At 32.0% G+C, this 72,089-nt stretch overlaps 3 protein-coding genes across 4 annotated transcripts in view; all 3 read right to left on the bottom strand.

The window, feature by feature from the left end:
* Positions 1-12,295, bottom strand: part of LOC143063618 (high-affinity choline transporter 1-like) — a 13,275-nt gene extending 980 nt beyond the window's left edge. The window contains exons 1-7 of the mRNA XM_076235846.1: positions 11,994-12,295; positions 7,556-7,663; positions 5,611-5,766; positions 4,692-4,840; positions 3,865-4,017; positions 3,053-3,182; positions 2,165-2,388 (exon numbers count right to left, since the gene is read on the bottom strand). Of these exons, the coding sequence (XP_076091961.1) occupies positions 2,165-2,388; positions 3,053-3,182; positions 3,865-4,017; positions 4,692-4,840; positions 5,611-5,766; positions 7,556-7,663; positions 11,994-12,156 (1,083 nt within the window). The 5' untranslated portion in view covers positions 12,157-12,295. The remainder of the gene's footprint in view (positions 1-2,164; positions 2,389-3,052; positions 3,183-3,864; positions 4,018-4,691; positions 4,841-5,610; positions 5,767-7,555; positions 7,664-11,993) is intronic.
* A 4,838-nt stretch (positions 12,296-17,133) lies between these two features.
* Positions 17,134-29,764, bottom strand: LOC143063617 (ubiquitin-like protein 5). Its single transcript, XM_076235845.1, has 5 exons — positions 29,640-29,764; positions 22,349-22,409; positions 20,513-20,596; positions 18,673-18,710; positions 17,134-17,545 (listed from the first exon to the last, which is right to left on the bottom strand). The coding sequence occupies exons 2-5, from the start codon at positions 22,402-22,404 to the stop codon at positions 17,502-17,504; spliced, it is 222 nt and encodes a 73-aa protein (XP_076091960.1). The 5' UTR covers positions 22,405-22,409; positions 29,640-29,764; the 3' UTR covers positions 17,134-17,501.
* A 6,865-nt stretch (positions 29,765-36,629) lies between these two features.
* LOC143063615 (uncharacterized) lies at positions 36,630-63,777 on the bottom strand. 2 transcript variants are annotated; one of them, XM_076235842.1, is made up of 6 exons: positions 63,718-63,739; positions 62,681-62,768; positions 48,342-48,436; positions 39,806-40,687; positions 39,006-39,182; positions 36,630-38,277 (listed from the first exon to the last, which is right to left on the bottom strand). In XM_076235842.1, the coding sequence occupies exons 3-6, from the start codon at positions 48,385-48,387 to the stop codon at positions 37,610-37,612; spliced, it is 1,773 nt and encodes a 590-aa protein (XP_076091957.1). In that variant the 5' UTR covers positions 48,388-48,436; positions 62,681-62,768; positions 63,718-63,739; the 3' UTR covers positions 36,630-37,609. The 2 variants fall into 2 exon arrangements, with proteins under 2 accessions (XP_076091957.1, XP_076091956.1); XM_076235841.1 differs by lacking the exon at positions 62,681-62,768 and having other exon boundaries at positions 63,718-63,777.
* Positions 63,778-72,089: the final 8,312 nt, after the last annotated feature.

Below are 72,089 nucleotides of genomic sequence, written 5' to 3'. Positions count from 1 at the left end.
AATAAATTATAGAGTTATACTTTAAAAGTACCTTATGACTTATCAAATCTATCTATCCGTTTATAAATTTTAAAAGTTATATAGAAACAAAGGTTCCAATTACCTATAGGACAAAATTGACCGTAAATGGATTTAGCTATAATTTTAGGTCATATTTGGTAATATATTTCGTCGCCTGTTTCAGTTCGTATACTTTCTTGGCTTTCAAATATTCAGCTTTGAGCGTTCCTGGTTAAGGTAATTCAAGAAAAACGCTTTGGACGCATGAGATTGATATAAAAAATGTATTGTTGTTTTTATCTTTATTAATTTTTTCATTCTGTTCTTTTACAAAAAATCAATTATTATGATACATGCTTCTAATTTTTCTTTTTTGTATATGTGTGATGACTGTAATGGTGGCGAAAACAACGACAGAAGTAGTAAAATGCATATAGTTTGAACCAATATAGATCTCAGTTATGCCGCTTTGTCCAGCAATTTGTAACTAACTAACGTATCCTGAAGAAAAATCACACATTTTTTTTAATTTTTCAAAGCCTCCACATCTTTAAAAAAAAACCTCTTGGAACATGAAACAATATTTAACCTAAAAGATTTTTTCTCTTGGAGAGTAATTTTTTTAAATGCCCACAAATCATTTATACCCCCTTGTTCTATTTTAGTCATGGCGGCCATTTAATAGTCACAATCACCATACTTTACTTTTTGGCGTAACGCGTCTTCTGATTGGCTGACAGTGTTTTGTCTATCAGCTTAACACATAATTTTGTCATGTAACTCTAAATTAATACGCTACGCTGGTTATTCAGTGTGCACCACATTTTTTATGTCTTAAAATAATTGTATATTTCCCGTTTATTTTCTAACAGTACTAAAACTAAGATTGCAACTTCATCAGGCAAATTTGAGTTTAAAATGTTTTACTTTCCTATTTAGGACTGTTTCGGTGTTAATAATCTTATTTGTTGATTGTGTTTGTTTCCAAAGTTTTTTTTTTGTTTGGCTATTTGGGTCGATCTTAAGCAATTATGATTATCTCTGAGATGCATTTTGTTTGCACTGACGCATGTATCATGATGGTCTTTATTTTCCAACTCTTAATATAAAATCATACAAAATAAAATGATAAAGATAGTTACGCTTTTTGTATTTAATCCAGCACTCCAGGACACCTCACCCCAGAAATTTGTTTATTTATACACGTCAAAAACTGTTTTCGAAATTTCTTCGATTGCGCCAGAACTTATGCATGTGTTTTAAAACCTGGATCCGCGCATAATGTCAACATAATTTGTGATGGTGACTGCCATTCCACAGGGTCACTTTCGATTACTATTTAACTTTATTGCAAACAGTAAAACCTGGACGGGTGAAAATGGAAACATGATATACACAACAAATATACAACACCAGACAAAAGTCCTAAACAAGTCAAGTTAATATCGATAATATATATATTATACATAAGTACATAGAACATTTACCGAAAGTGGAACTTATTTTCGCAATTGGATGTATTGCTTTATATAGCCTACAACACTAAACAAAATACTGGTATCTTTTATTGGGATCTAAAATGGTTTCAAGTTTGACATTTATAATTAATAGTTCTAGCAAGATAGAATCAGACATTTCATTTTGGTAAATAACCATAAGGAATATGTGTACTATTGAAGCATGAAGATATTCTTTAAATTTTAGTCATCGCTTTTCACTTGTCCATGAACTTTTCCGAACCCGCTGAAAGGCTTTTGATTTGTGTTTTTCTTTTTATAAAGACAATTAAGGTAATTGCATTTTATGCTGCTAGTATCATAAATGCCTTACAGAATTATTTGAAACCCTTGTATAATTTCTTTTTAATGTTTATATGTGTTGTACTTAACCAGGAACTTTATTGTCCCTCTGAAGGTCTATCGATATCAATTCATGAACACAATTAAGATATTTCCATTGAAAGCTAAACATATGTGCCTAAAATTGCTATTGTACAAATGTGTAATATACAAATTCTATTAGATTGTTTTGGGTATTGATCATTATTTTACAAGCATTTCGTGATAAGGGCAATCTGGGATAACTGTATTTCGAATTTTACCTTGCCATAATTCATTTTACCTAGTGAACGTACAAAAAATAACAAGGAAATATATCTGCTTACTTTTGGTCGTATAACAGCACCGTATATATTTCTGGAAAACATCCCACTAGCAGACAATACAGATGAATCAGCAGACGACATGACTGCTGCCGCAACAGCTCCTAACCCAAAAAAGGAAACAGCTGTTGGGCAAAGGTACTGCATTACCAAAGGCAATGTATATCTTTCATCGCCATCTGGTAAACGATAGTCTGTGGCCTTGTAGTATCCTGTTTCATTCCAATCTTAAATAAAGACAGTACAAACCATATTCTATTAAGTTACAAGTCTGCATGATATCCATTGAAGAAAGCTCAGTTGTGATTAAATTAAAGTGAATTAAATTTGGTCGACACAACTTCCTGATACCACTGTACGAATGTGTTGATAAACTAAATAATTTTAAAAGGTCGATCGATAGCGTCTTAATTTTTTAATTCAATTTTGAAAATGCTTGATTGAGAAATTTGGGCAAAACCTTTTGCACATATTTGAACACATCGTATCAAAAGCCTAACTCGACGATACTATAATAAGACAAGTCGCAAAAAAATTCAACAATCCTTACAATTAAAAAAATGTTCATTAAACCGAAATGTTTAACAGGAAATAAACACTAGTAGCCAGCATAGTTACGATCTTTGATCTAAAGTGAACATCTCAAAGCATTGTCGTATACTATAAAGAAAATACCGGGTCGAAAAAAAAGACGTGTTATACAGAAACGTATGGTGCTTTATTCTGAAAATGCACATATCAGTTTGTTAACTCATGCTTGGGAGAGAGCAGGAATATAACACAAACGATAACTATTTAGTTTGAGTATCATTTGTTGACATAAGAGGGTAAGGAAATCGAAACAAATATTTTGTTGTATGAAATACCAGCAACATTATCAACTTGACTTACTTGTATTAGCTGCAATAGCACCAATTAGAACGGCTGGGATTGTCAAAAAGATACAACCAAACCCTGCAGCGTACGACAACAATTCTGCAATACGTGACGTTTTTGCAGAAAAAACTCTTTGAAAATATACCTGAAACGTGAAAATAAGATAGTAAATTATTTAAGAAAAATAATATTATTTTCTAATAACTTATAAAATATAGGGTTTAACAATGAATTGAAAATATAACATTAGTAAGAGATAAATATTTCAAAAACTTGTACATTCTCAAGTCCATTGAATTAACTTACTGTTTTTGTTAGTATAGTTAATCAATTTAACATTGTAGTTTTAAATATTGTCTTGATTTGTACTAACACTGATTGTGCTTCTAATAATTCAATATAGATCTGAACGTGTTCATTCATTGTATACTAATTTTTCGTGGATTTCGTGTTCAGCAAAGTACGTATTATTTTATAAGCTTGTATACAGACGTTTGAAAAAAAAACTATAGAATCACAAATTTATACAACACGACATATTTGTCTTAATTTTTTTTTATATATATTGTGTTGAATATATGTACTGCTGATTTTTTTCAGTCATGATATTAATCAGTTTATATTCGACTTATGATAGTTATCAAAGGTACCAGGATTATAATTTAGTACGCCAAACGCGCGTTTCGTTTACATAAGACTCATCAGTGACGAGTTTGACTGTTCTTTTGTGTCTTTCATTTCTCTTTCAGTGCATTAATGAAATATGATTGTCATACAGCCTATCGTTGCTTGGAAAACACACTTTATTTGTTGAAATTTGGTTTTACCTGCCAACCCACTCCTCCTAGGATAAGAAGCAGGAACGAATCAATATATTGTCCAGAAAATCTTGGATCAAGATCTTTTATCCAAACTGTTGTATAGTTGACTGATATGTCTGTTACTGCATCATGCGTCATTGCAAATGGTACTGTCAACCACTGAAAGTATAAACAGATTTATTTTCAACCTTCCAAGCCAGCACAATAAAACCATGCTTAAGCAATAGAGAAAATACGCTCTTACAAAGTATGTAAAAGTAAGGTTATTTTTCACGAACAAAATAGGAAAAAATATGTTATGCTGTTGATACATTGTCATTACCAATAGCACAACTATTTGTTTATTATAATTTTGTGGTGTGCTGACGTCAACAGAGGAACTTGACGCGTGATATTACATTTGGCTATTGTTTCTATATATCTATCTTGGTTCCGACTTTTAATAGGAGTTTTGCCTTTGCAATCTTCAATTCTGCTTAATTTGCTTTGTAAGCAATGTCTTTAGAGTTGTTTTTTTGTTGTTTTTTTTTTTTGTTTGGTGTTGGAGTGTGATTATTTTTTCATTTATAGTTCGTGTAGCTTAGTCTTGTTGTTGAAAATGTTTGGTGTTATCTAATAAAATTAAGAATGGAAATGGGGAATGTGCCAAAGAGACAACAACCCGACCATAGAAAAAAAACAACAGCAGAAGGTCACCAACAGGTCTTCAATTTGTTTGTGTTGTTATTTTGTCCATGTTATTGTCTGTGCTAGGATTTTGAAGTCTTCTTTGGTAAAGTGTATATTTCAGGACTTATTTTCTTGCAATACAAAGATGGACGTTATATACTTACAAGACCCACAAAAATACATAACAGTTGTATGACATCTGTATACGCTACAGAGTATAACCCTCCAAACAAGGTATAAAACACAGCTACACCGGCGGATATTATAACAGCCGTGTTATAATCAAGGTCTATAATTACTGAAAGAGTTGTACCTACAATTTGAAACTTCTCATTAGATAATGATACTTTTTTTAAATAACACTGGTGTCAAGATAGTAATTATCTAAATTGGTGAAGAATCTCTGCTACACCAAATATTAATTAAGCAGATCATAATGCTGGTTTTTTTTTAATTGACAGCATATTTGTTCAATTATTTGGCCTAATATTACAACAAACATACGATAATACAATAAAATAACTGTGTTCCCCTCCAGCCAACTAGGCATTTTTATTGTCCAGAAATATTTATATATGGTGATGCATTCTCCGCAGATGATGTTTACCCTTCAATACACCTGATCAAACTCAGTATTCAGTTAAATATAGTTCCGGTTTTTCGTTTCCAAAGTAATGTCTTATTTCTGAACATAGGTATACTACGTGTATGATAATATCATTTCACAAATTCGTAAAAAGTATTCACTGGTATCCTTTAAAAAAGTCATTATGTTGTTGTGCTTGCTGTATGGAAGGTTAGTTGTTATTACTTAATACATTAATGTGTGGGTCCTTAGTTGCAATGCTCTTTATATTCGGATGTCATTTTGATATTAAACTCGTTCATTCAACCTTAACTGATGAGTCTTCTGTAGAAGAAACGCGCGTTTAGTGTGCTAAATGTTAAGGCTAGTACTTATGCTGAATTTATGTTTGTACTTTTTGTTTACTTTAACTTTTTTTGTTTTCACTAATATAAATAATTATTAGAATCGGCAATACTACTGTTGTGTCCTTTAAAAAAATATATAAGAAAACTTACCAAGGGCACCAAGTATTGCTCCAGACCAGAATATATCACCAGACAATGGAGGAATGTAAAGTAAAGCTCCCATCTTTTTCCCGTATTTTTGTTGCAACGGGTCTAACATTGTAACATATCCTAAGGTACGCATCCTCTTTGCGAAGAAATATCCACCTGTTTGGATAAATAATAATGATTTACATTTGTACTTCAAATTAAATAAGCAAAAACCTTTCCATCTCGTGTAAACTATATGTTCAATTCACCACTTGCATGGGTTTTCCACGTTTATCAGTGAACGTTTAACATGACAAATATACGTCTCATATGCGACATTGCAAACAGTAAATAGAGACGATGATATATTATACTGGAGTAAAATATTCCAGCTTATCCTGCAATTTAATGGGTTGCCTAGACAGGGCATAATAGCCCAAATATCCTGTGGACAAAACTGAAGATCACAAAAGTATTAATTAGGAAATCAGGACACTCTAGCAGAACATCATACCATAAGGAACGATATCAAAAGATCGATGTAGGATAAAAAAAAAAAAAAATTAAATCAAATAGTTTGGGGATGGGGGTCAACATTGCTGCAAATTTTGTTAATCCAAAATCGATTTTACCTATATCCATATAGGTAAATAAATTTTTCCCAAATTAAGTTAAGAGGGGGGGGGGGTGTTAGTGAAAAAAACTATGTGAATTAAGTTTTTTATCCTACATTGAACTTTTGATGTTGTCCCTAAATATGTTATAATTTTAACATATTTGCCCCCCTCCATAAAAAATCGAGTAAAAAGAAGGTCAACGCCCACAACGCTAGTGTACTGTTGTAATGAGTGCATATTTAGGATTTATCTTTAAATTTATGATATTCGTGTGCGATTTTGTAGCTACATATAAAAAAAATATTAGGTCTGTTGTTATTTATTTCAAGCACAGCATTTCAATGTTGTTGTTTCTGTTTTTATATTTCTTTTGTCACAGTAATGCAATTACATATACGAATTATTATTTTTTTTTTAAATTACATGTATATTCAAATTAGTAGTAAATCAAATGTTACTATTATTTCTCGTCATCATTCAACAGTTTTGTCACACTGTCAGTTTGATAAACAAATCCATATAGATAAAAACTGTCATTAAAATAGAACAAATTGTACATGCACCAGTAAACAAATAAGCCCGTCAAGTCTTTAAAAGTGTTTGATGGAAAAGGCTCGTTGAAGGTTTTGGATTGGGCTAAACTAAACGGTAAAAAAAATGAACTATTCAATAGCAAATACATGTAACAAAAACTTAGTCATCAGACCTAGACGGTTATGATTTAACTGACATACTGAACCCTTAATTCTGAAGTTTTGAAACTCTCCGCAATGCATGAAATCGTTTCAGGTTAAGAGTGGTGACATAATCGAATGCATATGTATTAAAATAATAAATGTTCCAATTTTGAATTTTTGCTTGTACAGAATATGCTCTCAAATATATATCCCATTTTCTTTAATACATGTAGACTCTTTCAACATTATAAGGCAACCAATAAGAATCTATGATATGATTTTCATAATGACATGAATATCGTATGAAACCAATAGCTTCACCCCATAGTGCGTGCAAAACTTTGGTGCGAGCAAAATGACTCACAACTGTTCGGGTTGAGAATTGCAAAAACTGAACACATTTTTCTTCGGACTTTTATTCAATGTCGTATTATCATTAAGAAATTGTATATTTAGATAAACATTTTTTTGGTTATATGTTTAAATATCGGCAGTGATATTGTCCGGTCCTTAAAGTATCCACATTGATATTTTGAATTTGGTAAATACTGAAAGTCTTGCTACGAATAACTTTTGTGTGAAAAATTATCAGTACAAACAATCTTATTTTTTTTCTAGTTTAATGACTAATGAATGCAATAAGAATTAAAAAATAAAACCACATCAACCTACCGAACCACATGCTGGCTGCATATCCAAAAGGAGCTTCACACCACACCAAACCACTAACATATACAGCCTCCGCCGATCCATTTATAAATCCTCCGCCAACCCAGGTAGCTACATGTAAAATATAAACAGTAAATTAAACTCTTAGGACGGTTTCTTTAACAATAGTTCTGTCTTTAAGATAAACAACCCGAGGACAATCGATATTTTTGGCATCCTAAAGTCGCCAGTGGTAAATTCACTAGTTAATGAGTTCTGCGTTGAGGAACACGCCCTTGAGACTGGTCTGTGTCTGGTTATCACATTGGGCACACGCACTTAATCAGTTATCATACTTTATTATTACTGTATCTAGTTCGGTATAATTTATTTTTTGTTTTATTAATTATATCAATGTGTTATGGTTTTTTAAAACATTTGCCAACATGCATTATCTTATTTAACGTATATGATATTGCCATTGGCAACAATACGGGTCTCACTACTAAAGAAGGAACAGCGTATCCTTCAACGGGCGGTACAGATGAATCTTAATGTAACTCTGGGATTCAGCAGGATCGTTTTCATCAGTTATAAGTGTTGTGTAGTGTTGTGTGTTCCAACCGTTGATCTCATGCAAGTATCTCCCTTACACGGACATATAATTTTACATTTTGACTTTGTCTATCTTTCGTACCATTCAGTAAATGAACAACTGTAAACCGTGAAAAAAAAAATTATAGTTAAAAATGCTAAGTAGCAAAGCATACCAATACCTAAACACCATTGCTGCAAACAAAGCCGACTTAACTTGATAAGGTTTCATCGATAGCCCTAGATTTCTTATAGATATAGGAAGATGTAGTGTGAGTGCCAATGAGACAACTCTCCATCCAAATAAAAATTAAAAAAAAAGGTAAACCATTATAGGTCAATGTACGACCTTCAACACGGAGCCTTGGCTCACACCGAACAACAAGCTATAAAGGGCCCCAAATATTACTAGTGTAAAACCATTCAAACGGGAAAACCAACCGTCTAATCAATATAAAATTTAAAAAAAAACGAGAAACGAGAAACACGTATAAATTACATAAACAGACGACAACTACTGTACATCAGATTCCTGACTTATGACAAGTGCAAACATTTGCAGCGGGATTTAACGTTTTAATGGATCAAAACCTTCTCCCTTTTTCTGAAACAATAGCATAACATCACAACATAAAAAACACACGGTAAAATATCAATTGGCAGGATTAACTCAATCAAAAAACGTACATTAATTATAAACGAATAAATTTGATCTGCGATATTATCTGAATGCAAATGCACAGTAAATAAAATATTAGGGACAATTATGACCTTTTGAACTGACGATGATTTACAAACAAGATGCATCCATTCAAACATTATCAGTACAGAAGCACTAGTAAGTGCTAGGTATTTGCGAAAAATACCAGTCTTGAGAATGAATTTCCCTCGCCTTACGGCTCGCGAAATTTAACATTCTCTTGACTGGTATTTTTCGCAAATACCCCTCAAGGACATGATTTATCTGTTTAAGATGCGTTTGAGTTGTGCATCTGTTGAAATGCGTATGAACTGTACATGTTGAGATGCATAATATAAACTGTAAATCTGTTAAGATTCGTATGAACTGTATATCTGTAAAATGGATATAAACTGAATGTGCATTTTATATACATCTTTACACATGCACAGTATACCGATTATATGCATCTATAAAAGTACATCGATATAACTTAATTAGATATTACTATTCAAAAGGTATTTGATCTTTCAAAAACGGATATGAATTATAGTTTTGCACCGACATCACGTAAATTTTAACCAAAACATCATTTGGATAAAAGTTAAAAAATAGAAATAATTATAGTTTATCCAGGGCATTGTGAGATTTTCATTTACTTTCAATCCACTGATCCGACTAAAAAAGCGGGTCTGCATTTTTCAGGGTTCATTCCCTCATAACTGTATTACAAAACAAAACGTCGCCTACTCATTCCAAAACAAACCTTTATTGGTGACAATTATTTTATAAATCATAGCTGGTTAAATTATCCGATGAATATAATGCATAATCTATATTTTTTCATATATTACAAAGACAATGCAAAAAAATGCCTAATTAATATATTGTTATTCTAAAATAATTCCTCAGTTGTGTGTTTTATGAAAATAAGAAGATTTGATATGATTGCCAATGAGACAATTCTCCACCAAAGACCAAATGGCAAAGAAGTTAACCATTTAAAATATGTCACCATACATCCTTCAAAAATATTTAATATAGCATTTTTTAATACCATATTGTTTTATCTATCCCAATTCTAGTGTTAGAGTGTATTTCCTTTTGATCTTAGTGAATAGACTCAAAACCGAGAATGTACTCTATATTTTCGGAAATATTTTGAACATTTCAATTCCGTTGCTTTTTGTACTATAATATTCCCAATTATCTTAACCTTTGCTTACTGACTAATTTATAATCATAAATTATTCTGTAAAGATCAAGACGATATTAGAAAATACAAAAAAAGAGATATGGTTAGAGGAAGAACATATTTTATTTAGAACAGACGAAATTATGGTTGAACAAAACACAAACCTTAAAAAAGAAATATGCATAGTTATGTAACTATACGCCATGCAAAACGATCGTTGATTAAAATTGCTATATCTAGAACTGTACTAGTTCTCAACTGTTATTGTTCAAACATGTTAACATGTTTAGTCTGTATTTTTTCAATATTGTACTTATTTATATTAATTGATTTCTTCTTTAATTTTGTGAATTGTAATTATTTGGAAAGGATGGTGCTAAGTTTTTATAATCCTATAATTATAAAAATAAATAAATGTTGCATGATTGCCAATGAGACAACTATCCACCAAAGTTCAAATGAAGTGCTTGTTCCATTAATATATCCACCAGAACTAGAAATTAAAGAGACAACAGGTTCCATTAATATATCCACCAGAACTAGAAATTAAAGAGACAACAGACACGGCTTCCTTCGCCTCATTTTTAGACTTATACCTCGAATTTGACATACACAGTCATCTTAGTACCAGAATCTATGACAAACGAGACGATTTTGATTTTGAAATTATCAATTTCCCCCACCTTAGTAGCAATATACCAACTTCACCTGCATATGGAATATACATTTCCCAACTTATTCGATATTCAAGAGCTTGCAGCTCCTACTCAGACTTTGTTAAACGTCACCAATGTCTGAGCAGAAAGTTGATGAACCAGGGGTATGTCAAAGAACGTCTCGTCCTTTTTGTAAAAAAAAGTTCATCGGAAGGTACCCAGAACTTGTTGATAAATATTCCGTATCGACTTCACAAATAATACACGACGGTCTTGAAGTATAGATTTTGCGTACTGACGTTGTTTATCATCTTAATAACGTGTTGTATTATTCTTTTGTTTGCCTTTATTAATATTACTTTTACTGTTAAGTCTGTTTTTTAGATATCCTTTTTGACTTAACTCTGTGCTTATATATCCCATCGTACTTTGAACGACAAAATTATTTTATGATGTGACTCTATACCTATGTATCTTGTCATACTTTGAATGACAAAATTATTTTATTGATTAATAGTACTTCTACTGTTAACCCACTTTTTTGTGATATACATCTGACGTGACTCTGTACTTATGTATCCCGTCATACTTTGAACCACACTATTATTTTATTTATTATTACTTTATACTGTTTAGTCAGTTTTTTTTATATCTATTTTGACTGACTGTATTTATGCATCCCGTCATACTTTGCACGACAAAATTATTTCATGTCTACCTTTGCGAATTTCAAACGCGCAATTTTACACTAGTACTCAAAACCCTCCTTCCTTGATTGATGCATTTTACATAGACAAATAAAATCGTATAATATAATCAAAATGAGGATGTTAATTTGATGTGTGCTTATTCGTTACATTTGTTGTTTTTATAGTGATTAATATGATAACACAATGTTGACTGCTGTACCCCTATTTTTGACATTTTTAGCTATTGTGTCTGTTTGTTTTGTTCAAGCATCGGTGACAATATAATGGAATGTGATACGACTGTCATACAAGTGAGAGGTTTAGCTAGCTATAAAACCCGGTTCAATCCACCATTTTCTACATTTGAAAATGCCTGTACCAAGTCAGCAATATGACAGTTCTTGTCCATTCGTTTTTGATGCGTTTTGTTATTTGATTTTGCCATGTGGTTGTGGACTTTCCGAATTGATTTTCCTCTGAGTTCAGTATTTTTGTGATTTTACTTTTTTTGTAAGCAATTGAAGGCAACCATGTGGCCTTCACCAATGGGAAAAACCCATACCATATGCTTGGCTATAAAAGGCTTCTACACGAATAATAAAATATATTTAAACTATAATAGAACGCTTTCTTGTAGTTCCATGCTTACCTGTCATAGTGAAAATGCCAACTGTCATACCAATATTTCTCCCAGCCAGCATCATATCTTCATTGTCTTTTCCTTTTGTTTTTCGTGCGGCCCATAGACCAATCACTAATATTAGTACATAAAAAATAATAACAGCAATAAGTCCTGGTACATTGACAGCCATGCTCGGACTTTTTGATATTTAGCGACTTTCAGGTAAAATGTTCATATGACATCAATCAGAACATTGAGAAGGTACAGTACTACGGATGATCGAACCACACTGAACTCTGACACATTACAAGGTGAAGAAGATGAACGTCACATGTAAATACTTACCTTCGACATGTAGTCTGAACTACATTTTACCTTTTATCGAAAATAATGTATTCATAATCTTAAAATAGCCAAAGGATATAGACTAAGGAATTCAATCAAAATGATTGTGTATGTGATGACAACAATATATTGTATACAAGGACAACCGCTAAGTAAGTAAATCGTATCATGAAGTTGCACTCCGGACACACATCTCAAAGTAAAGGAGATTTAACTTTTCTCATTTTCTGTAACTCCTTTATATATACAGTGTCAATTCACCTTATACAAATGTCAACTCTTAGGATACAAAACGTTAGAAGATATCAAAAAGTCGGGAAAAAAAAACCAACTAGTTTGGAGAAAAACAAAACGACGGAAAAATAAACAAACCCATATTTTGTTTTAGAATAAGTACAATATATCACAAACCCATACATTCGAGAACTCGAGTGTTCCGTAAGAGTATAGCTACCGGCAGCCGTGTACTACTACTTATCTATGAAAGGAATGAAACTTATCACAAACGAATCGGTTCCTGATTAACAGGAAATCCCATACATGAATGTCTTGATGTTGGGTCCTTCTTTTCTGTAATTTTTTACTATGATAATTATAGTGTATGTTAACTATAATTATTTACAGGTAAAATACAGTCAGAAATTTTAGCCGCGATGATTAAAAATATTACTTTAAAATTAGAAACAGAGACATATATACACGAAACAACAGTAAAATACTTGCAAAATTGTGTTGGAGTACAAAAATGAAATATGAAAACAATAGAAGAAAACGATACAAGCAAAAATTCTGTATTATAAAATGTTTGCATAATGTTGTTCTAAATAAGAAATTAAAGATAAAACCAAACAAACAAACAAACAATTTTAAACCGGTTGTAAATTAATTGGTCCCTAATAGTTTTGTTTTTGTTTAGTTTTTTCTAAAACTGAATATTTTGTTATATCTTGTTGAATCTATGTCGATATTTTTTTACAATTTAATTTGATTTCATTGACATGCACTAGGTTGAATAAACATTTCGGGGTAAAGAGTCATATACAGATTAAGGTAATCTGTTTGAGAGAAGCGACACTAAAGTGAGGGTCTACTTCTTCAGTCAAGGATGTATATCTAGTAGATATGAACTAGAGTATGCGTCCTTGATTTATTATCATAAAAGTCATTTATGTATGTCTTTATAATGTTCCAGATAGTTTATTTATATAATCATCGTTGTGGTCCTTTAGATACAAAAAACACGTTGTTTTTGAAGTGTCGAAAGTTCATACTAATATACGGTAGGCGCTATAATTAAATTATTATGATGATTTGCACTATGGTTATCTGTACCCTCCTGACTTCTTTTCAAATACAGCTTCGTATTGTTCCCGGATTTATATTAGCTTATTTGCGTCATTCTTTGCTCTAGAAAAAAAAAATTGTAAGTCGTTACCACGAGTTACTTATTCGTGGCAACAATTTACTAATTTGTGGCCACGTCTTATCCATGGCCACGAGGTACTACACTACATCGTGACCTCTCATCAAATTTGCAATTGAAACAACATAAGGTAACATTACGTGTAACTCGTGGCCGCGAATTAGTTAATCGTAGCCACGAATTAGTAACTCGAGGTCACGATAAGAAAATCGTGGCCACGAATAAATAAGTCGTGTTCATGATTAAGTAAATGGTGGGCACGAATCAGTAACTGGTGGCCACTACTTAGTCATCCTAGGTCACGAATAAGTAAATCGTGGGCAAGAATTAGTACCTCGTGGCCATGAATTAGTAAATCGTGATCACGTTACAACGATCTTTCCTGCATATGACACTTTTTAAAGGGTTGCCTTTTATTTGGTTTCAGTTCATGCAATTTTGTCGTTCCTTGTGATATATTGAATTCGCATTTAGATAACAATTTATGTATAAATTTATATTACCGGTAAGTTATTAAAGTAACCAAGAGTTAAATTTTAAAATGTTGTATCTTGATCAATATCGAACTAACAAAAACATCAAAGACTACAATTGTGTGATTAAAAAATTTAAATTGTGATAAATGTGTATTTTCAAACGAAATAGAAATAATTATTATTTCAAAGAAAACTGACTTAAAAAACTTTTGAAGTCGTTTTATTCCTCTGTGTTAAATTCATTTATCATTATATCAAATCGGACTGTATCTCAAATATAGAACAGACACTATGACCTCCATAGTTAAATGAGCATGTTGTCGTTAAGTTTTGTTGTCATACAAGATAGTTTAAGAAAAGAACGAGACGATTTACATATTCTGAACGTTAACCTTTATCAATGAAATGTGTGTCATATTATATAATACAAAACAATCCTTTCTGTAGGTCAGTCTCAAATGGCCGTTATATATTTGTGACTTAACTTGCAGACAATTAAATGATTATCTTCCATAGCCTGGGGAAATGGGGAAAAAATACTCGAACAACTCATCAATGACTGTTGATTCATTATTATTTGTTGGATACCAATTTTCGTGGGTTTCGCGGGAAAAGGTGACCAACAAATTCAAATATTCAACGAATCACAAATTTTCAATAGGCTTCGTATGCAAAGAATTGTTCCAAATTTATTCATACCGGAGTCTTTTAAAGCTTACTTACGATAGTTTGATCATTGTTTTGACCATTGTAGAAAGCCATAAGGTTCCCAATGTCACAATTCTCGTCCTTTGTGGTGTTTTTGGTGTATTCTTTGTTTCATTGAAAATCATACATCTTATAATTTAAGTATGATGTCTCTGAAATAAATCCTAAATACATTTTACCTGGGACTATTTTAGTACTACCAACATATTATGTCCAAGGTTTAATAAGAATGCTATTAATTATTTATGACAAAAGTAAATAGGTTTTATGCACTATTTTGTCAAGAATATTAAAGTTAAACGGGAGCATTGAATGGTTTGATTTTAATGAGATTGGGTTTGAGCATAAATAAAATGATATAGGGTTTGAGCATATATGAAATGAGATTGGGTTTGAGCATAAATAAAATAAGATTGGGTTTGAGCATAAATAAAATGAAATTGGGTTTGAGCATATATGAAATGAGATTGGGTTTGAGCATAAATAAAATAAGATTGAGTTTGAGCATAAATAAAATGTGATTGGATTTGAGCATAAATAAAATGAGATTGGGTTTGAGCATAAATAAAACCGGTGTACCCTCGGACAAAGTGTTTAACCTGTAAATCAAATCAAAATAACTGATTATTATAATGAAACAATAAGTAATTTAATTATTAAATAATTTAACAAATGTGCACACACTAAAATGTCTTGCCTTCAGCACTTATCTTTGATATTATGTTGATAGTCCTTAATATAAAACTTTATTACAAATGTCACATAAACTTAACATTAACCAAGAAAACTAAACATTGACCAATGAACCATGAAAATGACGTCAAAATTAGATGAACTATGCCAGGCAGACATGTACAGCTATTCTTCCATACAACAAATATAGTTGACCTATTGCTTATACACAAAATAAAAAAACTTAACACTGAGCAATGAAGTGAAAATTAGGTCAAGGTCAAATAAAACCTGTGCGACTGACATATGGATCATAAAATATTTCCATACACCAAATATAGTTGACCTATTGCATATTATATTAGAAACCAGATGCTCTGCAGGGCACAGCTTTATACGACCGCAGAGGTTGAACCCTGAACAATTGGGGCAAGTATGGACACAACATTCAAGCTGGATTCAGCTCTAAATTTGGATTGTGATTAAATAGTTGACACAGCATAGGTTTCTAACACAGAATGAATGTGGTCTAATGAACTTAAATTTTTTTTTTTGCCTTTGAGCAATTCACTATGCTGTTGAATATTAATCCTCTCAAAAAATGTTTGAAGAAATTTTCTTTTTATTTATGAAATCTGAAATGAGAAAAATTTGCTTTTTATATTTATCTAGAATATTCCGAAACAAAACTCTCATGTTATTATGACATATTTGTTGTAATAGCAATGAAACGAGTCATATCGAATATCGGTATGAAAATGAGACTGTTCTATGATGGCTTTTATTTATTGAAGGCACTAATTAATTTATAAAATACAAAATTATTGTATTTATTGGCTCTTAGTAATGTTCAATAGGCTAGCGTATTTGAATAAAATTTCAAAGACTTAAATTTAATACAATACAAACAATTCTTAGCTCTATTTTAGAACATGTAATTTAAACTTGTTGAAATGAAGTCTAAAATTTGTCACAGTAAGCTTTAAGAATTCTTTTTTATTTAAATTCGTCTTTTAATTTAGATTTATCATGCATGTCTCTAAACATAGTATGCGACGCGTAACAGTTTATAAGTAGGTGTTCTCATATCATATATGCATTTGATACGGTGCATTTATTATGGATATATTTCAGACTCCATTTATGAAAGAAAATTTATAAAGCAGAGCATTTTTTTTTTGTAGCTCTATTTTTGAACATGTAATATAAACACGCATTTGTTAGGGACATATTTCAGATTTCATTTATGAAAGGAAATCTATAGAGCAGAAATTTGATTTTTTTTTTGTATCAATTTAAAATGTAGATTCAAATATTTTGCACTTTAAACGATAAAGTAAAACTTCTTCAAAACTTATATATAATGTATAGTTCTGCGTCAGCAAAAAAAAAGCTAAGGAAAGTGTCTCTTTTTCACAAATACTTATTTCATTGAATCTCGAGTTTATATTTTTCTAACAATGACGTTCTACCTCCATAACCCTGCAAATGTCATGGCAGGTCACATGTATAAACAGTAAAAATTGTCAGGAATAAGAACAAAAACAATAATGAATACTGTCATTTTCTAGTATTCTAAATTTTTATTTTGCCAGGTACATCTACCAATATGCTGTATTTTCATTTCTGTAATTATTCACACTACTATAGAAAAAAAAAAAAATAACAAACTTCTTTGAAATTGCTAAATGTTTGTTCAAATATGCTGAAAACATTTCAAAGATATTTTTGTCACACATAGATATACAGCTTCCATACATATAAAATACTGCTTCACTAACAATATTCACATTTATTGTTGTCTCATCACATGTAACCTGTACACAGATTTACATTAACATTTGATGCATGATTATTGAATGATGTCTTGATGATTTTAATGTATAATGAAAAATGTCTGATATGTAGGTGTCATTGATAATACAGTTCCAGATTCATACCATCTTTAATTTCATCTGAATATTGTGTTAAGGAAGACTGATAAATTCTTTTGATCAAGGGTAAATAACCCCTAAGGCCAGGAGAATGTTTTATCAGAAATTTGAAATATCAAATCCTCTCATTACTAATTGATTGTATGGAAATAATTTATGTTTTGAAATTGAATTTAGTGTGTCTTTCAGAAAGCTGTGTGCATTTAACATTGTGATTGTTGTATAACTGACATGATAGGTGAAATTAGTTATTGTGATTTCTGGTGATCATGTTATTAAAATTCTGAGTACACAATTTTTTTACTTTTTTTCAGGTAACCAAAAGCAATTTACACAATAAATAAAACATTGCAAACCTTTATTTCATTCATTATGCATATTATGTCTAGATATTCAGACATCTTTTAACACTCAAAGTTGTAGTTTTTCAACTGTTTTCAAAATAAAGACCATTATTTCTCTATTTTTTCTCATATTTTGATGTATTATATAATCATGATTATAGATTTTGTTATGAAAAAAATTGTTTATGTGAAAATGTAGCTTTATTTTTCATTTTAGCAGTAAACATCATTTAATAGATTAAAGACTATATTTTTACATAATCATGATAATTTTCCAATTTTTACTAATATTAGTTTATAAAAACTGTTCTGTTTGGGGTCTGTTTGGAATTAACATTTTCTTTCAAGGTTTTAAAAGTAGCTGTTTGTTAAACACTACACTTACAGTATTGTTACTTTAAAAGTGGGTCTGAATAGACTCTATTATATATATAAATATATTTTCTTTTATCAAACACACCTCTTATCCTTACACTTATCATCATAAGACAAAACATTAATCTAAATTTTACCCCTTAAAAAAATGTAATTGAATTTAATAATAATATAAGTCAACTCAAATCAAGAACCTTGCGGCTCTTTAGTTAATGCTGATCTTCAACGTGTTTTTTTTTCATTTTACCACAACTTTTTTTTTACATTATAAAAATTTAAACGCCTGACAAATTGTAGACAGATGTCTGTTGATGAAGACACTATGATAACATCTACTTTTTTTATGTGTTGTTAGGTTGCTGTCTCATTGATGTAAACCCCACAACTCCTTTTATTTATTACTATGTCTAAGATCTTGAGAAAGGATACAATCTCCTATTGTAACATGGTCTTTGAATATTGTGTACCTGTGAAGAAAAAATAAACAGTTGGTACAGACTTGTTATATGGGATAACATGGCTCTTTTTTCCACAACAAGCAAATTCAATTAGAAACCTAAAGATGTGATTTCAATATACATTAATTCAAATACATAACCACTCTTTAGATAATTTTGAATACTTATATATTCATAAAAAAAAACTTAAACAAGAGGTTCTCAAGAGCCTGAATTGCTCACCTGTTATTTTTTGCTTAAAATCTTTCCACAATGATAATTTTGCTTTTCAATATATATATTAACGAGTGTCTTAAAAATTCCATTTAACTGTTCTTTGTAACTGTCATATTTTTGTCAAAAGCAAAAAAATGGTTTTTACCTCCTATGTTCCATTTTAGTCATAGTGGCTGTTTCTTGACGTACAAGGAAATAAAGTAAAAAATTTATACTAGATATTCTGAAACCCATTCAGCCTAACTTTGGCTGAAATTGATTCAGCAGTTTCAAATGGAGAATGCTTTTTACCCCTATATGTTCTTTTTTTTAGCCATGGTGGCCATGTTTTTTGACGAAATGGAAAATAAAACACAAACTCTATTCTAGATACCCTAAGAATCATGTAGTTTCATAGGGGAAAAAGTAAAATCACAAAAATACGGAACTCAGAGGAAAATCAATTCGAAAAGTCCATAATCACATGGCAAAATCAAATAACAAAACGCATCAAAAACGAATGAACAAGAACTGTCATATTCCTGACTTGGTACAGGCATTTTCAAATGTAGAAAATGGTGGATTGAACCCTGTTTTATAGCTAATAAAGCTAAACCTCTCACTTGTATGACAGTCGTATCACATTCCATTATATTGTCACCGATGCTTGAACAAAACAAACAGACACAATAGTTAAAAATGTCAAAAATAGGGGTACAGCAGTCAACATTGTGTTATCATATTAATCACTATAAAAACAACAAATGTAACGAAGAGGCACACATCAAATTAACATCCTCATTTTGATTATATTATACGATTTTATTTGTCTATGTAAAATGCACCCAGAAAGAAATAACCATGGGGAAGATTTTTTAAAGTTAAAAAACATGATAAGATTCATCTGAAAATTTCAGGGCTGATAGAACTTTACATAATGAACTTTTTTACACCAGGTCAGCTTTGCTCTAAATGCTTTGGTTTTTGAGATATATGCCAACAACTGCATTTTGTCCCTATGTTCTATTTTTAGCCATATACCATGTTTTTAAATGAAACAGAAAATAATACACAAACTTTATTCTAGATACCCTAAGGATCATTCAGCTTAAGTTTGGTAGGAATTGGTTCAGAAGTTTCAGAGAAGATGTTTAAAATAGTTTACACCAGAGAGACGACAACGGACGACAAATGATGACAAAAGCTTATTGTTCCTTTGGAACGGTGAGCTAAAAACATACCATTTTTTCAGATCCCAACAATGGGTTAGAAGATTCATCTGAAAATTTCAGGGCTGATAGAACTTTACATAATGAACTTTTTTACACCAGGTCAGCTTTGCTCTAAATGCTTTGGTTTTTGAGATATATGCCAACAACAGCATTTTGTCCCTATGTTCTATTTTTAGCCATATACCATGTTTTTAAATGAAACAGAAAATAATACACAAACTTTATTCTAGATACCCTAAGGATCATTCAGCTTAAGTTTGGTAGGAATTGGTTCAGTAGTTTCAGAGAAGATGTTTAAAATAGTTTACACCAGAGAGACGACAACGGACGACAAATGATGGCAAAAGCTTATTGTTCCTTTGGAACGGTGAGCTAAAAACATACCATTTTTTCAGAACTATTTTTTCAGCTTTTGTTCCAGTCTGTGCAGCTATCAGCTTCTTTAAGTCACCAATTGTGTCATCTATACTGGTAATTGTTAAGGACCATTGCAGTTAGTTAGTAAAGCTCTTGATTTATATTCATATATACTAGACATTGCTAGACATGATCAAATGATGATAGAAGTCTTTAAAAAAAAAAAAAGAAAAAAAAAAAGACCAACATGCAAATACATGTACAATACTTATAGTATAACTAATCCCAGAATTCAAATATCGAAAATATTCAAGGAGTGATAGAACAACACATTAATTCACGAATGCGCACAGCGCATGAGCTAATTATCAGTGTTGTTCGGTCACAAGTTGAATATTTTTCGATATTTGAATTCTTTGATTAGTTATTTTTTTTATTACATTGGCAAATTTATTTTTTTTATGAAATTAAAGAAGAAAATGTAAGAAACTATGATATAACCTTTTCTACGCATTTACAATTTGTTTTGATCCAACATTATCGACATCTTGACAATGCCAATTGTTGTATGACGTCAGAGAAGTGAAATAACCACGTTTATTTCACATGTGAAATTATCGGTTTTTATTTCACTGGGAAATCAATGTAACTCATTGCAAACAATTTAAAAAATATATTTATTAAATTGGTTGCAATGAATTACATTGTGGTTATTTCACTCCTCTGACATCATACATGATTATTTCACTCCTCTGACATCATACGTGGTTATTTCACTTCTCTGACATCATACAACAAGAGGCGTTGTCAAGACGTCGATAACCTCTGATCAAAACAAATTGTGAATGTACTTTAATTTCATAAAAAAAAAACCTTTGCCAATGTAATAAAATGAATAAGTAATCAAAGAATTCAAATATCGAAAAATATTCAACTCGTTACCGAACAACACTGCAATGCAGTGATAATTAACTCATGCGCTGCGGGCATTCGTGAATTAATGTGACAGTGTTGTTCGGTCACTCGTTGAATATTTTTTGATATTTGAATTCTTTGATTACTTATTCTATAAATATATATATATATATATCAGATTGTCTAGAAAAGGCAATACTGCAGAGATAAGGATTTGAATCAATCATTTTGTTTAATTCTATATATCTTATATCAGTACAACTGCACAAATTTTAATACTGCATATATAAATAAATTGAAATTTTGTAAAATATTTTACATTTTTTATCATGTTTATATGTTTATATTCAAATTTCTAATTTTGAAAGTATGATATTTTGTGAAATTTAATTGTGTATTACTACATCACGATTAAAAATCAAGTTGGTTAAAAAATATGTTGGGACTGAATTACAGAAACCTTTAGTTCTAAAAAAAATAATTATAAATTAGAATGTTTGATATGATATAGTTGTAATAAGGTTGTTTTCTTATTTTTGAATGGACACTTAAACATCTATCACTGGACATGCTGGAGTAAAATCATATATTTATCAATAGACACAATAAAAAATTTGAGCAAAAAACCTACTGACAAACATTATGATTTTGTTTTCATATTAGTGAATTTTCCTTTAATTTTAACCAATTTAGGGTTAACCGATAATAAAATAATTGGCAAATGATATACCACATTGTACAATGTAGAAAAGCACATGTATGTATTCGGTGTACTAGTTCTAAGTCAAGACAAACAACATACATGCACATGTAGGATTCAAAATGGATAATTCATCCTTGAATAAAAGTATAGTTGACTCTGATTGGTTGCTTAATATATATCTGAAGGAGAGTCAGCACCTATTGGCCTGTGGAGTGATAGTAAATATATAATACTACAAAGGATACTTGCACTTGACTCTAACTTTTTTCCCCAGTCTGTCATTACAAGTAATCTCTATCATGATGTCTGAAAAATTAAATTATTAAACTCAAATTAGAAGCTCCAATGACTAATAAATGTATTTCATGCATGCTTCATAAGAATCCATACTCTTGAATGGCAGACAAAGTCTAACATGTTTAAGAAGCACTCAAAATTATCAATTCATTCACAAAAATTTGTAAAGGTTCCGTGGAACCCAGTGTCTTGTCTACTTTTGCAACAAAGATGGGGGAAAAAATATTAAAAATTTTCCTATTAGATTCTATCTTTTGATTGTAAGAAGCTTCTGTCCATGTTTAGTAAATATCCAGAATGGTATATGATATTCTTATGAATTAAATGTTTTAAAAACTTTTACTGCAGACTGTAAAATAAGAAGATGTGGTATGGTTGCCAAAGAGACAACTCGCCATAAGTGACCAAAATGACACAGAAATTAACAACTATACATGTAGGTCACCTTACAGCCTTCAACATTGAGTAAAGCCCATACTGCATAATGTTAACTGGAAGAATGAATAAGTCTATTTATAAGTAATACATGTTTATACGGGAAAACAAAAAATGAATTTTTACAAATTTCCTTTTACATGTAGACATGGTAGATACATGTACTAGCTTTTGATCATGAACAGTTACACACTTCTGTCCAAGTTTTGTACAAATCCAGGATAGTTTAACCCTTTCCTCCGTGGAATTTTTTTTCTTCATATACTTGATTCGCATAGGATTTTTTTCAATAAAAAAAATCATCAGGTTTAAAGTATCAATTCGTTGTGAAAAAATTCAATGAAATTCAAGTCAGATATTCTCATGAATATCCTTTTTATATTGTATACAATTTTTTTTAAGTCTGATGCAGACAGTCAAAGCGTTTCAACTAAGGTACTAGACAGGCGTCAAAAGGCGTCGTTATGGAGTAAAGGGGGTGGCGTCAAAAAGCGTCATTATGGAGGAAAGGGTTAACTTAAGGAAGTCATTAAAATTTAACCACCAGAGTGAATGTAATTGTTAACTGGCAGAAAAAAAATTAAATCCATTTATCTTTTGGTTGTCTGTTGCACACACACCCTTGCCACCTGTCTCTGTACTTTTTCTAGAGATCTTATATTTTCATTTGTACAATATAAATGGGTCTCATCAGAGACTTATATACATGATATATGTGTATATATGTCTCTGGGTCCAATTCAGTAGAACAGTATTTTAACTTTTGTCTTATGAGTGTGTGACGGGATTGCTTCCCTTAGACATGTTAGAATGTCAGAACATGAGGTAGATACTTAGTCAGCTGTAAGGGGTTGAGCTTAGGAATCACTGTACTTCTTTAGCTCAGTGGGTTAACAAGCTGCCTTGTAACACAGAGGTCCCAGGTTCAATTCCCAGTGGAGGCAAAGATGATTTGTATGTAGAATCATGCTCTCCCATTACATTGGTGCCCAACTAAAAAACCCACTGTGATTAGAGAGGAATTATAGCTAGGGAATGTGTTGTGAGGGTCGTATTGGTATCACACCTCTTGAGGGGGGGAGTGTGATGGGATTGCTGCCCTTATCACATGTGGTAGATACTTAGTCACAGCCGTAAGCAGATGAGCTAAGGAAGCACTTCTTTAGCTCAGTTGCTTTACTCACTGGCTTCTAACAAAGGGGTCCCAGGTTCCATTCCCAGTGGAGACACATGATTTTGTATGTAGAATCATGCTCTCCGGTTTCAAATGTTTGGTATGCTCTTTCTTTAATAGTTTGTGATTGGACTTTAGTCTTTAAAATTTCTTCTCATGAAACAAGGATTTATTTGCTTTAGCAGCGGTTTGTTGAATGCGAGAGTTCCATTTCAGGTCTGCTAAGATGGTGATACAGTACTTGCAACCTTAGGCGTTACTATTTCAGCGATCAATCAGCGGTCATCGATCAGTCACCGATCAGTCAAGTTCGCGTCAAACTCACGTCAGCAATCCGTCAGACTTATAGTAAAAGTAATTGACTGATCGGACTGATCGGACGGATAGTACCGATCGACCTTGATGACGGATTGAACTTTAATACGTCACATGATGAACTAATATAAATTACGGAATCTTAGTTTCGTTTAATTTTTATTAAAATGGCGACTCGTGAAAATCGAACGTTCAATGATACATTTTGTTTATTAATTATTTAGCAAACTTTTATGAATTGAAATGAAAAGAAATGTACAGATAAAACCTAAATTAAAATATCATCATTAAATGATGGTCTTTTTCGTTTTATTTAGGTTATATATTTTCAAACCCGGCGAGTGTCTACATCGCGAAATTGATTTTATTATTTTCCAAACATACTCGGGAAAAACAAAATGAAAGGATCAGTTATGGAAAAATGTAGTCTATTTTTTGTTAATATTTTAATTTTTTGTATCCTTATCATCATAAAATTCTTTAAAAAAAATCATAATCATGGACTTTCTATATTCTCGTCACAATCGAAGCCTTTAAAATAACAAATTACAACACTAACTACTCCTAAACAATAAAAAGTACAAAAATCCAATGGTGGTAAACATAAATACATTCCTTAAAAAGAAAGAAATAATTTTAAGCAGATTTATTCTTGAATAATTCACATTTTCTACAAAAAACAGATGAAAATCATTTATAACAACTGATTGCAATTGAAATTACAATATTTTCCAATATGAGAAGAAATATTTGCATTTTGGCAACGCGTACAAAAAAATTATATCTTCTTCCTTAAAGTAAACATAATTTATGAAGAACAACCAATCCTGATGAACAAAAAGTAATGAAATCATATGGCGGTTAATAATTTATATCATAATAAAGCAATAACTGCATTCTTATTCCACAAAAATAAAAGTTTAAGCATTTTAAGTCTCATTATATCTCAATTCTAATTAGAAGACTTGTCTCAAAATGGTAAAAATAACTGATTTCAAATAAAATAGTATCATTTTTGATAAAAAGAAGAATAGTTTTGGTTATTTTAAACAATGCGAACAAAATTTTGGTATGATTTTTCTGATATTCTTTTAATTTTATGAAAAAAAACTATTCTAAACTATAAAAAGTACAAAAATTTAATGGCGGTCAATAATTTTCAGTAAAATGAAGAAATATTTGCATTTTAGCAACGCGTACAAAAATTTAGTATCTTTTTCCTTAAAGTAAGCATATTTTATGAAGAACAGCCAATCTTGATGTACAAAAAGTACTCAAATCATATGACGGTTAATAATTTGTATCAAAATAAATCAATAACTGCATTCTTATTCCACAAAAATAAAAGTTTAAGTATTTTAATTCTCATTATATCTCAATTCTGATTAGAAGACTTGTCTCAAGATGGTAAATTAACTGATTTCAAATAAAATAGTATCATTTTCAATAAAAAGAAGAATAGTTTTGGTTATTTTAAACAATGCGAATAAAATTTTAGTATGATTTCTCTGACATTCTTTTAATTTTATGAAAAAAACTATTCTAAACTATAAAAAGCACAAAAACTTAATGGCGATCAATAATTTTCAGTAAAATGAAGAAATATTTGCATTTTAGGCAACGCGTACAAAAATTTAGTATCTTTTTCCTTAAAGTAAGCATATTTTATGAAGAACAGCCAATCTTGATGTACAAAAAGTACTCAAATCATATGACGGTTAATAATTTGTATCAAAATAAATCAATAACTGCATTCTTATTCCACAAAAATAAAAGTTTAAGTATTTTAATTCTCATTATATCTCAATTCTGATTAGAAGACTTGTCTCAAAATGGTAAAAATAACTGATTTCAAATAAAATAGTATAATTTTTGATAAAAGGAATAATAATTTTGGTTATTTTTTACAATGCGAACAAAATTTTAGTATGATTTTTCTGATATTCTTTTAATTTTATGAAAAAAAAAATATTCTAAACTATAAAAAGTACAAAAATTTGATGGCGCTCAATAATTTTCAGTAAAATGAAGAAATATTTGGATTTTAGGCAACGTGTACAAAAATTCAGTATCTTTTTCCTTAAAGTAACCATATTTTGTGAAGAACAGCCAATCTTGATGTACAAAAAGTACTGAAATCAAATGACGGTTAATAATTTGTATCAAAATAAAGCGATAACTGCATTCTTATTCCACAAAAATAAAAGTTTAAGTATTTTGATTCTCATTATATCTCAATTCTGATTATAAGACTTGTCTCAAAATGGTAAAAATAACTGATTTCAAATAAAATAGTATCATTTTTGATAAAAAGAAGAATAGTTTTGGTTATTTTAAACAATGCGAACAAAATTTTGGTATGATTTTTCTGATATTCTTTTAATTTTATGAAAAAAAACCTATTCTAAACTATAAAAAGTACAAAAATTTAATGGCGGTCAATAATTTTCAGTAAAATGAAGAAATATTTGCATTTTAGGCAACGCGTACAAAAATTTAGTATCTTTTTCCTTGAAGTAAGCATATTTTATGAAGAACAGCAAATCTTCATGTACAAAAAGTACTCAAATCATATGACGGTTAATAATTTGTATCAAAATAAATCAATAACTGCATTCTTATTCCACAAAAATAAAAGTTTAAGTATTTTAATTCTCATTATATCTCAATTCTGATTAAAAGACTTGTCTCAAGATGGTAAAAATAACTGATTTCAAATAAAATAGTATAATTTTTGATAAAAGGAATAATAATTTTGGTTTATTTTATACAATGCAAACAAAATTTTAGTATGATTTTTCTGATATTCTTTTAATTTTATGAAAAAAAAAACTATTCTAAACTATAAAAAGTACAAAAATTTAATGGCGCTTAATAATTTTCAGTAAAATGAAGAAATATTTGCATTTTAGGCAACGCGTACAAAAATTTAGTATCTTTTTCCTTAAAGTAAGCATATTTTATGAAGAACAGCCAATCTTGATGTACAAAAAGTACTCAAATCATATGACGGTTAATAATTTGTATCAAAATAAATCAATAACTGCATTCTTATTCCACAAAAATAAAAGTTTAAGTATTTTAATTCTCATTATATCTCAATTCTGATTAGAAGACTTGTCTCAAGATGGTAAAAATAACTGATTTCAAATAAAATAGTATAATTTTTGATAAAAGGAATAATAATTTTGGTTTATTTATACAATGCGAACAAAATTTTAGTATGATTTTTCTGATATTCTTTTAATTTTATGAAAAAAAAACTATTCTAAACTATAAAAAGTACAAAAATTTGATGGCGCTCAATAATTTTCAGTAAAATGAAGAAATATTTGGATTTTAGGCAACGCGTACAAAAATTCAGTATCTTTTTCCTTAAAGTAAGCATATTTTGTGAAGAACAGCCAATCTTGATGTACAAAAAGTACTGAAATCAAATGACGGTTAATAATTTGTATCAAAATAAAGCAATAACTGCATTCTTATTCCACAAAAAAAAAAGTTTAAGTATTTTGATTCTCATTATATCTCAATTCTGATTAGAAGACTTGTCTCAAAATGGTAAAAATAACTGATTTTAAATAAAATAGTATCATTTTTGATAAAAAGAAGAATAGTTTTGGTTATTTTAAACAATGCGAACAAAATTTTGGTATGATTTTTCTGATATTCTTTTAATTTTATGAAAAAAAACCTATTCTAAACTATAAAAAGTACAAAAATTTAATGGCGGTCAATAATTTTCAGTAAAATGAAGAAATATTTGCATTTTAGGCAACGCGTACAAAAATTTAGTATCTTTTTCCTTGAAGTAAGCATATTTTATGAAGAACAGCCATTCTTGATGTACAAAAAGTACTGAAATCATATGACGGTTAATAATTTGTATCAAAATAAATCAATAACTGCATTCTTATTCCACAAAAATAAAAGTTTAAGTATTTTAATTCTCATTATATCTCAATTCTGATTAAAAGACTTGTCTCAAGATGGTAAAAATAACTGATTTCAAATAAAATAGTATAATTTTTGATAAAAGGAATAATAATTTTGTTTATTTTATACAATGCAAACAAAATTTTAGTATGATTTTTCTGATATTCTTTTAATTTTATGAAAAAAAACTATTCTAAACTATAAAAAGTACAAAAATTTCATGGCGCTTAATAATTTTCAGTAAAATGAAGAAATATTTGCATTTTAGGCAACGCGTACAAAAATTTAGTATCTTTTTCCTTAAAGTAAGCATATTTTATGAAGAACAGCCAATCTTGATGTACAAAAAGTACTGAAATCAAATGACGGTTAATAATTTGTATCAAAATAAATCAATAACTGCATTCTTATTCCACAAAAATAAAAGTTTAAGTATTTTATTTCTCATTATATCTCAATTCTGATTAGAAGACTTGTCTCAAGATGGTAAAAATAACTGATTTCAAATAAAATAGTATCATTTTTGATAAAAAGAAGAACAATTTTGGTAATTCTAAACAATGCGAAAACAAATTTAATATTATTTCTTTGACATTCTTTTAATTTCACGAAAAAACAACCTATTCGAAACTATAAAAAGTTCAAAAATCCAATGGCGGTCAATAATAACCATTTTCGTAGGAATAAGTTGATTTTAACAGAGTCATATAATACAATTATGTATTATATGTCTCTGATGTTAACAATATTTAATACAAAATTATTAATCAACACAAACAATTTAACGCTCTAAGCATATTATTCTGTTATACTATTTTCACTTTTTTATTGCAACCAATTTTATTACAAATTAACGTGTAAATTAAGGTGCCTTCGTAGAGGTCCGCGTTTATCGTTTGTAAACACTGTCGAGTTCGGTTTACATACAAATTTTAAATATATACGTATCCGTCCGATCCGTGCATAAATTTAATTTACTGATCGATCGGTGACAGTTGTCAGGGTAACTCTCACATAGGTTATTTGACTTATCTGACGGATCCTATGGGTCACCGATCACCGATCACTCATCGATCAGTCAAACATCCGTCACCGATCATTCACCGATCAGTCAAGTTCACGTCAAACAGTAACGCCTAAGGTTGCAAGTACTGTACCTAAGTATTTAGCATATTTTACTGGTTCTAAAATGTGTCCATACATGTTGTTATAAAAGTGAATGGGATTTATCTTTGTTGTTTATATGTTCATATTTTTTTACACAATTTATTTGGCCTTATAGTACTGTTATACAGTTTTATTAAAGTTATACTCGAAACGTGTGATTTTATTTACACATGAATGGCACATTGTTATTAAATCTTAATTTTCAATCATACCAAGTGTGTACAGTACTGCAGATTAGGGAAATATTGAACAAAACTGAAGAAATGTGGAATACAAGGTGAAATATTCGTTCTTCGTTACTCGACAGGAAACTGCAATACAGTTATCTCCCTTCGTGGTGTTGACAAATTAAGATATTCATTTCTGAGTAAGGTGCCAATAGGATATATTTCTGTATTTTATTTTTTCTTTGTTTATTTAATACGAATATATAAGGGGACGACCATTTGATATTTTGGGGGGAGGGGGCAGGAGGATTTTCAAAATAAATAACCCAGCCTTGATAATGACAAAAATAAATGGTTTGTTCTGTGGTAATTTGAAAGTAAATAATCTGACTTACCGTGAATGTTTTGAAAATAAATTACTCTGCATGTCTTTTAAGCCATTTTATAAATGCTATTCAAAAGTATGAGATTGCACCATATTCTTCATAAAATTCATCTTTTTACAAAAAAAATAAACGCGAAACACTTCAAAATCTTTTAATTATAAAATTGAAATGTCTCAGTGAAAATGGGTTTCATTTAACTTGAGGTACAATGTATATGGTCTCGGAAACACTTTTATTACAGGGACATATATATACATATATAACTACATTGTGTTTTCAGACGTACCCCCCCCCCCCCCCCCCACTTTTTTTTGGGGGGGGGGGTCCGTATGTTTATTATTTATTATTAGTTTTCAGTGTTATTTATCTTATTGTTTGTCATTTTATGTTTTATCTGTTCTCGGGTTTGTTTTTTGTTCATTGATTGCCCTTCTGTGTTCTCTTAGTGATGCATTGCATTCCTTTTGTAATATAGTAATTTTGTTTTAAACTCGATCATGAGTTTTATTTTATTCAAGACGGTTTAGCTATTTTTTTACAACTTAATAACTACTTTAAATTGTATCCCAGTTAGGAGTTATATCAATTAGTAATTGAAATGTGTTATACTAACTTGACATTCATGTAGTTACTAGTATATCACCCCCTCTTAACTTGACTTGATTTGAAGAAAAAAAAAACATAATTTACATGTATTAAAAAATAAATTCTGCAAGCCGAAATACCAAAATCCAGCAGCCACATACTTAACTATGTGAATTACATTTTTGCTTTATCCTACATACATGTATTTGTCTTTGATGTTGTCCCTAAACACTAAAGTCTTACACTGAATCTATACATTTTGCTTGAAACCAATTACAAATATTGTCAAAAAATTATTAAAACAGAACTTGGGTTAAGGGTCTGGGAAATGCTCAGAAAGCATGATTTTGCATCATTTGTTCTATAGTTTCTTGGGGACTTCAGCGGGTCCCAAACCATTCGTTATTTTTTTAACCTCGCTCCGCTCGGCTCAAAAATGTTTGGCAATACTTTTAAAAGAGGCTAGTTACAGCCAAACATTTGTGTAGTGTATGTATGCAATACATGTATACATTGTGTATGCAGTTGGGAATTCAGAAGATTCATTTCCGCAGAGGATGATGATTAATTCTAAGAAAATGAAAAATCTTGCTTCAACAGTGCAGAAAAAAAATAATCTGTTCTCTTAGTTTTCGAAAATAAATAACCGATCCAAAACAAATCCCCTGCCCCCCCCCCCCCCCTCCCCCCTTCCGAATATCGAATGGTCGTCCCCTAATTTGAGGTTTGTTTGTATAGTTAATAAAGATTTTTTTTAATAACTTATGCTCAATGTGTAGGTGTGTGGCACGAATCGAAAATGAAACAAAAGAAACAATACGAAAAGATATAAAACGAGATGGTAAAAAATTGGCTACACAAATGAATCAAAATAATATACAGGACAACTACTATTTGTACTATACATAAACGATCTTCCAGACAAAGTGGATTCTGATGCAAACCTATTTGCAGATGACACCAAGATCTTCAGAATAATGAAAATCTAGAATAACAGAGCAATTCGAGAGCCGTGGTGTAGTGGTTAGTGCATCGGACTACTAACACAAAGGTTACTGGTTCGATTCCCGTTTCGGGATGAAAAATTTAGTGACGGAATTTTCGGGTCTCCCTTGACACCATTTGCGAGTATGGTCTTGAGGAAACGATGATAGTCCGTCGGAAGTGGACTATAAATGGCTTACCCGTATTAAGAGAGAGCCATATTTCTTGCATGTAAAAGACACTCTTGTAGATTTCGAAAAAGAGCAGGCTAATGCCGCTACAAGGCATGCAGCACTCGCACCCGCAAAGTGGATAGGGATTAATATAAGTTTCAATAACTTGTTTCACAATCCACTATACATTCAATTCAATTCAAATCTTTATTGCCATAAAACTACATATTTATAGTATGTGACACACAACATAACAAAATGAAAATAAAAAATAACAACAGTCAAGATAAATATGTTTAAACTATGAGGATCTATACAAGATGGAATCTGTAGAGTGGCAAATGGCTACTCAATTTTCATCCTGAAAAATGTAAATTCATGAAAATATGTTAGAAATCTAACAGCACTGATCAATATGTTAGAAATCTAACAGCACTGATCACTCATAAAATAAAAGTCTACTAAATCATCCAATAGCACAAATTAAAGAGGAAAAAGATATAGGAGTCCTTATCGACTCAGAACTCAATTGGTACAGGAATCACATAAGTGAAAAAGTGAATGAGGCCAACTCCATATTTGCAGTTCTCTGAAGAACATTTAAATACTTGGGTACTGAGACATTCATGCCATTGTATAAAACCATGGTTAGAACTCATTTGGACTATACTAGTTCAGTTTGGTCTCCATACAAGAAAATATATATTGACAAAATAGAAGGAGTCCAAAGAAGGGTAAAAAACCCAACTACCAGCCTCTCAAAGACATGAGCTATCCAGAGAAACTTTAAAAAATTAGGCTTACTAACATTATCTTATAGGAGAATAAGAGGGGATATGATTGAAACCTGTAAAACAATCAATGAATACTATGACAAAGAAGTAAGCTCATTTTTAAAAATGGCAGATGATTCTCAACAAAGATATAGACTAGTAGCAGGACAAACAGTAAAAAAGTCATTCACCAAAGATTCCAATCTAATACCCGTAAAAACCCATTCTCTGATAGAATTGCTAAAACCTGGAACAAACTACCAGATAAAATAACAAAGGTCCCATCTATATATTATATTTATCTAGTCGGTTTTTTAAGGCATTTATGCCTTTCAAAAAAACCGACTAGATAACTATTGGTCTGACGAAGAGCTATACTTTAATGATTATAGAGCAAAACTATTTGAAAGTCACGGACAAAATAGTACTAGACTTGAAAAACTTAAATTACGAGTCTGGTGCAGAGGAACCTTCTGGGATCCTGTCCTCGAAATCAACTATAAGTAACTATAAGTAAGTAAGTAGATGCTCCCAAATAATGCATATTCGCTCCTTTCCGTTTAATATGCAGACCGGATTGTAAATGAGAACTACATTTTTTTTATCATACAGAACGATGACACTGACAATTTCAAAGCTCTAGATAATACAGGTTATTTAAATTCACTCATAATTGGGCAAATTTAGTGAGAAGGCTTTAAAGTTGCTATCTTTGTTGAAAAAAGGTTTTTTCTCACTAAATTTGTCCAATTATGAGTAAAACAAAATGAACAACTTCGAGGTAAAAAAAATAAAAAAAACTTTTATTTTACTGTTCTATCTGATGCACCAAAAAATCAGTTTCAATTATAGCACGATATTGGAATTTGACCATCAAAGGTACAAAACGGCCGGTTTTTTTTTATAAAAAAAAGCATAGACTTGTGTTTTGCATTTTTTGTTTTCTCATATAAAGTAATGTCTATTTTCTTTATCATATTACAGATTTTGGAGAAGATTTACAATTAATAACATTCACGATCCGATCGTAATGCTTGACCACCGTAAGGGATATATTCTTTCACGATCATTTTCCGATAAACCGAATAACAGCAATAGAAACCTCGTGAATGATTTTTAAAAGGTCGCAGCTAATTTTATCGTATTTTAAAAGATTAAGATTAAATGTCTTCATCATTGCTTATGTTTCATCTGACAATTATACAAACAAACCAAAAACCGATAAACTCGTACGAACAAAGGTACTTGTCATTGGCATTCGTTTCATCGAGAAAACATACCGTGAAAGAATACCTAACGGTGGTCAAGTATTACGATCGGATCAAAACGCGGAACCTGTTGTACTCTGTACTTGTTAACTTTAAAAAGACTCCTTGATAATAAAGAATTAACTACCCCCTTGAATGGTTGTCGTTTTAATCTGACATAATAAGGAAAGGTTGATGCTTTTAGATGTATAATAAAAAATATATGGAGTTTTTAAGTACAACTAAAAAAAAAATAATTACCGAACTCTGAGGGTAATTCAAACGGAAAGTCCGTAATCAAATGGCAAAACGAAAAGCCCAAACACATCAAACGAAAGTATAAAATATGTCAAATTCCTGAATTGTTACAGATATTTTCTTATGTAGGAAATGGTGGATTAAACATGGTTTTATAGCTAGCTAAACCTCTCACTGGTATGACAGTCGCATGAAACTCCATTATATTGACAACGATTTGAGTACAAAACAAACAAACATAACAGGAACAAATGGCAAAAATAGGGATACAGTAGTCACATTTCGTGTTATAATCTTAATAAACATAAAAACAAACAAATATATACTAAAGTACATTGTAACAAAGAATCACAAAAAGACATCAGTAATTGTTGTTGTCGTCTGTCGTTTGTTGCTGTGTTTTTCGTTCATTTTTTTGTACATTAATTACGCCGTTAGTTTTTCCGTTTGAATTATTTTACATTTGTGATTGCGGGGCTTTTTATAGCTGACTATATCGGTTTTGGGCTTTGCCATACGGTGATCTATTGCTGTAAAATTCTGTGTCATTTGGTCTCGTTAAAATAAAAATGAAATCTGCCTTTTTGTAGTTTTGTGAAAACAGTAACTGTTTACTTTTAAATCTTGGACTTTCTCAGATATATACTAGTATCAATGTTGAACCATTTTGAGAGACAGCTTTTTTGTGTAGTATTGTCCGTATAATGCATTCATTTAGATTAGTAATTGACTAAGATTTCGATCACGATCCTATACCAGAGCTTTCACGATCCAATTGCAATACTTGACCACCGTTAGGTATTCGTTCAAGATCTTTTTCTCGAGATACCGAATGACAACCGTGTATTATTTTAAAAACAAAGTGTAGAATATATAAGTATATTATATGGCTATACTTTTCTGTTTTCTCATTGGCTAAAAGCATAGGAAATCCTCTTCGATAAATCATTATATTTAGTTACCGCGGCAAAAATCACGAGTTAATATAAGATTTAAAACAGCGTCCATGGCCATGCACCTAAATATAGATGATTCCGGTGAATTTTTTTAGTAAACTTTATTGAATAGCTCACCTTATGAAAATTATCAAATGTAGAATTACAATTTTATTTACGAGAATTCCTCTAATGTATCGTAGATGGATAACGCAAATTCGTCTGTCCTCACAAAATCTATGTATTGAAACTGGTCGTTTTTATGGAAATTGGCGAAGATAGTAGATTGAGAATGTGTATTATGTGGGATAAAAATGAAGAAGAGAATGAAGTTAATCTTATTTTACAATGTACAAATTATACTGATATACGTTAAAAGTTTATCAAGAAACAGAATAGGGTTAGACCTTCAAGTTTTAAATTGGTACACTTACTTCCTGTTGGAAACACCAAGGACATTTGTAATTTTGAAGGTGCGTTGTTTACCATCTTGTCGTGGACGTAGTCGATGTACCACATCAAAGTTCATTTTGTCAGGGATATTTTAGCTTTTCCATTAAAAATAGAAGTTCCTTCATAATTTAAGTTCCAAATGGAAACATATTCTGGAATATTATTCCACTGGATTATATATTACAGTTTAAGTTCTTAACGGAATGAACGGTATATACTATATGTGTCCAACAGAAATACCATTATGCCATTGTTGATAACAAAGTTTCCAGTGGAACTTCTGTTAGGCTGAACAAATAAACCTTTATGTTGACAGTGTGTTTTCATTGAATTGTAATAGATCAACTGCCCAGTATTGACGCGTTCATTGAATTATGGCCAACCAATAAGCCAATAGAGAGAAAGACTAGCATAAATTACTTTAAACCATTTAATAATGCATTGCATAAAGGTATTTGAAACATGTTAGCTATGACAACTGAAAGGCTTTATACAGAACTTTATATCTGATTAAAGTTGCAATTTTTTGTGAAAGAAAAACTTATTCTTCAATGTGCGTAGAAAGACCACTCAAACTCTTGTACCCAGGCCATATTTATATACATGTACCTTTTCGTATATTTATTCATTTACGGCTTGTCCAGCTGTTCGGTTTGTACATACATTGACTTCACTGTTTATAACAGTTTCACTGCCGTGTCGAACTTGGCAAGTGAAATGGTTTCAAACTTAACCCTTCCCACACACACAACAGCAATTGTTTAATCTAGACGCGTTAGTTTTATTCTCTGTTCACAAAAAACACTTAGTACTATAATCGTATAGATTGAATTTTCTGATTGTTCACTGTTGTACTGTATCATTTATTATAAATTCATCATTCCTGATATCTAATATCAACTTTAATATTGAAAGACCTTAGGTGTAATACTACCAAATCATGGTACGTCACGTCCGGTTGAATACGAAAATATGTCGAAAAAAATATTGGGAATTTTAAAGCACCATTATTTTTTTATTTGGGGTTTCTATAGAATATTTTGTAAACATGAAAAAAATGTTATGTGAATTTTTTCTGTAGTACTGGACAGTATAAAACTTTACTCATGCCAAGTATTTCTTTCTTTAATTGAAACAAATATAAATTCTGCACAATTTTTTTGAAAAGTGCAAATTTAACAAAGACTAATAGGGGAAACTCAATAGTACACCTAAAGTGAATGTTCGTTGTCATGTATGCCTCCAGATTATTTAGTCTATTTATTTATTTCCACTCAAAAACAAAACCTAGAGCCCCGAAGTATAGTTGTGTTCTTCGTTTGTTACCTATATCTATTCCATACAACAATCACAACTATATTTGTATTATTATTTGTTACTGGCATAAGTTATTCTGTTCCATCAATATCCATGCGTGTAAGTTAATACAGTATGTAAGAGCTACCATGTCCTTAGATCATGCTTCAATGGACTTGCGATTGATGTGATTTTAATGTGTTTGTGAATTTGTTCTTGTGTATACTCCAGTGAACAACGAATAAACCCCAAAACAAACACCTACATGTCGCTGTATGACCCAAAACAACATACTAGTGTTTCCGTGTATACCATTATAAAAACTTTAAAGGCCCTGGTTCCCATTTGTCTGCACTTAGATCAAAATGTTTTGAAATTCAAAGCTGATTATCAATATAGGAGAGCAGATAAACCAAAATGAACAAAAATGTATATCCAAAAACTGGCAAGGAATCAAAACTTTGTATGAGGGAGATATATTCCTTGGTCTCAAATAATTTCAAAAAGTTTGTGACAGCAAATTTGAATTACGCAAAATCCAATTGTTCATGCTGGTACCGACGTACTGGCTGTTGAACTGGTGATAGTACCCTCGAGTTATCACGATTTATTTATCTCTCCCTCAGCTCTATACCATTAATACCGAATCTTCATATGGACAAGCGAGATATAAAAAAACCTTAACAACTGAATGTCAACCTAATGTAGAACTGGTTTATAGTTTGTTTCATTTTATTTTGTGTTTTTATTAAAAATTCTTTTGGCAAACCATTAATTATAAAGTTATACACAAGTAGTGGTGACTATTGAACACAATCGTGACAATATTCAGTCCATCGAATTGTAATTTTGTAATGTGAGATCTCCGAGTTAAAACAGTATCATTTTGTTTTTACGGCGCATTCTTCTTATTTGCAATCAATATTTAATCTAGATCATGCAGGCTATCATTTATATCTTCTACAAGGTCGTTGTACTTTTCTTGCCTATTCATGTCGTCATATACAGAAGAAAGAAGAACACCTTGTTCAACTATTAGAAAGTTCGTCTTGTCGGCGTCTGTAAATGATATGTTTTCATACAAGAAATTTGGATATCCTCTTAGTAGCATTAGAACACCATGTGGTTCATTTGAACGTTTATCAACCATAATGCCCAACGCTCCAGATGCACCGTGTTTTGATGCACAGTGAAACAATATTTTCTCTTTATTCTCAATATCGGAATACTCGTTTTGTATTTCGATACCTTTCGAAGCTGCCCATTCTTTTGAATTTTTAACATCGTCTTTTTTCAATTGATACAATTCAATTTTCGGATCTGACATTTGCGGAAGTCCGTTTGGATGACTGATAATGTACAATAAACTGCCTTTGTGAATTTCAGAGATCATTGAAATGGGAGGTGGAAATGATTTCTTGTTCTCCTCGCTCAGTTGAAGAATAATCACATCTAAATCAGCATTTTCATAGACAATATCTGTGAAATGAAACAAATTTTCGGGATTCTGTTTCTGGTTGTGTGACAGGTACTCAAACTCGACATAACATTTTCTGGACCTTAATTTCCTGATGTCGATGATGTCATTTGTTGCTGTAGAAAAAATGATTTAACAGATAATAGAAACGTAATAGCTGTATGATAATATTATTGAGCTTATCCTTCCGGAGCTGAAGTGATCAACTCTTAGCTAATATTTTGTTAGGTTTGTGTTGCTCAGTTTTTAGTTTTTTTTATGTTGTGTTTTGCATACTGTTGTTTGTCTTTTCGTTTTTTGTCATATCATTTAAGTTTTTGTTCGTTTTATGAGTTTGAATATCCTTTTGGTATACCTTCTGCCTCTCTCTCTCACGAATATACCGAAGAAAGAAAGTACATTGCTATAAGAAAAAAGATAGTCAGCTTTGCATTACGCTTTCGAAAAAAAAATTTTGCTTCATTAGACCAATGACATTCTTTTAAGCAAATGGTATCAGTACGATAACAGGCCCCTCATTAATATAAAAACAAAAATAATAGATGTGGTATGATTCAAAATGAGACAACTCTCCACTAGAGACCAAATGACATAGAAGTCTATAGCTATAGGTTCCCGTATGGCCTTCAACAATGAGAAAATCCCATGCACTTTATTAATAATACAATCAATTAAATGTAAACAGTTTATTCAGAAATGTTAAATTTGTTTCACTTTCTACTTTTTTTTGTTTTGTTTAGAATTTTTAAGGAAAATTGACAAAACCATGAATATAATAGAAGTGTCTAGATGTTTGTCGCCTTTGATCACTTAACTTAAGAATTAAACTGAACAATATACCTACCAGCCATACTGTAAACTACATGACGAGCTGTAGCAAAATATTTGCTTCCCACCCGAAACCCAGTTCCTGTGCTGGTTGGGTCCCGAATAAATCCCACAGAACGAGACGCTTCAGCAATGATTCTCCAGTTTCTTATGAGGTCTTTGTCGTCACATGTCTTCAGGAAATTCGACGAATCTGCAAATACATATTTTCATATGTTAACTTATTCTAAATTAACAGTGTTTAACATATTATCTGTCTTGTCGTCTATGTATCTTACAAAATACTTACGTATCATTCTAACATTAATGGTATGACTTTTTAGACGAACCTCTCTCCTACATCATATCTCATACATGTAATGAAGGATTGAAATAAATTCATAAAACAAATTTAATTTTACAGCAAATTTTTTTTTATTGTTGGCATTTGTTTTCTGCATAGACAAATGGAAGTATGATCTTAATACTAAGTATTGAAGACTTGATCACTTTGATAGGCCACTAGTCAAAATACCACATGTGAAGAAAGTCGGTAAGTTAAATCCGTTACACGGTGTGCTAGTGACCTAATACGATATATATGGTGTCAGTATATTCCATATGGGGATTCGAACTTCATATGGAATTTACTGACCCCATATATATCGTATTAGGTCACTTACATACTATGTAACTAATAATATATACATACAACCAACAGATTACATTTGATTTCATGGAAACATGACATGTCCCTTATCACAATTAGACAGTATGTGCAAGGTAAAAATAATGGGCAACTTATTACACTGAATATTGTTTATCATTGATACATACGTGTTGGGTTCACACATTTTGTAGCGTAATCGCAGCCTTGGTTTGAGGATGCATTTGTAGAGGACTCTGTATTTGAACCATCAGTTTCTAGGTCAGTATTATCATGATTAGAAAAGTGTTTTGTTGCGGCCAGTCCATTGCATTTGCATGTTTTTGTCTGCTTTGAACAATCTAACGCTGCGATCGACTTTTCTATTTGTGAAATGCTTTGACGGTTTTTGAATTCTTGTAAAAGGACTGGGGATAATTTCTCGACAAGATACGAGTAACGGGTGCCGTGTAATTTTTTCTCTCTGTCTTCCCTTTCGTTGATTCTGTTGTTAAGCAAAGCTTGGACACAAGAAACGAATAGTTTATTGGATGAATAATATTTTATTTCTTTGAGCGTATTTAACCCAAATGGGATTTTAAATTTTAACTGTGGTCTTTGAGCAGTCACTACAGGTATCACACACCACTTCTTTTTGTCGTTATCTATTGTTTCAATAAAACAAGATTGACTTTTTAGTTTGCACCAGCTGTCACTCACAAAGACTGAAGAAAGGTAAATAAAACAAAAAGTACATCGTTCAAAGGTTTCTTCTAAGGTATCTAGCTCACCACCACCTAACGAAATAAGCTCTTCTCCATTAGACAACACTGCTTGAATTTGGCGTCCATTGCTTAATTTTATATTAGACAAGTCTGTCCGAAATTTATCAACTTCTTTATAATCATCTTCGTGGTACAAAATAAAAATATCAAAGCAACCAACTTTCAAATCTGGTGATAAATGTTCAAAATATTCAATAACGAACTCTCTCTGTCCATCATAGCACAGGTCTTTAAATTTCACCTTTTCTGAAAGAACAACTGGTTCAATATCGTTCCCATATGCGACATCTGCAATGAGTATTTAAAAGAGATAAAACATTTCAATATCTATGCAATATCATTTATTATTTCTTTGCAGCATGCGTGACAATTATATAGAAGAAATGTGTACTCTAACGGCACACAACAGACACTTTTGAAGTATTCAAAGCATATTTGACTGGTGAACCAAATTAAGTCACCAAACATTTAAAAATGATAGCATTCTATATTGTCTAAAATTATAAAACAAATGCAAAATACTAGATGGAGTGAATCTGCTTAAAGAGTTGAGTGTCAACTGAGAATTGAACACTTCTAAATACGGACCCTGTGTTATACCGCCATCGAGGAAGTCGATCTGTTTGACACTAATTTGTAATGAGGACAACTGCGAGAGAAGTTTGATTTAAGAGAGCAAATGAAGTCTAATAAATTTACAAGAATCACTTAAAAGTAAAATATTCTTAGTTACGAAAATTTGAAAAAGGGGCGATTGTTTTAAATTTTATTGTTAAGAATTATAAACTGAAAGTGTAAAAAAAATCTTTATGATATGTTTAGGTTACTTGTAAGAATACATATATACTTAGTTTTTAACTCTACACCTCTACATTAATTATGTCAGTCTATTATCAGTAACGAATATGATATGTACAATTTCTTCATTCTGATGGATTTTCAGATTTACTAGATACTGATGCGTGTTGACATTTTGTAAGTTTATATTAAACACAAGGGGAATTCAAAATGTCATTGGCTGAATTATGAAGTCTCTGTCTTTGGACATTTGAAAAGAAAATTGAAATGGTACCAATAATATTCCATCAACTTTATACATTAAAATAAAACTTTAGTTAGGGAAAAATCATTTTAATCATTATACCCCAGTCCCACTAGGCCACGATCGCACTACGATCTGTGAAAAAAATGCAAATTTTGATGATCGTAGTACGATCGTGTAGATCGCAGTAAGGTCGTATCACGGTCGTGGTGAGGTCGTCGTGATCGTGACGAGCGTGGCAAACTTTGAACATGTTCAAAACAATCGTGGTGCGGTCGTGGTGAAATCAGGTCGTAGTAGAAGCGTAGTGAGAGCGCACTAAGATCGTAGTAAGATCGCAAAGGTCGCTGTACCATCGTAGTGAGAGCGTAGCGAAAGCGTGATTCTATTCGGAGAAACTGCGCTACGATCTCATTGCGATGTTATTAAGACCTCACTACGACCATCACGTTCTCACTGCGACCCAACTACGCTTCCACTACGACTATACCACGCTGTTCACGACCATAGTACGATTCTAGCACGCCCTTGTCGTCCTCATCACGCTCTTCTTACGACCTGACTACGCTCATACTACGACCATCATTCTCATTGTCATTTTCCCATAAAATATATTAATTCTCTCCAGGTTTTGTTTGTCTGTATGGAATTGGGACTTCTTACCCATTTTCTCTAACGGTTCAACCATGATTCTTGTTTTCATATAGAATAGACCGTTGGTTTTCCCGTTTGAATGGTTTTACACTAGTAATTTTTGGGGCCTTTTATATCTTGCTGTTCGGTGTAAGCCAAGGCTCCGTGTTGAAGGCCCTATCTTGGCCTATAATTGTTACTTTTAAAAATTGTTACTTGGATTGAGAGTTGTCTCATTGGCACTCATACCACATCTTCCTATATCTATTGACACATCTGTTTCATATCTGCTATCGTTCACTAAAATATCGTCATTTCAGCTTTATTGACCAGCATTAGATTATTGTTGTTCAATATGGGGAAACTGTAATAACTTTCTATTAGATAGTTTACTAAAACTGCAAAAAAGGGCAGCAAGAATAATTTTAGACGAACATGATTACACCAAACCTTCAAGAGAATTATTTCACGAATGTAACATTGTGCCAATCACACAAAGAATACTTTATCACAAATCATTACTAATGTATAAGGCAAAACATGGCTTAGCTCCAGAATATATGTCCAGTCTTATTGTATCAGCTTCTGCAAACCAAAAATATAATACGAGATTTTCAGTCTAGTTTCTCGTACAATGGACCAAAAGTGTGGAATGCTCTTCCTAATTCAATAAAAAAAAATCAAATACAGTATCCGAATTTAAACATAAATACAAATCTATGTACTTTTAACATTACCGATGTAATTATTATTGTATTAAGAGAGCCTTATTGAAAATTGGTGTAATCCAAATGAGTTACTCTCTCTAAATAAAGATATTATTATTATTATTATTATTAGCAATAGGTTGTAATTTAGGTCGGATTGGTCGGTCCGACATCTCTACTTGATCAAGATTCGTTACTAACAGAGCTCCATCTGCCTCTACATCAACCCTAACACCACGCCCACGTGTTCTAGTAAATACTGGTGGCATGACTGTATTTTTTTTTTCGAGAAATCTACGTATTAATCAGAAATAGAACTGAAGGAATGATACTTTATTGATATGGAACACGATGTTGACGTTATTGCTGAGAGCGTAGTAAGATCGCGGTTTGAACGTAACTTGTAATCGTGGTAAGAACGTGCTATAATCGCAGTAGAAGCGTGGTAAGATCGTGTTGCAATCGGATAACTCGTGGTATGATCGAAGTGAGAACGTGATGAGCGTAGAAAGATCTTGATAAGCGTAGTAAGGTCGCAGAATAAGCGCGGTGAGAACGTGTTATAATCGTAGCGGGATCGTTGTAGAAGCGTAATGAGGACGTAGTAGCATCGTGAAAGCAACGAAAATTTACATTTTCATGCCGCTCATACCGCGACCTCACCACGATCTGAATTAAATTAAGATCGCGTTGAGCGTGGTACGATCGTGGTCTAGTGGGACTGGGGCTTAAGTCATAAACTATTGGTGTTAAGTGTTAAGGGATATATAAGACAGGTGCACACGATACGATTTCTGTCAAGTTAATAGTTACTGAAATATCTAAAACAAAACATATTCTTATAGCAAATGAACCAATGATTCATTGATTGACGATTGCTTAACCCCCCTCCCCCTAATCAGCGTATCAATCAAAAAATTATGTTATGTTAAATCACTTCCCCAAAAGTGGAAAGCTGAACACTAGTGGTTTCAATATTAAATAACCAATTTCAGTCTAGGTTTCTTCACAAGATATTTGTTGTTTGAACAGTCAGTATATTCATTTTAGTTTGAAAATGTCCCATAACCTTCCTGCAGTATTAGTATATTTATCATACGAACTTATGTAATCCACTAGGCTTGTATAGCAACCCTTACACAAATCGACGGTCAGTGACTCATATTCTACCTTGTATTAAGGACATTTTATTAAGGAAAAACTCATTTAACAGCAGCATTAGAAAATATACCACAATACGCGCTTACGAAAACATTAAAACTGATCACAGGGTAGAGTCAAACTTGAAAATATTTTGTCAAGACAAAAACGATCTGTGATAGCCTGTATGCAACGCGGGTCGTTACTTTTAAAGACTTAGAAGAATAGATTTTGAAATGCGCCACTAACCTGAATAAAGTTTTGCATACTATTTTTTCATCTTCCAAGGATAATATTTCGATCTTTCACCTTTAGAAACACATTTATTTTAGTTTGTTCCTTTAAAGGTCCAAGTTTAACAATTTCCCGCCAGGATTCTAAAAGCCTTAAACTACTACGTTTTGTGTCCGTCGTATACATTCATAAATAATCTTGGACCTCTCTGAAACTACTTAGGAAATTCCAACAAAGTTAGAGAAAATAATGCTCAGGTTTCCAAGTTATAAAAAATCTTCTTCTTGTCAACAAAGTTGATGCAGTTAGAAGTGTCAACTGACTCGTTACAGGAGCTATTTCAATTGAAAGATAATTTTTAACGATTTCGGTTTTGGCAAAAAAAAATAATAAATAAAGCGACTGTTAAAACAACAAAACTGTTAACAAAAAACTGTTCAGCAAGAAAACGTCTACACATTAGTCACTAAGACCGAAATTGTCAATTGATATCTAATAGAAATTATTGTCCATTAAAGGTGAATTTTGCCTGTTTTCAGCTAACCTGGCACAACTGATTCTAAATGATGGCTGATGATGATTTATCCTTAGAGACCGTTCAAACCTTTTTTGTGGCATAGGACCGGTGTAATTTAACATAGGAAATGCACTTTTTTATATCAAATTTTCTATTGGACCTGGTTTATTTCAAACTTAGATGTGCATCGGACCTTGACTTTTTTATTTGTGATGGCTAATGTTGACATTTTGTAAGTTTATGTAATGCATAAGGGGAATTATAAAACACACGGCATTGGCTGAATTATGAAGTTTCTGTCTGCGGACTTTTAAAAAGAAAATTGAAATAGTAACAATAATTTTTAATCAATTTCATACAATGAAATAAAACTTGAAAAGGAAACATTATCCCAACTAAGTCATATACTATTGGGCGTTAAGTGACATACAAGGTAGATGCCTACAATACCATTTTGTAAGATTTTTGGAGAAAGACGCTAACGGTTACTGAAGTTTTTAAACAAAACCTCTTTTTATTGCAAATGAACAAATGATTCATTGATTAACGATTGCTTATCCCCAAAGTGATCTCGCAAAAACACCTACCAGCGAATCAAGCAATAGATTATGTTATGTTAAATAACTACACCAATAGTGGAAAGTCAAAAACTAGTGGTTTCAATATTGAATAAACGAGTTCAGTCTAGGTTTCTTCACAACAATTCGTTGTTTGAACAGCCAGTGTATTCATTCTAGTTTTAAAATGTCCCTTAACCTTCCTGCAGTATTAGTATATTTATCATACGAACTTCGAATGCGTGTTACTTTATTGATACCCATCAAGTTGTACTTAGTATTGTGACACCTTATAACTTATCCACTGTACTTTAGATTAAGTTGGCTCGGGTTTTTTTATGTGTCCTTTTCGGTAATTAAACTTTTTCGGTTCTTAAAAATACTTGGCGTTCAAATATTCAACTTTGAGCTTCTCTGATGAATGTCCATCCAGAAAAGCGCTTCGAACGCATTAAATTTATGCAGTCATTTTCATTGTTTACAGTTGTTGGCTAGAATTTAAAATAGACCATGGTATACATTCTTGGCTTCTAACAGAAATACTTTTAAATCGAACTACGAATTACTTTCGGCAACTGTACTTTACAGGTTGAAGACAGACTTACAACTTACAACGACATGGCAAACGATTCTAAACTGTCTACAAAACACAACATAGCAAGTGTCTCCTTCTATGAATGAATCACTCGACACGCGCATCTAGACTCAGTTAGGGAAAACGACACAATCGATTAATTAACAACTCATACACTGTTCTTTTATCTTCATACCTATGACAGCGACAATATTAAGTTTGACGGAGACACGTAGTTACACGTATCAGTCAATCAATTCGCGAGCATGACCGTAAAATTTGTGTAGTGTCCATTTAGTAGTTTACCCTGATGAAACACTTCCCACTCTTTAAATTGCTCATAATTTTAAGACATGCGTGCTTAAAGTTTCAAATTAACCAAGAAAAACGCGCCTTACTATGGGACAGAGGAATTGTCAGAAGATTAAGATTGTTTGTGACCTTACACACGATATCTGCGATTTCTACTTTGCAGGTAAATCACTGTTTCCTTAAAATATGAAAGCGATCTTGATAAACTCATCATAGATGCAAGGATTTAATTTTTAATTTGTGCCAGACGCACGTTTCGCCTACAAAAGACTCATCAGTGACGCTCGAATAAAAAAAAAGTAAAAAAGGCAAAATAAAGTTAAAACAGAGCATGATGAAGTTTTTATACTATTAAAGATTGTGTTTTGTTGTAGATCTTTAATAGTTTTGTAATTTGAGAATTCACATCTGATTGCCACCCACTTATTGAATATAGTTCAGCATAATCATTTTAAAGTCTTCTTTTACTTTAAAAAGAAAGGAAGGTAGGTTTTAGAAACACATATTTTAAGGATTTTTTGTAAATATTTGATATTCATATTATTATAAGATCTTTCTTTTTATGCTAGTAGAATTGGTGTAAAAAAATTTGTATAAGACACCTTTTTTCAGGTGTATGGCTTTTTCGAATATTGTGTGAATTATATTTAATTTCACATATAATTGTTTGCTTGGTACACACGTAAATGGGCGTTTTTCAATAAAAACGTACTTTCTTGTCCCAGCCACTTTAAAAATAATGTGTTTGATCTTTGCAAGTAATTTTTTGTACAGTCAGTACATTGAATTAGATATAACATTTTTAAGCAAAGAAACAGTTTATTTTTTAGAGGGATTGATAAGATATTGATTCCTGAATGGTCCAAAACAACCAAAATGGCATGTCCCTAGACCGCCTGTTCAACATTCATACTCTCAAATATCGTAAAAAAATGTAGAAATAAATATTAATTTTACTTATTAATATAAGTTCTTTAATAATTCAAAAGTATGTTTAGAGCCAACATATTTTAATAAACAGCTTTTAACATAGGATTTTTTATTTTAGAAGGTGTGTCCCTAACACAATGTCCACTACGAAACGAAGTCATTAAAACTTGCTTATAAACAGTTTTATAAAATCAATGTAATTTTTTGTTTGCAAGAGATATAAACATTAGGGTCTTACAAAAGAAGTGATGCTTTTATAACGGCAATTAAACTGTTGGTAAGAAAAATTGAGCACATCAAATGGACCAGAGTGATACAGTATTTTTGTAAATGTCCACTACGAAACGGGTCAAATCTCCTTCAGTAACTGGTTTTAAAATTATGAAAAAAATATCAGTGAACAGCTTAATAACGCTTAGATGAATACAGTCAGTCTTGTTACTATTGCAATATTGGGGTTGTGAGAAAAAAATAAAACATGTGAATACGTCCCCTACGAAACGGTCCCCTACAAAACAAGTTTGGGAGAAAAACGTTTCGTAGTGGACACTACCACTACCATGCAGTCTTTTTTTACTCTTTTTTCAATTATATTCGTGCAAAGCAAATAACAAAGGTTAGTTTCATGTAATTTTTATTATGTTTTTATTAACATAGAATAGGGTTGATGTCAACTACGAAACTTTTTGTCCACTACGAAACGGTTTTGTCAACTACGAAACGCATCAAAATGTCCACTACGTAACATGAGTTGTACCTTCATATGTGAAGTACTGTCTAATCTTTATCGATAAAAAATGGTTCTCCAATTCAGAAAAAAATTAGATTTTTCTAGTATATCAAGTAAACAAACTGGAATGTCTATAGGAAACATTTAAAATTGCAAAAATATGTGTGTTAAGAAGCAGTTTCGTAGGGGACAAAAGTCCCCTACGAAACAGTACACAAATTATGAAAATAATATCATTTTAAAGAGTATTTAAGATTGCACTTTTTGTTTACAAACAGGTCTATAATAGAGGTATTCAAAATAACTCTTGAAAATAAATTTTAGACTAGTTGATTTTCCTTTTTTTTTTTTAGGTCTGAAAGGTACGCTTTTATTGAAAAACGCCCAAATACGTTTGTCCGAGAAATATATGTGTTGGAGTTAAACGAAAATAGCAATGTCTGACAACCAACGATGATCAGTAAAATACCCAAGCAGTCCTTTCTATATTATTCTAAATATACCTCTTATGTAAAACCGTATTATGACAATAAAATCGTATACTTATATCATGGAAAAAATGCTACCTTCATACGGCACAGCATCTTGCTCAATGTCGGTTTCCTCAGACATACTTTAAGCCTGTATCTTTGGCAGTCATTACATTCATGAATCTTTATATCTGAAAAGGAGTATAGGTATTGACTTATTTGCTTTTTGAAATAACTCTTTTTATACAGTAAATCTTCCATGACAAAGTTCTACTATATGCCTACGTTTTGGAGAGGAAGCCAATTCATCTTAAAATTTCGGGGCAGATAGATATTGACTTGATAAACAAATTAACCCTGTCAGATTTCCTCTAAATGCTTTGGTTTCAAAGTTATAAGCCAAAATCTACATTTTACCTCTATGTTCTATTTTTAGCCATGGTGGCCATCTTGATTCGTTGGCTTGGTCACCGCACACATTTTTAAAGTAAATACCATAATAATGTTTATGGATAAATTTAGTTAAATTTGACCCAGTAGTTTCAGAAGAGAAGATTTTAGTAAAAGATTACAAAAATGTACGAAAAAGTGGTAAAAAATTACTATAAAGGGCAATAACTCCTTAAGGGGTCAACTGAACATTTTTGTCATGTTGACTTATTTGTAGATCTTACTTTGCTGAACATTATTGCTGTTTACAGTTTATCTCTATCTATAATAATATTCAAGATGATAACCAAAAACGGTAAAATTTGCTTAAAATTACCAATTCAGGGGCAGCAACCCAACAACGGGTTGTCCGATTCATCTGAAAATTTCAGGGCAGATAGATCTTGACCTGATAAACAATGATGTCAGATTTGCTCTAAATGCTTTGGTTTAAGAGTTATAAGCCAAAAACTACATTTTACCCCTATTGTCTATTTTTAGCCATAGCGGCCATCTTGGTTGGTTGGCCGCGTCCCCGGACACATTTTTTAAACTAGATACCCCAATGATGATTGTGGCCAAGCTTGGTTAAATTTGGCTAAGTAGTTTCAGAGGAGAAGATTTTTGTAAAAGTTAACGACGTCGACGGACGACGACGACGACGACGGACGCCAAGTGTTGAGAAAAGCTCACTTGGCCCTTTGGGTCAGGTGAGCTAAAAATGAACAATATTCATTTGATAACGGTAAATTGGTGAAAAATACACTGGCTATCAACCAATCAAAACCCAGGATTCTTACATAAGGTGTAATTATAACAAAATGTACGTCCTATCAATTAACTTATTCATGTTATCTTTGTTTTCTATTTATGCATCATGTTTATAATGTTGTTTTACTATTGTGTATATATGTAAATAATTATTCTCGTTTACCTGTTTACTGTAGTTTACCTGTTTACCTACAGGTTTACATTTGTTACACACGATTGACTTTATGTTGCTGATTTACCTTGTATGAGTGTATTATGATATCAAGTGACTGGTCAGTTCTACTATAATTACATCCCAGCTCCTTTGTTCTAACAGGGGTGATCTCAGCCGGATCACCCTACCAGATCACCCCAGTTTGAGTTTCTTTGTTATGCATGCTTTCCTTTGTTCTGTAACATTTTGGCGGGAATGTGAAATCCACCATAAAACTTAATTATACGGAAAAGACTATCTTTCAAAATTGACGTAGAAAAAAATCCAGTGTAAATGCTGGGACTCGAGCTGAAGACCTTTAGCATATCAAACCACGACACCTACCACTATACACCAGGAAGACTGGATACGAAATATCTGTAATTTAACATAGTACTTAAAGGGAACAAGATCTTTTTATAAGTGGGGCGAGTTGGCAGACCTTTATTCAGTGGGGTTTAAACCTTTTTCGTTGTTTTAAGTGAGTTGTCAGACTGATTGTTTATTTTGATTTTACACTTTTTCAAAAGTGGGGCGAGTCGGTAAACAAGAGTGGGGCATTTTTTATAAAGTGGCGATATAATGTGGGGCGAGTTGACATTGTTTGATATCAACTCATCGTGTTCGGGGGTCATAAAGGGTATACATCATATATATATATAGTAATATATAAAGTATATTATAATGGTTGTGTGGCGTTCTAAACTAGATTTTATGAATTGTAAATAGTTTTTCGTCTAATCTAAAACAGCTGGGATGTAAAATGGTCATCCCACTCGGACTTGGTGTATCGGTGATCTTACACTGACACACCGCGTCCTTGTGTGATAACTATTAGACCTTTTTAACATCTCTCGACACCGACTAATGACACCTACAGTTTACAGGTAAAATGGAAGGGTCGTCTCAAAATATAAAAAAAAATCCATCATGATTATCATAACGTATGGATATTCGCTTTGGCGGTTTTATACTGTACTGACTATATAGCTACAGAAGATATACTACACATTACATACATATATTTCACTATCATATAAAAGAGGGCCGAAATAATATGCTTATTACATGTATTTACACGACATTTCACGTTTAATTGATTAAAAAATCTCTGCAATCATTCCGCATTCGATCAGCTTTCCTTTCAGTTTATGAGTATGCGAGTCTTCCAATGATTGAGCCGCATTACAATAACGATAATTTTTTATCTGTAAAATTTTTAGGGTCTTAAATTTAACTTCGGGGGTAGGAGGGTCACGTTTTTTTTCAAAAAATAAAAATTATAATCCCCACTGATTTGATGAAGAAAAATTTTGGTCCGGCAGGTGAACAAAAAAAATTATTTCAGAATGCAGATTTCTCCAATACCTTATAGTCTTGAATTTTGAACCAGGTGCTCCGCAGGGCGCAGCTTTATACGACCGCAGAGGTCGAACCCTGAAGAGTTGGGGCAAGTATGGACAAAACATTCAAGCGTGATACAGCTCTGAATTTGGATTGTGATCAAATTTTTGACATTACATGGTCTTTTTTTTACACAAAACAAATGTCAAGATTTTACAAATCAATTAAAGATTTCTTCTTCAAACTTTTTAAATCTAAAATTAAATAGTTGATCATGACACAGCATAGGTTTCTGACACAGAACGAATGTGGTCTAATGAACTTAAAAGTTCTTTTTGCCTTTGAGCAAGTCACTATGCTGTTGAATATCAATCCTCTCAAAAAAATGTTTGAAGAAATTTTCTTTTTATTTATGAAATCTGAAATGAGAAAAATTTAAACCCCCCCCCCCCTTTTTCACATCCCTGTTTCCCTTTTTCCAAAACTGATATCAATTCAAATTTCTAATGGAGTTTGCAACAATAACTACTCTTTTAAATACATCATAAAATACTAAAATGTAAAATAAAGTGCTTGTTATCACTGAATGGTAAAGATTGGTTGGTAGTAAAAGTGAATATACATTGTTTATTGTATAAAACAATAAAAAAAAACTTCATCAGCAACATTTTATATTGGCAAATTTACAATGAAGTTATTTACATAAAGTTATTGGCAAATAAAAATAGAAAATGACATCATAGTCATGTCTGGCAAATGTCCAACATACATTATCTAAAAACATTTTAGATAAGATAAGGAAAAAAAGCTTCATCAGCAACATTTTATATTGGCAAATTTCCAATGAAGTTATTTACATAAAGTTATTGGCAAATAAAAATAGAAAATGACATCATAGTCATGTCTGGCAAATTTTCAACATATATTATCAACTACTATTCTATACAAAGAAAGATAACTCCAATTGAAAATTAATTGCTATTGCACAATATTGTGCAATTAGATATTTCTTGCTATTGTGCAATACTGTGCAATTGAAAATTTCTTGCTATTGCACAATACTTGATATGGAATCCTGATTTGGACCAACTTGAAAACTGGGCCCATAATCAAAAATCAAAGTACATATTTAGATAAAGCATATCAAATAAGCCCAAGAATTTAATTTTTGTTAAAATCAAACTTAGTTTAATTTTGGACCCTTTGGACCTTAATGTAGACCAATTTGAAAACTGGACCAAAAATTAAGAATCTACATACACAGTTAGATTTAGCATATCAAAGAACCAATTTATTCAATTTTTGATGAAATCAAACAAAGTTTAATTTTGGACCCCCATTTGGACCAACTTGAAAACTAGGCCAATAATTAAAAGTCTAAGTACATTTTTAAATTCAGCATATCAAAGAACCTCAAGGATTCAATTTTTGTTAAAATCAAACTAAGTTTAATTTTGGACCCTTTGAACCTTAATGTAGACCAATTTGAAAACGGGACCAAAAATTAAGAATCTACATACATAGTTAGATTCGGCATATCAAAGAACCCCAATTATTCAATTTTTGATGAAATCACACAAAGTTCAATTTTGGACCCTTTGGGCCCCTTATTCCTAAACTGTTAGGACCAAAACTCCCAAAATCAAACCCAACCTTCCTTTTATGGCCATAAACCTTGTGTTTAAATTTCATAGATTTCTATTAACTTATACTAAAGTTATGGTGCAAAAAATAATGTTTATTTGGGCCCCTTTTTGGCCCCTAATTCATAAACTGTTGTGACCTCAACTCCAAAAATCAATTACAACCTTTCTTTTGTGGTCATAAACCTTGTGTTATAATTTCATTGATTTCTATTTACTTATACTAAAGTTATTGTGCGAAAACCAAGAATAATGCTTATTTGGGCCCTTTTTTGGCCCTTATTTCCTAAACTGTTGGAACCAAAACTCCCAAAATCAATCCCAACCTTCCTTTTGTGGTCATAAACCTTGTGTCAAAATTTCATAGATTTCTATTCACTTAAACTAAAGTTATAGTGCGAAAACCAAGAAAATGCTTATTTGGGCCCTTTTTGGCCCCTAATTCCTAAAATGTTGGGACCAAAACTCCCAAAATCAATCCCAACCTTTCTTTTGTGGTCATAAACAATGTGTTAAAATTTCATTGATTTCTATTCACTTTTACTAAAGTTAGAGTGCGAAAACTAAAAGTATTCGGACGACGACGACGACGACGACGACGACGCAGACGACGACGCCAACGTGATAGCAATATACGACCAAAAAATTAAAATTTTTGCGGTCGTATAAAAAAATAATTTGATAAATTGAGTTGATAAACTAAACAAATTTAGTGAGAGAAAAATCTGACTGAGACACACCTCCCCCCCCCCCCCCCCCCCCTATTTTTTTTTTTGAAGTGAAAGTTAAATGGTTGCTCCCTTATAATTTTTTTAAAATTATGAAAGATAATTACTTGACAGTCTGCAACAAATTTGGTACCGTTGATTTTTTAAACTAGATACCCCAATGATGATTGTGGCCAAGCTTGGTTAAATTTGGCTAAGTAGTTTCAGAGGAGAAGATTTTTGTAAAAGTTAACGACGTCGACGGACGACGACGACGACGACGACGGACGCCAAGTGTTGAGAAAAGCTCACTTGGCCCTTTGGGTCAGCTGAGCTAAAAATGAACAATATTCATTTGATAACGGTAAATTGGTGAAAAATACACTGGCTATCAACCAATCAAAACCCAGGATTCTTACATAAGGTGTAATTATAACATAATGTACGTCCTATCAATTAACTTATTCATGTTATCTTTGTTCTCTATGTATGCATCATGTTTATAATGTTGTTTTACTATTGTGTATATATGTAAATAATTATTCTCGTTTACCTGTTTACTGTAGTTTACCTGTTTACCTACAGGTTTACATTTGTTACACACGATTGACTTTATGTTGCTGATTTACCTTGTATGAGTGTATTATGATATCAAGTGACTGGTCAGTTCTACTATAATTACATCCCAGCTCCTTTGTTCTAACAGGGGTGATCTGAGCCGGATCACCCTACCAGATCACCCCAGTTTGAATTTCTTTGTTATGCATACTTTCCTTTGTTCTGTAACATTTTTGCGGGAATGTCAAGGCAGCAACCATTTGATTTTCTGGGGGGGGCTATGGTTTTTTTTGGAAAAAAAAGTTTGTTTCCAGTTTTTGGAGAAAAAAATAATTTGTTTTTGATTCTGAGAAAAAAAAATTGTTTGATTCACCCTCAGCTGCCACTATATGTAATGCTAAAATTGAAAGAAAAAAATTGTTTTCGACTTGTCGCGAAAAAAAAAGATTGTTTTTCGCCGCAGGCGAAAAAAAAAGTTTGCACAGAAAAAAAAACCATAGCCCCCCCCCAGAAAATCAAATGGTTGCTGCCCAAATCCACCATAAAACTTAATTATACGGAAAAGACTACTTTCAAAATTGACGTAGAAAAAAATCCAGTGTAAATGCTGGGACTCGAGCTGAAGACCTTTAGCATATCAAACCACGACACCTACCACTATACACCAGGAAGACTGGATACGAAATATCTGTAATTTAACATAGTACTTAAAGGGAACAAGATCTTTTTATAAGTGGGGCGAGTTGGCAGACCTTTATTCAGTGGGGTTTAAATCTTTTTCGTTGTTTTAAGTGAGTTGTCAGACTGATTGTTTATTTTGATTTTACACTTTTTCAAAAGTGGGCGAGTCGGTAAACAAGAGTGGGGCATTTTTTATAAAGTGGCGATATAATGTGGGGCGAGTTGACATTGTTTGATATCAACTCATCGTGTTCGGGGGTCATAAAGGGTATACATCATATATATAGTAATATATAAAGTATATTATAATGGTTGTGTGGCGTTCTAAACTAGATTTTATGAATTGTAAATAGTTTTTCGTCTAATCTAAAACAGCTGGGATGTAAAATGGTCATCCCACTCGGACTTGGTGTATCGGTGATCTTACACTGACACACCGCGTCCTTGTGTGATAACTATTAGACCTTTTCAACATTTCTCGACACCGACTAATGACACCTACAGTTTACAGGTAAAATGGAAGGGTCGTCTCAAAATATAAAAAAAAAAATCCATCATGATTATCATAACGTATGGATATTCGATTTGGCGGTTTTATACTGTACTGACTATATAGCTACAGAAGATATATTACACATTACATACATATATTTCACTATCATATAAAAGAGGGCCGAAATAATATGCTTATTACATGTATTTACACGACATTTCACGTTTAATTGATTAAAAAATCTCTGCAATCATTCCGCATTCGATCAGCTTTCCTTTCAGTTTATGAGTATGCGAGTCTTCCAATGATTGAGCCGCATTACAATAACGATAATTTTTTATCTGTAAAATTTTTAGGGTCTTAAATTTAACTTCGGGGGTAGGAGGGTCACGTTTTTTTTTCAAAAAATAAAAATTATAATCCCCACTGATTTGATGAAGAAAAATTTTGGTCCGGCAGGTGAACAAAAAAAATTATTTCAGAATGTAGATTTCTCCAATACCTTATAGTCTTGAATTTTGAAAAAAATAATTTGATAAATTGAGTTGATTAACTAAACAAATTTAGTGAGAGAAAAAATCTGACTGAGAGACCACCCCCCCCCCCCCCCCCCCCCTATTTTTTTTTTTTTTTTTTTTTGAAGTGAAAGTTAAATGGTTGTTCCCTTATAATTTTTTAAAAATTATGAAAGATAATTACTTGACAGTCTGCAACAAAATTGGTACCGTTGATTTTATTACTACCACTGGGTCGATGCCTCTGCTGGTGGACTATTAGTACCCGAGGGTATCACCAGCCCAGTAGCCAGTACTTCGGTACTGGCATGAAAATACGAAAATTTGCTGTTACAAAATATTAGAAATTATCATAAATTAAGGAATGTATCTCCCTCATGCAAAGCTCTGATTCCTTTCGAGAATTTGACTATACTTTTTGGACCTTTTGGATTATAGCTCTTCATCTTTTATATAAGCTTTGGATTTCAAATATTTTGGCCACGAGCATCACTGAAAAGACATGTATTGTCGAAATGCGCATGTGGTGCAACAAAATTGGTACCGTTGATTTTATTATCTGCTATACACTTGTAAACACGACTAAGTAGTATTTTTAACCAATTTTTACCTAACTGATGAACGTATTCAATTCTAGGAAGGGAAAACCTGTTCCTGGACATAGCTTTGTTTTTGAAAAGAAAATCTATTTTTCTATCGAACTTATGATTCTTTTTAAATTTTATCTCTGACAATACACATGGAAGTTTTTTTTTATCCAATAAGACTGGTAAATCTCTGTCGTATGTTTTGTGCGCCTGAAACAAGTCCTGAATATGTTGGTAGTTTGTACGACTTTAACACTGTAGAAGTTTTAGTTAATGATGTGATATTTTGACATTACGCTCAACGTATAAAAAGATGAAATATGATTTAAAGCCTATCCTTTTCTACATACTAAATTTAAAATAAAAACTACCTGTTATTTAGAATCTTTTGGAATGTTGAATTATTGCCAATAAAATAAATTTCAAGCAATAAAATCAGTATGATTATTTTCAATTTTTACTTTTGAGTCGACCCTGTACATTTTACCTGTCGTTGTCGTTCTCAACTGTAGGTGTAGACAATTGTTGAAAAGGTCTATTAAAAGGCGTCTAAAATTACACTTGGGTGTTCAGTCTGTCACAAGCTACAGAAAGTTATGAACCCAAGGTGAAGGCAGCCATGGCAATTATAATTAAGTTATAGTTAATACATGTAAGAAGACATTGGTTACAACCCATAATTGTGGTGAAAGTATACCAATAACTGTTGTTAAAATATACCAATAATTATGGTTAAAGTTTACCACTTAAAATGGTTAAAGTATCCCACTAATTATGGTTAAAGTTAACCAATAACTGAGGTTGAACTATATCAGGAATTATGGTTAAAACTGACCAGTTGTGATTGTCATCACCCATATCAAGACTATTTGTTGCTATTACTATTATTATAGCTGTCGATACAATCCGATAGTTAATAAAATCATTTATCCTATGAAAATCATGAGTTGTTCAGCCATAATAACGATATCGGTTCATGCTCGCAACTGAGACACTTAATGCACTGAACAAAAATTGTATCGAAAGGCGAGCGCTTTACATTTGTATCTCCGACGGGACACTTTAAACAAGTGTTTTCAAATTAAATATTTATATATAAATATATTTTGTCGTAAATATGGCTGAGTTAAATGAATTTAAAGAAGGATTTTTGAGGCAGTCTGAGCCTCATACCGAAGTGAATTTGGATAAAAGGCTGAACCTAGGTCTCGTACAGGACGAAGATCAGAAAATGACCAAATAAAATGGTTGAATGCATTTTTGAGATGGTGTATAAAGAAATTCACGCAAATAAGATTTCTTTCAATGCTGTATATGACAATATTACTAGTCATTTCTCAGGCTTAGTTGCAGCCATCAATACGATTGGCGATACTGTGACTTATGTTAAAGACACACAAGAAGTATTAGCTAATACGCAAAATACTATGGGAAATATAGATACCTAGGCAAGTCACATGATTTCTTTTGCGGAAACTGTGAAAATATTGAACCAGACTGTGAGAGATTTGAGTCAGTCGCATGCTTATATTACACAAAAAGTAGAATGTCTGTCCAAGTCAATAGAGGTTGCAGATAAAACTGAATCAATTAAAATACACCAAAGACAAATTCTTAATGATACTGGTAATAACAAGCCCACAACCTTGCCTGACGGTGAATTGTCTAAGTTAAGATGTCATGAGGTTCCATAAGCATGATTCCAGACACGTGCCAAATGTTACTGTAACTGCATGAAGTAAGACACACATCAATTGTTACCATCCGATAACGGTGTATGAAAAATACAAGACACGTTGGGGTGTCAGGATTGACCAAAGAAAGACCTCTTTACGGCCGGTCTTTCATTTGATCAATCATGACAACTCTCGGGGTGTTCTACGACAAGAAAAACCTTAGAATATGCATTATCTATAACGTAGTTTAAAGGGTTCGGCAAGGGCCGTTTTGAGTTATTTGGACCATGTTGAGCGACGAGATTATAATAAACTGAAGATGGCTATAGCTAGAATAAAATTAACGGTACCAATTTTCTTGCACCAGATTCGCAATACATGTCTCTTCAGTGATGCTCGTGGCCAAAATATTTGAAATCCAAAGCTTATATAAAAGATGAAGAGCTATAATCCAAAAGGTCCAAAAAGTACAGCCAAATCCGTGAAAGGAATCAGAGCTTTGCAAGAGGGAGATACATTCCTTAATTTATAATAATTTATATCATTTTGTAACAGCAAATTTTAATAACACAAAAAATCCGTATTTTCATGCCAGTACCGAAGTAATTGCTACTGGGCTGGTGATACCCTCGGGGACTAAGAGTCCACCAGCAGAGGTATCGACCCAGTGGTAGTAATAAAATTAACGGTACCAATTTTCTTGCACCAGATGCGCATTTCGACAATACATGTCTCTTCAGTGATGCTCGTGGCCAAAATATTTGAAATCCAAAGCTTATATAAAAGATGAAGAGCTATAATCCAAAAGGTCAAAAAGTACAGCCAAATCCGTGAAAGGAATCAGAGCTTTGCATGAGGGTGATACATTCCTTAATTTATAATAATTTATATCATTTTGTAACAGCAAATTTTAATAACACAAAAAATCCGTATTTTGCTACTGGGCTGGTGATAGAAAGTTGGAAGTGAATACAAGTCGGAAATGTACAGGTCACAGCTCCAATGTCGTTTCCGAAAAAGAGATGAATCAATCTCAGAACTTGCAATTTCTATAATGAAACTACCTAGACAAGCATATTCAAAAGCAAATACAGGTCTACTAGATACACTGTCAGTTGATTATTTTATAGATGCTCTTGACGACCCGGATGTGAGAATACGTCTCCGACAAACGCAACCAGAGAATTGTACTCATGCTGAATTCCTTGCTATTAGTTTTGAAACATGCAAATCCGCAGATAGGGCTAGGCATAGGACAGTTTGCATTACCACTGAAGAAAATTCAGACAAATCTGATGTTAAATCAGAACTATTTCCTCTCTTTGCAAATTTTATGAAGACAGTGAAAGACGAAATTTCTTCCATTAAAGTCGTAAAAGATTCCCTCTCTCAGAGTTCAGATTTTAATAATAAAAAAAAAACAGGGGAAGAAAAATAACTACCAAAAGAATCAAAATAAAATGCTTCGCTGGGCGCAGCCTGATACGACCGCAGAAGATGAACCCTGCACAGTAGGGGGAAATTTGGACACAATATTCAAGCATGATACTGTCTGAATTTGGATAGGGATCAAGTTTTTGACATAATATCGGTTTCTGACACAAAACAAATGTCAAGATCTTACAAATCTATTGCGCAACAATGTGCAATTAATCATTTCTCCTTGAAACTTTTTAAAAATTTTAAATTTGAAAAATTAAAAATTAAAAATAATTTCCTTTGTAGTATGGAAGCTTGTAGTACAAATTCAGAGAGATCCCTACACTTAAACACAAGTTTAATGTCTGGGAACAATGCTTGTTTTTGGCCCTTTCTTGGCCCGTGATTCCTGCATGAATAGGGCAATTACCCCCAAACTCAATCCCACCCTTCCTTTTGTGATATGGAACCTTGTGGTTCAATGTCAGAGAGATCCATACACCTACACACAAGTAATTGTCCAGAAACTACTAAATGCTTGTTTTTGGCACCCTTTTTAGTCCTTAATTCCTAAACTGTTGACACCATAACACCCAAAATTAATTCAAACCTCTAGTTGTGGTATTAAACATTGTAGTACAATATCAGAGCAATTGAAATATTAATACACAAGTTATTATCCTGAAAGAATAAAAATGCTTGTTTTGGGTCCCTTTTGGGCCCCTTACTCCTACACAATAGGGACCATCATCCTTATAATCAATCCCAACATTCCTTTCGTAGTATTGAACCTACTTATTAAATTTCATAGAGATCTATTGCTTAAACTAAAGTTATTGTCCGGAAACCAAATGTGTCTTCGGACGACGACGCAGACAACATCATACCATTATACGATCCAAAAAAATTTTTGCGATCGTATAATAAAAACGAGAAGGGACAAAAACAGAACAATCAACCAGGAAATAAATGTTTCCAAGAAAATGAAAATAACAAGGGACAAGATAAGACAGCTGGTCCTAAAGCAGAGGCTGGTCAAATGTCTGAAGGAAACTAGGAAGGGTAGCGTCCAAGGGTCAAGACACGACGCATGCTTTATTAAAAAAAAACAATGAAATTTTAGCCAGAACTTTATGGTCCAATGAAGAAGGACATTTTCTACATAGTAAAATTAATAATGTACCTGTCAATACGTTAGTTTATACTGGTGCAACCACAACTATTTTGAGAAAAGATATCCTATCTCACTTACCCAATCATGTAACAGAACACTTGGAAAAGGTTAATACAAATTTGGTCACGGCAACTGGGGAATCCGTCCCATTTCTTGGTAAATGTAGAGTCGAATTCCATTTGTCTGATTAGCCATTTGAACATGAAGTTTGGTTTGCTGACATTAAAAATGAAGGGATACTTGGTTTTGATGTGATATTTCTGTAAAGGACTATAATCTGACAATGGATAATAAACTAAGACACCGTTGTTTGTTTCATGTATGGATAAAAGTTTGTTGACGGATCGTTATCACAAAAACAACTACAGTTAATTCTTATAAAGAAGTAGTTCTAACAGGTATTCCTAGTAATGTTTTATCTAAATCGGAGTCCATGATGATTGAACCATCAGAAAGATTTACTGAAAATAATCATATGCTTTTGACAAGAACACTTTTGAAAACTGATCGCAAGCATATTTCTTTAAGAGTATTAAATGTATCTGATAAACCTTGAGTCTTGAAGGTCAACTAGCCGGGTGGTTGGAAATTCTTTCCGAGAAAAAGTTTCACATGGAACATAGGAGAGGGTGAAGCCATTTACACGTTGGTGTCTTATCTCGACAACCATGCTCTGACCGAAACTGTAGGTATTGTAAAAAGATTGAACAAAAAGAGCTGTAATTAATACATTCAGACCGAAATCATTGGTAAAGAGAGAGCTGTTAATGTTATAAACACCGATTCAGAAAGTACTGATGCGTAACTTGCGCACAATGAAGAGGTGCGTGATGACCATCAACACCTTCTGAGTTTATTACATAATCGAAGCATAATATTCAACACCTCTCGGAAAGAGCTACTAAGAAATATTGATCTTGTAATAATATCATTTAATTAGTAGAAGATGGAAATAGACCAGTGGTGTCAGATATTCCTAAAGGATCTTCTCATTTTAAATTTTATTGGGGAAGATTAGATGTATTCCATTTAAGGTCATGTGTATTTTACCGAAGATTGGAATTATCTGATTGTGGTAGTTTTGAATGGCAACTGGTTCTTCCTTAACTACTCAGACAGTTTGTGTTCAAATAATTTCATCAAACCCCCAACATCTGTTAATCTTGGTGTTGCAAACAGTTAGTAAACTCAACTGTTTATTATGATGTGTAATGCATCAAGATGTGAATCATTATTCTCGAATATGTCACAAATGCTCTTCAAAGAAACGAACAAATAGAGGAGCTAGGACTCGTCTGCAAACTTATGTAGTTGGTACTCCTCTCAATGAACATGGACCTCAACGAACAACCGAGATCAGTAACATTAACCTTCTTGTCTAAGGCGAGTATTTTACCAAGCGAATGGACACTTTCCGTTAAAAGGTCAATAGATGATATCAGTGGCTGATGTTTTAGTCAAGAATTTTGTTGTCTTGTTTGTTGTTTCAAAAATAATACATTTTGACCAGGGTACTAATTAATAGTCTCATGTCTTTAGAGAGATGTGGTGCATTCTTGAGATAGATAAAACTAGAACCAAAATATTGCACCCAGGAAGTGATGGTGTGGTTGAGAGATTGAATCAGACAATTGAAGACATGTTGGCTCACTTGTGTTGTGAAAACCATTAGGACTGGACCGTGAACATTTTCGTCTGCTTTTGATAGCATAAAGATTATCCAACTGTGAGGCAACCACAATGTCGCAATGTCGAGATGTTTGGTCGTGAAATGAATAAACCGCAATATAAAAAAGACTTTCAATAATTACATTTGACCTTCATCTAGATGTGGAAGATTTTGAGATACTGACCTGGAAGAATATGGCCAATGTGTGACTTATTATAATGTATATAATTTTATTGATTCATAATTCATGTTTGTGCTTGTTTTATATTATGGACTGAATAAGTTAATTAGGAAGTTCATTTATACATAAACATGCAGTGAAATCCATTTCTCTCATTTTTTTTTATTCTGGTAATATTCATCTTGTTTCAGGACAAACGCCAACTAAGAGGGGGACAATGTTACGTCCTATCAATTCATTTTATTATTCATGTTATCTTATGTTTTATGCATCATGTTTATAATGTTGTTTTACTATTGTGTATATTTGTAAATTATTATTCTCGTTTACCTGTTTACCTACAGTAAACAGATTTACATTTGTTACACACGATTAACTTTATGTTGCTGATTTACCTTGTATGAGTGTATTGTGATACGTGACTGGTCAGTTCTACTTTAAAAGGTGTCTGAAATTACACTTGGGTGTTCAGTCTGTCGCAAGCTACAAACAGTTATGAACCTTTTGTGAAGGCAGCCATGGCAATTATAGTTAAGTTATAATTAATAAGTAGACATTGGTTACAACCCATACTTGTGGTGAAAGTATACCAATAGTAAATGTTGTTAAAATATAACAATACTTATGTTAAAAGTTCGATCACCACTAAATACGGTTAAAGTATCCCACTAATTATGGTTAAAGTATACCAATAACTGAGGTTAAACTATACCAAGAATTATGGTTAAAACTGACCAGTTTTGATTGTCATATATTTCACCCATATCAAGAGTAGACTATTTGTTGCTATTACTATTATTATAGCTGTCGATACAATCCAATAGCTAATAAAATAATTTATCCTCACCTGAACCTAAATTGTAACGAAAGGCGAGCTCGTAACAATAATAAATGATTCATTTACCCTAAATTAATACAGATTAATCGTCTCGTTGCACACATGATTTCTTTATGTATACTTGGACCGAGGAAAATATCGTTTAAAGAATATCCCGAATATAAAAGGACCTGTGTATAAAATTGAGAACGGAAATGAGGAATGTGTCAAAGAGAAAACAACCCGACCATAGAACAGACAACAGCAGAAGGTCACTAACCGGTCTTCAATGCTGCGAGAAATTCCGATATGTCTTTTTCAGGTATTTGTATCCCTATCTCCTTAATTAAACTTATTAATTTAAAATCAAAAGATATATATCATTAACATTATTTAATGTAAATTCAATACATAGCAAACAGTAACTAGCGTTGAAATGTATGCCGCAGTGTACAGCTCAAATCTATGCATTTTTCAAAACTATAAATATACTACTAAAAAAAATGTGACTACCTATAATGACAAAGCAACACCTGTATCCCTTCGAGATGTAATCATACAAATTTACAATGAAAATATTACATATAGAAAATTCTAAAATTGTTAAAAACTTACCCACAGGTCAATGTTTTCTCTTAGTCAAATTTACGGAAGACTTTATTTTCACAAGTCTTTCCTAAATCTATAAATAATAAGTTTCTATTTTTATAAACGGGATTTCCCCAGGAAATATAAGGGGAAAACCTAACATCCTAAAATAATTCCTTTGTGCGAAACTAGTAGGCGAGTGACTTATTTCAAAAAGACGCTTAGTTAACGACTTTAATGCACCCACCTAACACACGGCTGTATTATATATCATTCGAAAGCTGTTTATCTGTACTTTCTGTTTTGCCCGGTCGTAAAAAAATCGTACGGTGCAATTTTTGTTAAATCAAGGTCAAAGGTCATGACAAAACATTCCAATTTTTGCGATTACTAAATAAAACGCCATTTTCTTATTCTTGTACCATAAAATTTTCCAAAAGATCATATTAACTTTATGAAACATGATACATTATTTCCAAACCAAACAAAAAATAAAAGATTCGATGCGCAAAATTTCCCGAAAATTGAAATTTATTACAAATCCTAAAAAAATGAAAAAGTATTCAAAAAGCAAAATATATCTTGGGGAATCGATATTTGTATGCTAAAAAAATAGACAAATGTATATGTTTTAGGTCAAGGAATATTTGTTTGGTAATTTTAAGATGCAAAGTCCGTCGGAAGGGGAGTATTGAAGTGTTTGCAGTTGCCCAAAAATCTGCCATCTGCAAATAGCGATCATTTTGTTAATCTATGTTAAAATAGCACATCGCTAATTGTGAATATCAGGGTGGAGAATGATTTTCCATAATAAAAGAAGGGGTATTTAAAGTAAGAAAAGAATATATGCGAGGTAATTGAGGTTAAAATATGTTTTTTACGAAGTCAAACTTTTTTACTTTTTGTAATCATGTTTAAATGCAAACATTACTTTGCGACTAAATCGTAGGCAACATTGAAATAAGTAACCTTGTTTAGAAACACTTGGTTGTCTAAAGCGGGATGTAAACGAATTAAATAAAATGCGGCTGCTTCTTATTTAGTTTAAAATCGTGTTATAGTAAGTCATATTAAATGTGTTTAGAAGTTTAATCGCTTTAATTATTTGAATAAAGATGCTTTGAGTATTTTCTACATAAGCTTTAAAAATACAAATGCATGTCATTGTGTAGGTAAAACACTATAAGCAGTTGTGAAATAACAAAATGAAAAAGTTAAATACACTTCCTGACCTCATAAGATCATTCGCTGTTTTAGGAGTGTTCTTTTTCATGGTATGCTGTGTTTTTTGGACTGTCGTTCGTCTCCTGGACTTTAATTTTATTTTGTTCATGGTTTCAATTAACTTTATTTGATTCATGGTTTGAAATGTTGATTGTCCCTTTGGTATTATTTTACTTTAAAGACATTAACTTGCAGTAATGAAAATCGTAAGTAAAGTGAAGAAGGTTAACGCAATAAGACAAATATCCGCGAAAATAACTTAGAGCGCATTTGTTTCTAACCTAAACGATGTAAACGACTACGCGCGTAGTCGTTTAATCCATTTGTTTCTTACATTTTTTGGTCAACGTTGACATCGTTCACGTAAACGATGTACGCGCAAAATAGTCGCGTAGTCGTTGATCGTTTATCGTTGAGACTTGTAAACGATAAATTTGTTTCTGCATCTGTCGTTTAAATAATTACGAGCACGTGTTGTTTTCGCAAAGTCTTGGTTATTTATTTCCCGCACTTTTACCTGTTTGTTTACCGTGTGTGAGTGTAATCTATTTTTGTCTGACAACGTGTGGTCGATAAAGTTTATTAAACGATGTATTTGTTTCTAGCAGCTTAACGTTTACTAAACGATAGTCATCGATGACAAAATTTCGGGTTAGAAACAAATGCACTCTTAATTTGCTCACGGTGATATACATATAGAACTAAATCGTTATCATGATACATTTAGCTATACTAATCTATAATTTTAAACCTTTTACTACTTGAATAGTGACGAAATATATCAAAGGGACATCAAACTCATAATTAAAAAACGAACTGACAAAGCCGGGCAAAAAACGAACAAGACAAGCAACAGTATACAAAACATAACATATAAAACTACAGATTGAGTAACACAAACCCCCCAAAACTTTTTTGAGTAAACTCAGGGGCTCCCAAAGGGTAGGCAGATCATGTTCCACATGTGACACCCGTCTTAGTTTAAACATATTTATTTATAGTGGATTGGGAAACAAGCTTTTCAACTTAAATTAATCGCTTTCCACTTTGCGGGTGCGAGCGCTGCCTTGTAGCGGCATAAGCCTGCTCTTTTTCGAAATCTACAAAGGTGTGTTTAACGTGCAAGAGATGTGGCTCTCTCTTAACACGGTTCAGCCATTTATCGTCGCCTTCCGACGGACTTTCATCGTTTCCTCAAGACCATACTCACAAATGGTGTCAAGGAAGAGCCGAAAATTCAGTCCCTGAAATTTTCATCACGGAACGGGAATCGAACCAGGAACCTTTGTGTTAGTAGTCCGATGCACTAACCACTACACCACGGCTCTCTTTTACCCGTCTTGTGGCTCATTTATTTCCTAACTCGGTGCCAAGCCTTATTCGATTGATGACATTCACGGCAGAAATGACGGCAATTTGGTTACGTCGATGGAACTTATCAGTCGTCATCTGGCGAAACAGATATCTCATAATTGTCAACCAACTTGTAGTGGCGCCATGAAATTTTCAAAGGGATGATTTCAACTTTGCATTTGAACTCTGGTTTAAAACATGTTTAAACCACCATTTTTCTTCAAATGTCTTAGACCAAGTCAGGCATATGGCAGTTGGTATCGAATGATCTGTTTCTTTGTATGTTGGCGTTTGTTTTTGTAGCAGTTCTGTGTTTCTGTTATATCGTTGTCGCTCTTATAGTTTTCCTAGTTTTTGCTTTGTGACCCGGATTTATTTCAGTTACTAGTAATAGCGGTATACTATAATTGCCTTTATTTCAGAGGAGTTGAGGCTCAATGAAATCGGTCTCCTCCTTTAGTAGTATAGATATGCAGGCGTTGCTATAATGTTGTTACATAGAAATGAAAAGTTTATAGTAGTAAGGTAGTAAGGGGTGTTTTTATAGGTTGTTTTATGCTCATCTCTTTTGTCGTAAAACTTGTTCTCAACCAACCCTCATCATCAATTTCAAGATACGTGATAGAGTAAACTATATCTCTTGAGTCTTTTATTTTCAATTTCAATTGAAAATACGAGTCCAACATTGTCACAAATTTTGCACTATTCAGTGAGATGACATCATATATATAATGGGAAGTGAAGTTTCAAGATAATGATAGCTTCTTTTCAGTCGTCATCAGAAACTCTTGCATGAAGTCATCCTCGTATGAAAAGTGAACTAGTCGTTCAAGCTATTCAGGAAGTGTAGTTGTAACTAGAATCGTTGCGTATTAATGGATATTTTTTCTTCAAAAGTCTTCTTACTTGATGAATTAATGCATGTAAACAATGAACAACGCAATTTAAGCAATCAAGGAGTCAAGTTTTATAATGTGTTTACTAGTTTTTGAAATTCTTTGAAATTTCAATTTTCATCAATTTATTTTCTATTTATTTTGGTCTAAATTTTCAATTCACATTAAATAAATAAAAGGTCTTTTCACTACATCAATATTTATAATGAAGCTACAAATCAAACAATTAGAAAAGTCGAAATATGTTTATTTCAGTCTGGTAGTTACAATACAGATTGCAATCTCTTAGTTTCACCCCCTTTATTTCAAGCAATAAGATAATTCGCGCACATATTTTTTACTCTAAATTTTTCAGATTCTTAAGAATTTGTTCATTAAATCTTATATTGACCACATACAATGTTTAGATAGGAAGAAATGCTTAAAAGCTGTTTTTTCGCAGATGGCGGTATTTTGGGCAACTGTATGAGTTGTTATGATTTGCTGTTTGATTAGAAGTAAGCATAATTTTAGGAAATTTTATGATGTCAAAAACTTCTTTGATAGTCATTACAGGGTTTTACTCAGTTTTAATTGATTAGCATTGGCACCAGAAAGAAAAATGTGGGTTTTCACACATTTTGTTAACTTTTACTCGAATTTCAGGAAACATGTGCTCTCTGTGAAAAACACGCTTTAAATATTAAAAAATGCATTTGAATAATGACTGTTAATCTCTCTGCTCAAAGTTTAAATTGTTTGCATATGTGAATTTAGTATATAAAAGTCATATTATGCAATCAGGCTGAAATCTTAGAAAATATGCACTTATTCGTCCTTGGCCTTTGATCTTGATTTGACGGAAATTGCACCGTACGATTTTTTTACGACCGGGCAAAACAGATAGTACAGATGTGTAGCTTTCAAATGATATATAATTTAGCCGTGTGTTAGGTAGGTGCATTAAAAATTTAATTTTATGGTTAAAGTCACTCGCCTATAGTCTGTTATTTCATAACTATATATAAGTTAACCAATGACTAACATGATAAGTTGTATATTTCATACGATGCCATGTATCTGAGGACTGGCCTTGTACAGTAAAACCTGTTAAAACTAGACTTTAATTGGTCAGGATTTTAATTACCAGTTATTGCATGAATTGCATTAAAATGTTTTAGAAGTTGGAAGTACACATGAGTCGAAATATAAGATTTCAAAAAAAAAAATAATAGTTTTCTCTATATGGGTATGCATACGATACAGTTTTGATCCAATATTTACATTTTAATAAAAAAAAAAAAAAATACCATATAGACTATTTTTATCTGATTAAATCAAATATGTAATACAAAATATACCTGCATGTGCTACTTTTTGAGTAAAATGAGGTCGAAATTTTGTATATTTGCTCAAAATTCGGATTTGTGGCCGTATTTTCCTTTTCGAAAGAAAGACATAACTTTTTTGTTTTAAAAGATAAACACAAATTATTTTTTGATAAATAATTTGTAATTTCTGTATTTTATAAGTATCATAAAAACATTTTTATTCAGAAATAACTCATATTTATCAAATGTTCAAGAATGTAGAAAATAACATAATTTTTTGCTCCATATTTTTTAAAATTAATAAAATTGCACTATTTACGTTTTCATGATAATTGGCACACATGTTCTTCTTACGTAATCAAACCAAATGGCATTTTAAAACATAGGGGTCCATGAACTCGTTTTCAAATCAAATAAGTTTGAATGATACAAATAAGTGGAAAACTGAATCGTTTCCCGATAAGTCATAGTTTGACGTCGCGAAAATAACAATTCACGTTAGCAACGTCATTATCTTCCCTGTAACTTTATCGTATACCCTTAAGGAAAGGTTAATATCCAGCATTGTCAACCGTTAAAGGTTATATTTTTCTCTGAGGGCAAATATATTTTAACAACAACGTAGTCGTGATATAATTGTTTTCAACTCTGACCGATGGCAACAGAATGTAAAGCTTATGCTGCTATTTTTTTGTTCCCCATAAAATCGTTCCTTTCATTTATGATTATTTTTCACTAAATCGGACGTTAATTGAAAGGTTGCTGGGATGATAATGTCATGTTAAACATTACACATATACTTTCACTGAGAGACATAATAAACTTGAATGAAATCCGTTGATAAATCCTTAATTGGTTTTCTGCGTTTCCGCCATATTTTGATTTATACATTCATTATATAAGATATAGGACACCACATTTTTAAACTTTGAAGTGGACAATACATCCACTCAAACATCGATAAAAGCTAAATGTCTTTATGTCCTCCTCCTTCAATCCACAACAAATGTTAACCTAAACCCTCTCTTAGGTTATAAGGATTTAAGTTATAAAAGTAAAGTATAACAAACACAGAATATGATATTGTGAATTTTTACTTTTCAAAGTAAAATTGTCAAACATCACGTGTGACGTAAAGTATTACATAACTTTAACTATTTACAACATATAAAAGATAAGTTAAAAATGTTCTTAATCAACAATAACAATAAAATTGTCACATACCATTATGTAACATAAACTCTTGGCCTAGAATGGGGTCGCATGTGCCACAAGGAAAGATGATATGCAATAACATCTTCGTTCAGCATAAACTTCTGGTGTTGTAAACCTTGGCTTTGTTCTTGCAAAAAAATCACAAAAGAATCCCACTTGAACAAAATTAAATTCTTGACAAAGGTCATTCGTCCAGTCAACAACACTACATGTGAAAGACTCTGGCTGTAGCTCTGGGGTGCAAATAACGTTCCCACCTAGTTGTATTATCATAGTACTTGGGCGAAAATTGTTAATTAACTCACGTCTTTAAATCTGCTTTATTGGCCATGTCATTCAAAATGCCACCTCGTTTACCAAAACAAAATACTAAACACTGCATTAGATTAAAATCACATCTCAATTCATCATTAAAAGCTTATTTAAGTCGTGAAACATAACTTGATCCATTAATTAATGCATTAGGCTTCATTGTCAAGTCAAAAACTAGTACACAAATGAAATTTCGAAGAAATATCGGTTACGACTCAAACCAATCTCTGTGTTTGTCGTGCTCTTAAAACAGAAGGATGATACACTTGAATGAAGACGTTACCATGGTTACATCATGGAGTAATGCAATTGGCTAAAACAAACTGCAGCTATTCCTTCCATACAATAGTTAAACCTCAACTAAATTATTTACTTATTGTTTCTACTGAACTGTTAATTGTCGACGAAACTGTTGTTTATTCGAGAAAATACATAGAAGACGCATATCTGTTTACAAAAATAATTAAAAATGGCGGAATCTGAATATCGATTCTCCATCATACAGCATCATGAATTTACGTTGATGTTTGAAATAGAATAACAACTAAAAAAATTCAACAATTACCTGGAAACATTTACGTCCTGTAGATTGCATTCACTAAAAGTACGATGATCATATAAAATCGAAGAGATCGAAAATAACTTATTGATTACAAATAGTATTGATCCTCTTTCTGTCTAAAAATTGATTATGGAATCTCCATATATAGCTGACTAATCAAAACTCTTCATCTTGGCTTAAAATGAGAAGCTCTCAAAAGGATATCGTTTAAAATGGAAATTATATGTTAATCTAATTTATAAAAAGATTTCAATCGTCAACCACTTTTAATGCGAAATGCACCATTTACAAATGATGATTTATTTAAAAGACAGAAGAGGTCTAATGAGAGATGCGAATGGATATTTAATTTCATTCATTACATTCAGTTTGATTTCAAATTCATATCTTATTTTGCTCGCTTAGTGTTGCAGATTATATGTATTTATGTTTGAAGTTAAACGCACTTTTTTCAACAGATTTCGAAGACGTGTCGCAGCTAGGTAGTTTACATGCATCTAAAGATTAACGATGATAGTTTGCCTGGTTAACGTTTTTATTTCGAGCATCAATAATAAGTCTTTTATCGACAAAAACGCGTTTGACGTATGTGATTGTAATCCTTGTATCTATAAAGAGTTTTTTAAGTCAGCTTCAGAATCAGTACTATTAAATTTGGCAGCAGCAGCCAGAAGATTGTTTTTTTTTACGATTTTGCCTGGTTTGAATAATGTAATGTATGGAGGTTTATACAATATAATGCTAGGATCGACCTCTCATAATTTGAACTGCCTTAACCGTGTTGAGATTCTAGTAATGAGATTGATAATACTTTCTGAACAAGATAAGAGTACCGTGTATATTGTAAATCAAGTTCTCTATATTCCCTTTTGGTTGCTCTATACCTGAACAATGCTTTTACACGTTTATTGAATAAGTCTTTTGATGTACGATCTTATTTCTTTGACAGCGTTTAGACTCATTTGACTTTCATATGTCTTCAAAATTTTTAGGACTGGTGCAGTCAATAAAAACATAACACCATTTCTTTTCGACATAAGACAATATCGAATAATTTATCTGCACCAACTGTCCCGCACAAAAAAAAATGAAAAAAAGTTAAAAAACAAAATGTGCATGAAATAGTTTAGAGGTTTTGTCTCTGTTATCAAGCTCACTTCCGGCTAAAGGCTCATCATACAAAACTGGTTTTAATTTGTTTTCCGATACTTAATTGTAAATTTGTTAGGAAGATCAATCTGGAATTTACCAGATTAGTTATTCATAATTATCTTTATGGTATAGCATAAACATATCAAAGCAATCAACTTTTTAACACGATGATCAATCGTTGAAATGTTAATAAATGTTTATTTAATTTCTAACTTATATGTCTTTCTCTGTTCTGAGTGTTTGGCTAACCCTAAAACCAGGTACAACAGCCCCTACCCCTCCACACACACACACACACACACACATCCCAATGTTTTCTTATCATGTCTTGTACCTAATCGAGGCAAGAATATGATAGTTGTTATCAAGTAGTCT

The sequence above is a fragment of the Mytilus galloprovincialis genome, chromosome 2, assembly GCF_965363235.1.
Source record: "Mytilus galloprovincialis chromosome 2, xbMytGall1.hap1.1, whole genome shotgun sequence".
NCBI classification, from domain to species: Eukaryota; Metazoa; Mollusca; class Bivalvia; order Mytilida; family Mytilidae; genus Mytilus; species Mytilus galloprovincialis.
Note: the sequence above shows the minus strand (reverse complement) of the source record. Positions and strands in the feature narration are given on the sequence as shown.

Bases quoted from the DNA above. Each gene is read 5' to 3' on its own strand.
- LOC143063617 (XM_076235845.1), bottom strand. From the start codon at position 22,404: ATGATAGAGATTACTTGTAATGACAGACTGGGGAAAAAAGTTAGAGTC. The intron at 20,597-22,348 runs GTATCCTTTGTA...AACAATTACCAG, and splicing joins AAAGTTAGAGTCAAGTGCAA to TATAGATGACACAATTGGTG. The intron at 17,546-18,672 runs GTATCCTTTCTC...CACAATATTCAG, and splicing joins CCATGTTACAATAGGAGATT to ATGAAATTAAAGATGGTATG.
- LOC143063615 (XM_076235841.1), bottom strand. From the start codon at position 48,387: ATGTCTGAGGAAACCGACATTGAGCAAGATGCTGTGCCGTATGAAG. The intron at 39,183-39,805 runs GTATGTATCAAT...ATGTATTTGCAG, and splicing joins AAAATGTGTGAACCCAACAC to ATTCGTCGAATTTCCTGAAG. The intron at 38,278-39,005 runs GTAGGTATATTG...TTTTTTCTACAG, and splicing joins TGTAGTTTACAGTATGGCTG to CAACAAATGACATCATCGAC.